The sequence below is a fragment of the Gossypium hirsutum genome, chromosome D05 (genome assembly GCF_007990345.1).
Source record: "Gossypium hirsutum isolate 1008001.06 chromosome D05, Gossypium_hirsutum_v2.1, whole genome shotgun sequence".
NCBI classification, from domain to species: domain Eukaryota; kingdom Viridiplantae; phylum Streptophyta; class Magnoliopsida; order Malvales; family Malvaceae; genus Gossypium; species Gossypium hirsutum.
The window spans coordinates 32,663,240-32,735,328 of record NC_053441.1 but is presented as its reverse complement, the minus strand read 5'-3'; the positions used below and the strand labels follow the sequence as shown (position 1 = coordinate 32,735,328).

The 72,089-nt window shown below is 31.6% G+C and overlaps 6 protein-coding genes across 6 annotated transcripts in view; all 6 read left to right on the top strand.

Moving 5' to 3' along the window:
• Window positions 1–15,263, top strand: part of LOC121203398 (putative disease resistance RPP13-like protein 1) — a 22,379-nt gene extending 7,116 nt beyond the window's left edge. Inside the window, exon 2 of the mRNA XM_041094737.1 lies at window positions 15,137–15,263. The gene's annotated coding sequence lies outside the window, so the exon portion shown is untranslated. The remainder of the gene's footprint in view (window positions 1–15,136) is intronic.
• LOC107904094 (putative disease resistance protein At3g14460) lies at window positions 10,927–15,263 on the top strand. The gene has a single exon (XM_041094736.1). It carries the CDS (start codon window positions 11,212–11,214, stop codon window positions 15,058–15,060), a length of 3,849 nt encoding a protein of 1,282 aa, XP_040950670.1. The 5' UTR covers window positions 10,927–11,211; the 3' UTR covers window positions 15,061–15,263.
• A 34,549-nt stretch (window positions 15,264–49,812) lies between these two features.
• Window positions 49,813–50,509, top strand: LOC107902436 (protein DETOXIFICATION 27-like). Its single transcript, XM_016828619.2, has 2 exons — window positions 49,813–50,058; window positions 50,228–50,509. The coding sequence occupies exons 1-2, from the start codon at window positions 49,813–49,815 to the stop codon at window positions 50,507–50,509; spliced, it is 528 nt and encodes a 175-aa protein (XP_016684108.2).
• A 1,378-nt stretch (window positions 50,510–51,887) lies between these two features.
• LOC121217960 (putative disease resistance RPP13-like protein 1) lies at window positions 51,888–56,265 on the top strand. Its single transcript, XM_041094734.1, has one exon. The coding sequence runs from the start codon at window positions 52,292–52,294 to the stop codon at window positions 54,404–54,406; it is 2,115 nt and encodes a 704-aa protein (XP_040950668.1). The 5' UTR covers window positions 51,888–52,291; the 3' UTR covers window positions 54,407–56,265.
• On the top strand, window positions 54,625–56,073 carry LOC121217153 (putative disease resistance protein At3g14460). The gene has a single exon (XM_041092700.1). The coding sequence runs from the start codon at window positions 54,625–54,627 to the stop codon at window positions 56,071–56,073; it is 1,449 nt and encodes a 482-aa protein (XP_040948634.1).
• A 205-nt stretch (window positions 56,266–56,470) lies between the features above and the next one.
• Window positions 56,471–59,740, top strand: LOC107902435 (putative disease resistance RPP13-like protein 1). Its single transcript, XM_041094733.1, has one exon. It carries the CDS (start codon window positions 56,619–56,621, stop codon window positions 59,454–59,456), a length of 2,838 nt encoding a protein of 945 aa, XP_040950667.1. The 5' UTR covers window positions 56,471–56,618; the 3' UTR covers window positions 59,457–59,740.
• The last annotated feature ends 12,349 nt before the right edge of the window (window positions 59,741–72,089 follow it).

Below are 72,089 nucleotides of genomic sequence, written 5' to 3'. Positions count from 1 at the left end.
TGACGGAGGCTCTGAGTGACCACTCGACCGAGAACTATTTTTACTTAGTAATTAATGGTTTAAGTTTAAAGTCTAGTTTTTCTTGAGAGTTGTAAGTTTTGGGACTCTCTGGACTGATTGGTTTTAACTTTTGGATTTAGATTTTGATTTGCTACATTTCCGCAACGTTAACAAAAACACTTTACGCAAACAAATGGTTTTTTGAAAGCACGAGTTTGGTTTTTGTTTTAAATGATTTCCAAACTTTCGCTGCGAAATAAAAGGTTAACTTTAAAGAACTTCACATCACAGTTTCAGTAACGAATATGTTTTATAATACTTGGACGTTTTATCAAATAACTAAACATGGTTTTATCGAAATATCGTCGATTTCAAATCCCTTCTTCGTAACATTTTCAGACTCAGTCATAACGTCTAGGTCGGATTAGGGGTGTTACAGGTTTATCCCCAACAATGCTTCTAAGGTTTTGCATCAAGCTTTGCATTTTTGGTTTTAAAGTTGGATTTCAAAAATTTTATATATACTATAGGGTATGAGTTTGAATACAACAATACTTAACACACATGGTTTACATTTTTAGATACCTGATGAAATGCTCTCACTTTGTGAACATGTTGAGTGTTCAATCCTCAACACAAAGAATAAGAATTTGAAGTTTGTCTATTTTGCAATATGAAATCAGTGGCTCCAGTATTCTTGAGTTCATGCAACAACAAAGTTTCTTTATTGTGATATTGATGATTCATTCAATTCTAAGGATCGTTTCTTTTGAAAGAGCTTTCAACGTGGAAGTCTTCTATGGTAAGTGCGGAACTTGATTCCCATGTGAGTATATTTGTTTGAGCAACTAAGCCATATTGACTCCTTAAAATTTTTAGATTATCAATTGAAAAGATGAAATTAGATTTCCAAATGTATAAATAAATAGCGATGCTCATTCATGACTTTAGAAGTTGAACACCACCTTCTCAAATATGAAAAAAAAAATTAACTCTTTATATTTATATGATTTTAGATTATCATGTCTGGATTTTTGTTAGTGTTGTCATGCACTAGTGTTTTTTTTTTCAAGAAACGACTGACGGACTTGTACTACTGCTCTGTTAGTTTTGTTCGCTAACATAAAAGAAAGTCCTTCAGAACTAAGGCATACAGTGTTCATACTCATAACGATCCCAACTAACTTTCATTTTTCTTTTTCAAGTATTTGTAGACACCACTGGCATCTTAGATATACCTTAACATGTTAATCATTGATTATTATTATTAGATATGCATAAATCATTTGGAAACACAACCATTTACTTAAAATGGAAAAGAAAACATGGAGTTTTATGTATTGGAAATTAAATTACATTTTGTCTTCTTTACTTAAAAATGAGTAAATTAGTTCTTATATATTAGATCAAAAAATAAATTGGTCTTTTTTGTTTAATATTTCATTATATTGTTATAAATTGGTGTGACTAACAATATAACTAGATAGTGAGTGGCATGTGGTATGTCATATTTATCTTATGCTGACATATTGTAATTAGTTTTTAACAGTGAAATGGATGAAATTTTTAACAGAATGATTATTTTGCTCTTTAATCTAATGTACAGAGACTAATTTATCTATTTTTGAATAATGAGAACAAAATACCATCCAAGTTCTAATACATACAACTCCATAATACTTTTACTTAATTTGTAGGTATAAATTTCAAAATATTTATGTAGTATTGTATTGTTATTATTTGATCAAGTCATATATTTTAGTTACTTTTCCATATTATTTCTTCATTTGTGTATTTTTTATTTATTTTTGGTTTAATTATCGTGTCATTAAAGATAGATGCTGCATGTTCATCTGTAAAGCATAAAGTTCCCACTAATAATTTTGAGACATGTCCCACAAACAGCTAAATAACGCATACGTTTATATATATTTTAAAAAAATATAGTAATTCATCCTCTAATTTTAAAAAAAATATTTAATTTTCTATTTAAAATTTCGTTTTTTATTCATAAATTTATATTGTTTATCAAATCATACTAAAATAGATAAAAATAATAATGTTTGTTAAATTTAATAACATGATATATACGTGAATTGTCATATGGATGCCACTTTAACAAATAATTCATTTTTAAAATTTTAAAAAATTAAAAAATTATAAAAAATACTTAAAATATTAATTAAGAAGTATAAAATATAAAAAAATATGTTTTTTAATATCTTTAATTTAAAAGATTAATTAATTGCACCGATTGAATATTAACTCAATTGGCATGGATGTAGGAGGACATGGGTTCACGTGCATTGAAGCGCATTATCTTCTTATGTATGAGTTGGAAATGGGCTATGAGTAGTTCTAAGAATTGTGCCAAAAAGAGCAGATATGATCAGATCTTATAATGAGATTGTTAAAAAAGAAATTAATTAACTGCTTATATGGCATACACGTGGATGTCACGTAAACAAAATTAAACGACAATTTTTTCATTCATTTTTTAGATGATTTGATCAAGAATGCAAGCTCAAAGACTAAAAAAGTGTAAAATTAAATGAAGAGATAATTTTTTTTTGTAAAGTGAAAAACTAAATAAGTTATTATAAAAAATGTTCAAAATTATGATTTTGAGGGGCAATTTAAAAAAAAAATTGAGACTGCAAAATTGGAAATGGTTGCAAATTAAATTCAATGGAGTGATTTCATAAGTAACTGATTATATCATATAATCAAGAAATATTATATATTTAATAAATTTTGATTCTTAATTATTCCTTTTTATGTAATATTTTAATTAAATTTGTGGTTTTGTCCTTATGCCACAAATTTCTCACTCAATAATTTAGAGACATATCCCATCAACACAATCAAAGTGAAGACTTCCTTGGAAAAGAATAGTCAATTTTCTAAGCTAGGAAAAGCAAGATAAAAAAAATTTAAAATCAAGTTTATTTTCAATTTTGTTTAAATAATTTTCTTCTAAAATATTTAATAATAAATATTTATTATTATTAAAAATGTATTAATAATAAATATTTTATAGTATAAATGTTAAAATATGTCATAAGTCTACGTATTCTCAACAAATTTGGAATTTGGTCTCTGTACTTTTATTTTCAAGAATTTAGTCCCTCTACTTTTCAAATTTGAAAACTAAGTCCAATTGTTAACATTGTTTTTTTTTGTCAATTTTGTTAATGTCATATTTTTAAATACAAAAATATTTTTTAGTTATGTAACAGAAAAATCACGTTGTAATGAACATTAATTTAACAAAATATTTTTAATGGTGATAACAACTGAATTTTAATTTTGATATCTAAAAAGTAGGACTAAATTCCTAAAAATAAAAGTACATGAATACGGAAAGTATAAAAACTTATGACATATTTTAACCTATTATAAAATATGAATATTTTAATTATATAAATATGAGTATTTGTTTAAATAATACTTAACTTCGTTTATCCTTTACAACTCTAATGTATCAATATGTACCCTCATATATGTAATATATGTAATTTAAATTAAGTTTTAATTAAACATTGTTTATTATTAAGTTTATATATAACATTGATTATCACAAAATATTATCTTAACAGCTTTTATGAAATATTTTCAGGAAATCTACCAAATATAAAAATATATATATTTTAATTTGAAACACCAAAAAAATAAGTGATTTTTTAGAAACTATTTTCAGTTAAACAAACAGAACTAAAAATTAATTTGAGATAAAAATAAAATTATTTTAATTCACTCTAGTTTAATTGAATTAAATTAAAAATTTTAAAGAATAATTACAATTACAAATAACTAATTTACTTCAGACATGAGCACCCATGGCTAATTTAATCTAATTTAGTAAATATATACTAAAGCAATGTTAGGTTAGAATTTAGGAAATATTGCGTTGGTGGTATGCCATTTGACATCTTAATTATACATGCATTGAAGCTTCAAATATTTGATGAATCTCAAATTTAAAATCTCACTAATTTCTTATTTTCCTTTAATTCTTATAAAATAAACACACAATTAGGGCCAGTTCTTCATTCCTTTTGAAAAGTGCTGCAGAAAAGTGCTTTTGAGAAGTGCTTTTGAAAATTTTGAGTGTTTAGTATTGTTGTCAAAAAGTGATTTTGAAGAATAAAATGTTCATTTTAGACATGATATTATAAAGTAACAAATATGTATTTAAATAATGTTTAAATTAGTTAATATTATGATATTTTAGCAAAAATATAAAAAAATAATTTATTATAACTTATTGTTAATATTTTAATATATAATATTAATTTTAAAAATTTCTAAGTAATTAATATTAATTATTTATTAAATTTAATTAGAATATATAAACTATATTTAAATATAATAATTAAATATTTGTAATTAGATATTGACAAAATTGTATTATTATAAAAATTATTTTTAATTTTTAGTTAATGCTTTTAACACATTTGTATTATTTTATTTTAAAATGTATTCGAATATATAACTCATATTAGATATTAACATAACATAGAAAACATAAACCTAACAAATTAAAATATTACATATATTTGGATTGAAGTTTTAAAAAGGGATAATATTTATATATCAAATATAAATACTAAAACTTTTACAATAGCATTTACAATTTAAAGTGAATTCATTAAACTATAAGTTATAGCATCTCTTGTTAATTCCATTTCAAAACCATTTAAATTGTTTGATTCACCGTCATCATCACTATCATCATTGTCGTCGTCATCATCATCACTTTCTCGACCATGCGCATTTTCTGAATCAATATTATGCTTATATGCCAAGTTAATATCTTCGTATTCCATAAAATCTGCATCATTTCGACCGATATGTTTTCGGATAAAATTGTGTATCGTCATTATAGCAACAATGATCATCGTTTGCTTTTCAAAACTATAACTTGGCATATCCCTTAAAATGGCCCTTTTTTTTCAAAACACCAAAAGTTCGTTCAATCACACTATGTAATGAGGAATGTGAATGATTGAATATCTCTTCTTTACTAGATATCGGTCCACCTCTTTGGAAGTCAGATAAATGGTATCGTTGACCTCTATATGGTCCAAGATAACCTTTCATTTGAGGATATCCAGAATCAACAAGATAATATTTTCCTACAAGTCATTATATAACAAACAATTAATTCAAGAATTTTTTAATAAAAAAATTAATTAAAGAACTTATACTTTATTATTTAAAAAATCACATATAAATAAAATATCTAACCATTTGGAGGGTGCGAAATTTGTATTTTGGATCTTGAATTGCATCAAGAAATATTCTAGTGTTATGTGCCGATCCTTCCCATCCAGCCATGACAAATGTGAAACACATATTAAAATCACATACTGTCATAACATTTTAAGTCAGGATACCTTTTCTTCCAATATAGGGAATTTGTTCATTTGGTGGAAGAATAGCCGCAATGTGGTACCATCAATTGCACCTATGCAATCCTAAACAAATAATCATATTACTATCGTGCATATTTTTAGTCGACCAAATATATTAAAATATAATAATATAAAATTAAAATTTAACCTTAAAATACGGCATATATCTAGAATCATTACGTATTTGTTCAGGTATTGAGCTAAAAAAAGGATCTTCGGGTGCAATTAGATTAGTGGCCATCCTTGAAACTTTCTCAAGCACAACTGCAGAGTATCGACTTATTGTTGATCCAGACCTTTGAAATCTTTCTCGACATTGGGAAACTTTTGCACCAGTGCCCAAGATGTATAAAAAAATTCCCAACATTTCACTAGAAGATATGTTTCTTGAAGTTTGCAAGTTGTATCTTGTCTCCAAAACGCTCAGCAAACTTGTGAATACCATTTTGGACATCCTAAAATTAATCATTCAACGTGAATCGTGACCGTCAAGGATCTCTCGGATCCATGTCTCACCTGACTGTTTTGAATCCATGCATGGTTGCCTCAATATATACTTGCCGTAATATAATTGCACGGAAGAAGATGCAATAACAAATATTCGGTTAAAACATTCCATGCGTTGTAAAATCTCTTTCTTTTCCCTTTCATCATCACTTTCATCACCGCTATAATCCTCAACTATACTCATCACCTGTGAATAGATTTTATATCCAAAATCATATATAAACAACTATTAATAAAACTAATTTAGTAAAAAATAAGTGGAACATAAATTCAATATCTAAAGACCAAACATAAACAACTATTAATAAAACTAGATTACACATAAATAAGTAGAACATAAATTCAATATCCAAAAACTAAATATAAATAACTATTGATAAAAACATACTTCGCTTAAGCCATTATAACTAGAACATTACACATAAATAGATATCTTTGAACCCTGGAAGATCAAAAAATTTTCAGCTATCCTCCATTTCTGTCTTAAGCCACAAAGCTCTAATCTTGGGATTAATTGATAAAAATATAATTTGCTTGTCCTTATTGAGCAATAATCTAAGTGCGAAAAAGTATAGCGGACTAGCTTCTAGAACTTCTATTAAAGTAAATAAATTCTTTTTTTTAAAGAAAATTGTCTCTTGCCTTTAAATTTTACCAAATTACAATAGAAACAGAGATATTACAAGGTACAGAAGCAATTTTGGGGCAAAATACTAAAAAAAGCTAATTTTTTTAAAATTACCGAAATGGGCCCGGTATTTTATTATTTACCGGAATGGGCCCATTTCCCTTAAATCGCGTCCATGTCAGCACAAAGTCAGGAGATGTGTCAGCAAATCGCGTCCACGTCAGCGCGCTTTGCTAATGTGGCAACAAAGCGCGGCCTACAGAACGCGATATTTGTCCACGTCAGCAAAGCGCGCTGACGTGGACGCGATTTGCTGACGTGGAGCGTCCTTGGGGACGCGATTTAGACTGCGCGTGAACAGTGCAACGGTCAAAAATTTGACCGTTGTCCCCCCAACGGTCAAAAAAATTAAACCCTATAAATACCCCCACCCATTTTTTTCACAAACAAATCCTCTCTCAAATTTCTTTTCAATTTCCTTCCAAAATTCTCTCAAATTCATATTTAATCTCAATTAGCTCTCAATTTCCTTTTAAATTTCTCTTAAATCCCTATTTTAAAATAATTTTAAAAATTTTTTATTTTTTTAAACCGAAAAAAATTTCTCTTAATTCCCTTTTTTAAACCAAAAATATTTGTACGATTTCAGTAATGGCCAGAGAATTGACTTGTCTTGATGAGCACCACATATCCGTGGAACAAATGAAGATGGTAAGTGTTAAATTTAATTTTTAAATATTATTTAAGATTTTTTTATTTATGCATTTTTAGATAATTATTAATTTATTATTTGTTATAAAAGTCTGTAGATCGGGTATTGGAATGCAATATCCGGAATATGCATACTCCTCTATCACCGTTGGTAGAGAACTACCTGCGGGAAACGAGTTTTTGGCACGTGACGACGGTAGGCTGAGGATGCAAGGTGGACCCGAAACTAATCAGTGCGTTGATCGAGAGGTGGAGACCCGAGACGCACACATTCCATCTTCCATGTGGAGAGTGCACTGTCACTTTGGAAAACATTAGCCTATAATTGGGATTGCCGGTGGATGGGTACCCAGTCACCGGGTCTGCCCAATCTAGCGATTGGCCAGCGGTGTGCTACGAGCTTCTGGGCGCTATTCCGAAGAAAATGGACGGAGGTAAGATCGAGATGGGCTGGTTGCGAGACACATTCTCGGATCCGAATGAAGATTCAACCGAAATAGAAAGAATCCGATATACTCAAGCATACATTCTTCAGTTAATTAGAGGTTATCTCATGCCGGACTTGTCATGGAGCCGCGTACATCTAAGATGGCTGCTGAAACTCATTGATTTTAGAGCAGCCGGTGAATTAAGTTGGGGGTCTGCCGTCTTGGCCACATTATATCAGGAGATGTGCGGGGCGACGCGACCGAGGAGAGTAAAAATCGGAGGTTACCTGTCGCTACTGCAGTCATGGGCACGGTTTCGCTTTCCATTTCTACGTCATTGAGTGGACCACCCTTATACATTCCCACTCATAACGAGGTAAATTTTATATTAGATTTTACAACTATTATGTAGATATTTAAAAATAAAAGTATGCTAAAAGTTTATTTAATTAGGTGGAACCATCCGGCAAGTCATGCTCGATTACCTACCGAACTTGAAGATATACGGCTTCTATTAGACCAACAGTCGGAAGCATATGTAAGTATTAAATAAAATTGATATTTCCATCATTCGCTAGTCTATTGGTAATTAGTATTTAGTATTTAGTATTATGTATATAACTAATATGTCTATAATGTTCATATAGTTTCAATGGACACCATACGAGGATCTGGTAATTCGGATAGTAATTCTAGATGAGTTCTTACAAAACCCAAGCGCTTGGTACGTGAAAGTTGCGTTGATCAACTACGCGACCGTAGAGCCGCACCAGTCAGACAGAGTGCCACGATAGTTTGGATGTAGACAACCGATTTTCGTGGAACCTGAGGTGTTTGATGATCAACACAAAGTCGACCTTCGTAATTGAATACGGATTGGCCGAGATACTGGTCCGAATACATAGAAATGTGGGAAGATCTGTATGAATATTTACCTACTCGGGAACCAATCATCGTTCCGGAGTTAGCGTGCGTGCCGGAATACATGCCATGGTTTAAGATCCATGGAAAGTCATATTTATTGACGCTAGAGGAGAGGCAGCGACAAATACGTGTCCAAAGGGAAAGGCGCGGGCCTCTAAATCCAAGACGACAAGACGATGATGCTGGCCCCTCAACGAGGCCCAAACATTCACCCGGCCCATCATCAGCGGCCATGCAATCACCAGGCCCAACGAGAGCACCATTGCCTTCATCTGACCCAGCAGTTCAACCGATAATACCCACGTAACTGCCTTTTCAGATGATGCCAGGTGTGTTTCTTAGCCTTTTTATGTATCCTAACCCTTATATATATCCTTTTTCGAGTCCTATGACAGGTTGGAGCCAATGGCCCGGTTCAGCTCCATTTCCTGTTACACCGAGTGGACCGCTGATGTATAGGCCAGTGGCGCACGAGGGATCTTAAAAGGGGTCGTCGAGGAACTATTCTTTTTACCAATCCCCACCACCGTATGGGTTTCAAACACCGTCGCCGTTGGTGATGCAAACACCTCCACATTCACTATTCTTTCAAGGTGGATCATCGTCCCAACTCCGACAACCAGATGCCCTACCGGAAGAACCAGAATCCCCACCAGAGGAACCACAACCGCCGTCGAAAGCTGGACAAAGGAGGAATCCAGCACGTAACCGTCGACAGCCGCCATGTGGCACTGAATCCGGCGAGCACAGAGATTGATTTTTGTATTTAAATTTATTTGTACAAATATTTTGAATATTTTGATATTATTTGATGTAATAAAATAGAATTTTTTTTGAGTTATTACTTAAAAACCCTAAACTAATTTATTAAAAATTTAAAAAATTATAATTTATCGAAATTATTTCTTCCAGGACCATCTGTAGCAAAAGCGCATCCAGGAGGGCACGATTTCACAAATTCTTCACATATAGCATCCTACTTGAAGCGTTTTTTATACTATTTGCTCAGAAACGTCAACTCAAAATTATTTTTCTAGGACCTACTGTAGCAAAAGCGCGTACACGTGGCCGCGACTGCAAAAATCCTTCTGATAAATCATCCTGCTTTTATTTTATCTTAAAAATCCATAAACACGAAACGTAATCCAATTTTAAATAAATTTTAATTAATTTAATTATGAAACCCTAATTCCTAATCCCTTATTTGTTTACTTTTCTCTCCAAAAATCAAAAAATTCGGAAAACACTAAAAATCCTAACGTGGGAAGGACGGCGAAATCGCGACCCTAGGGGCGCGCCATGTGCAGCAAATCGCGTCCACGTCAGTGCGCTTTGTTGATACATCCCCTGACTTCGCATTGACGTGGACGCCATTTAGGGGAAAGGGGCCCATTTTGGTAAATAATAAAGTACCGGGCCCATTTCGATAAATTTAAAAAAAATTGACTTTTTTTGGTAAATTACCTGCAATTTTGGTAAAAATCCAATGTGGACACTTTAATTTTACAATAAGTGTCACTCCAAATTGACTTGTGTTTTAAAATGGATATTTAATATAAATAATTTGAATTTTGACAACTAAATTATAAAATCTAATTAACTGGTGAAGTAAATCCAAAATAATGTATTCACGATTTAGGGTGGGTTTGGATGTTTGGTAGGGTATAGTACGGTGCAATTAGTTTATTTTTGTCTTAAGTTACAGTATCGTTACAGTATTTAATCTTACTGTCATTGCTATTTTTACACTAATTGTAAGTAAACTCACCTCCTATCCAAATTCACCCTTTATTCATGGTAAAGTAATAAATAGGGAAAATAAAAGTTTTGAAAGTTTTAATACACACTATCAGAAAATAATTAGGGTAAATTATCAAAATAATTATTTTTGTTTATCTCATATTATATTTTAGTCACTTATATTTGAAATTTTACGTTTTAGTCACTTACGTTGACGTGTTGTAACATGTTAGTCATTGGGCCATTAATTATCATTAACGGTTTAACAGTAAGCTGACGTGGCACCTTAAATCATCATTTTAAATAAAAAAATTAAATTATATAATTAATCCCCATATTTTTTTATGTTATTTTTAACTTTATTTTTATTTTCTTTACTTTCCATTCTCTAATCATACATTTAACTCTTGGATTCACTTTTTAAACATATCCTACAAATCTAAATCTAAATCCAAATTCAAATTGAGAATTAATTAAAGCAACACAAAATATTAAATACATATTTTCCCATTTTGAAAAAAGCTAATTATTAATTAATATCTAAACATTTTACTAATGTCTCCTTTGCATCGTAAAGAGTAAAGTCCCGTTTGCAAGGATAAGGTTGTTTCATCTTTATTGAAACTCAAGTATTTGCAAGTTAAAGCCTTCCCCTTTCATCTTTCCATCCAATCCTTCTACTGTTCCTTGTTTGCAATTTGCTTTGCACTTTCTTTCTTCTGTTTCGTATCCAAATCCTTCATATCTGCAACCTTCTTCTCTTGTGCTCAAGATCTCTTCTTCTCCATTGTTTGCCTTTACTTCCCTTTCCATCTCCCTTTAAACCTTTCTTTACCAAAAACCCCAAAAGAAAAACATGGCTCTGGTGGCCGAAGCTTTTCTCTCTGCTTCCATTGAGGTACTTCTTGATAGGATTGTTTCTGCCGATGTTCGTGGGTTTATCAAAGGAAAGAAACTGGAAGCTATGCTGCTGAACAAACTGAAGCCAACCTTGATGTCGGTGAAAGCTGTGTTGGATGATGCTGAAAATAAGCAGATTACCAACCCAAATGTCAAAAGTTGGATTGATGAGCTCAAAGATGCTGTTTATGATGCCGAGGACCTCCTGGACGACATCTCTACTGAAGCTCTTCGGAACAAGATCGAATCCGAACATCAAACCACTGCTATGAACCAGGTTAGTAGCATTTTCTCTTGTTTCAATCCTTTCAAAGATGGGATGCAGTCAAAGCTGGAGGAGATCCTTGGGAGACTAGAATATATAGTCATCCAAAAAGATACCCTGAAATTGGAAGGAATTTCTGGAGCAGAAAAGGAGTATCGGAGATCACGTGCAACTTCTTCTTTGGTGGACGAGTCTGGTGTTTATGGCAGAGATGGTGAGAAAGAAGATATAATGGAGTTGCTGCACCGTCAAAATCTGTCCGCTGATGATAAGGTAGATGTGATTCCCATTGTGGGTATGGGCGGGCTTGGCAAAACCACGCTCGCACGATTGATCTATAATGACCAGAAAGTGGCCGAATGGTTTGAGCTCAGAGCATGGGTGTGTGTTTCGGAAGAATCCGATCCTTTCAAAGTAACTAAAGCCATCCTCCAAGAGCTCCCTGGTGGTTATGATGATAGTCAGAGCTTAAATCAGCTTCAACGTAAACTCAGTCACAAATTGTCGGGAAAGAAATTTCTATTAGTTTTAGACGATGTTTGGAACTTAAGGTCTGCTGATTGGGATGAGCTCAGAATTCCTTTCAGTTTTGGGGCACAAAACAGCAAGATTATTGTAACAACACGTCATGAAAGTGTTGTCTCCATTATGAAGACTGTTCCAAGTTATCCTCTACAGACCTTATCAAATGATGACTGTTGGGAGCTATTTGCAAAGCGTGCATTCGTTGGTACAATCCCAAGCATGCATCCAGATCTGATGGCAATCGGTAAAGCAATTGTCAAAAGATGTGACGGCCTCCCTCTGGCTGCAAAAACTCTTGGAGGTCTTCTGCGTTGTAATCTAGACACTGCTAAATGGAACAAAATATTACACAGCAATTTTTGGGACCTACCAAATGATATTCTTCCCGCATTGAAATTGAGTTATTATTACCTTCCTTCACATTTAAAGCGATGTTTTGTTTATTGTTCAATTTTCCCTAAAGATTACGAATTTGGGAAGGAAGAACTAATTCAGCTATGGATGGCTGAAGGTCTTTTAGAGCTTCCAAATGACCATGGTGATGTGGAAGAACGAGGTGATGACTATTTTGAAGATATAAGATTGAGGTCATTTTTTCAGCAATCGAATGGAAAGAAATCTAGTTTTGTCATGCATGATCTAATCAGTGATTTGGCTAAATCTATCGCTGGAGGGTTTATTTGCAGATTGGAAGGTAATGGTGATTGTTGTGAAATAATCGAAAGGACTCGTCATTTGTCCAATGCCCAAGAATTTTGTGATGTGCGACAAAAATTTCAGAGCTTACCTAAAGCAAAATGTCTGCGTGCTTTCCTAAATGTGAAGTCTTCTTTCTATTGTATTGTTAGCAATGTGCTAATGCATGATTTGTTGATGAAATCAAGCTTACGAGTGCTTTCTTTGGCTGGGTATAAAAATATCAATGAATTACCGGAAGATATTGGTAGTTTGAAGCATCTACGAAATTTGAATCTCTCAGAAACTTCAGTCAGAAGGTTGCCAAATTCTCTGTGTACATTGTATAATTTGCAAGCATTGACATTGCATGGATGTAGTGACCTTGTTGAGTTGCCGAGAGACATGGGGAGACTGATCAACATGCGTTATGTTGATATTAGGAGAACAAAGTTAACTAGGATGCCAGAAGGGATGGGTAAGTTGAAAGATATTCGAATCTTAACAGATTTTGTTATAGGTAATCAAACTGGTTCAAGCATTAATGAGCTGGGAAAGCTCAAGCATTTACGGGGAAGACTTGCCATTTCAAGACTGAAAAATGTTGTAAATGCCAGGGATGCCAAAGATGCCAAGTTGAAGGATAAGGTTAATCTTGAGGAGTTGAAGTTGACGTGGGACGAATATGATGATATTGATGGTGACTCAAAGCATGATAGAGAAGTATTGGAACAACTGGAGCCTAATACAAACTTGAAGCATCTAGTGATCGGAAGTTACAAAGGCACGAGATTTCCAGAATGGGTGGGGCATTTTTCCTTCTCAAATATGGTATCTTTGGAGTTTCGAGATTGTAAATTTTGCATATCTTTGCCTCCGCTTGGCCAATTATCGTCTTTGAAATCTCTCTCCATTTCTGGGTTCAGCGAAGTTGTAATAGTTGGTGAGGAGTTCTATAGTAATGGACAAGCTTTGACTAAACCATTTGGATCTCTTGAAATCCTAGTGTTTGAGAATATGGCTGGGTGGGAAGAATGGTTGTGTAGGAGTGATGAAGCTTTCTTCCTTCTGCAAGAGCTACGCATCAGGGATTGTCCAAAGCTAATCAAGTCTATACCCAAACACCTCCCCTCTTTAAAGAGATTGGTGATTGCAAATTGTGAGAAGCTTGAATGTTTTCTCCCAAGGACACCAAGCATTTGTGAACTTGTGTTAGAGAAATGCAACGCATTGCAGTTGGAGCCATTACCTTGTGGGCTTCGAAATTTGAGAATTGAAGGTTCGAATATGAATGATTCCATATTGGAACAGATGTTGCAACACTGCACTCATCTTGACAGGTTAATTATCTCTGGTTGTTCCATATTGGAACGGATGTTGCTACACTGCACTCATCTTGACAAGTTAACTATCTCTGGTTGTTCTAATATCAAATCCCTTCCTGAAGGTAGCGCGTCTATTACACTGAAAGAACTGGGGATCGACCAGTGCAAAGCTTTTGATTTGTCCAAAATCTTCTTGTATACATCCCTTGAATCTCTGCAGATAGTAGATACGAAGTGTGGTCAATTGGAATCTTTCCCATTAGGATCGTTTCCTATGCTAAAGCATGTTGGTATTTTTAGATGTGAAGAGTTGAAGTTTATTAGTGCTACTTTAGAGGGCTCTCACCACCAGCATCTAACATGTCTCAATTCTTTGGAAATATTGTCCTGCCAAAATTTGATATCCCTTCAAATTGAAGATGGATTATCTGTCACCAATTTGACTCGACTTATGCTTTTGTATTGCCCAAGTTTAAAGTCATTGCCAGAGCAAATGCACTCTATCTTTCCATCCCTCGAGTTGTTGTCTATAAATGATTGTCCAGAAATACAGATGGGTCCAAAAGAGGGTTTGCCCCCCAAATTAAAAGGAATTACAATCGGAAGCAGTGATAAACTAATTGAGAGCTTGATTAGGAAAAGGGAATGGAGTTTGCATACACTTCCTTCTCTTACAAATCTCGAGATCTGGGATTCAGAAGTAGAGATGGAGTGTTTTCCAGATGAACATCTGCTTCCCTCTTCTCTTGAAACTCTCAGGATCTGGGGTCTTCCAAATCTAAAGAGTTTGGAGTATAAGGGGTTTCAACACCTCACCTCTCTTTCCAGTTTGTATATCGAGAGTTGTCCCAAGCTCCAATCCATGCCCCCAAACATGCTCCCTCCCTCTCTTTCTCATTTGTCCATTAGTGACTGTCCTTTGCTGGAGAAACGTTGTAAAAAGGAGAAAGGCAAAGATTGGGGCAACATTTCCCACATCCCTGTCATTGAAATTGGGGGTGAAGTCATTATGTAGAAGGGGCAGTGAGTGAGAAAAGAAGAAATGGAGAGGGTGGTATTGCATTCATATTAGGATAGACATGAAACAAAAGGTGAGATGTGTAAGTTTGGTAGAAGTAGATGAGGAAGTTATGTTTAATGTTGAATTACAGCATTCCACCACCCTCCTTTTCTGTATATATTTTTTATGATTGATTACAAAGCTGATTGGCATCCAAATGAATGATTGCTTTTTTATTATTATCTTTTTTTATGGAATATCTTTATCTTTTATTAAGTAAATTATTTATTGTTTTTATTTAGTATTATTACCACTAACATTAAGGTTTGTATTAAAATAAATTATTTTATTGATTTATTTTTTATTCAATTGTTTATTTTTATTTTTATTTAAAGATATATAAATAAATTGTAGTACAATGAAATAAAATAAATTTATAATTTTTGCTAATAAAAAATATTATTTCAAACTTCACCGACTTACACCAATCAATTATTCAAATTATTCAAATTTATTTTCTTTTTCAATTTTTTCGAACTATGATACATATAATATACATGTGGATAAATAATTCTTCAAAAAAAAAATAATTTGACACATTTTTGGAGTAGAAATTCAAAAAATACATTTACTAAGATTTATTTTTCTATAATATGTTAATAATATAAAATTAAAAATATTATATCAAAATTTTAAAATATATATTAAAAGTTTTAATTTCAAATTCAAAATGAATTTTTAAAAATTATATAAAATTTTGATTTTCTTAAATTTATGAAATTTTACTTTTATAATATATAAATAATTAATATTTGGTACATTATCAATAAAAATTTTAGATTTCAGAAATAGGGTCAGAGGTTAACAAATATTTTATAAGAATATCGTAAAATATTAAAAATAAAAATATATAACAATTTTTTAAGGTTCCTCATGAAGTAAAAAAAAATATACTACATGTGAATCAAATACTGCATGTTATATCTGACTCTGACACGAAATTTTTTTTTTTTTTTAAATTTGTACTGGGTGCCGGCCATTGACAGGCCAACACCTAAAATTTTTTTTAATTTTTTTAGTATATTTATATCTGACTTTGACACGAAAAAAAAAAGAATTTTTTTTAAAATTTGTACTGGGTGCTGGCCATTGACAGGCCAGCACCCAAAAAAAATTTTTTAAAATTTTTTTCGTATAATTATAGCTGACTCTGACACAAAAAAAAGAAATTTTTTTTAAATTGTACTGGGTGCTGGCCTGTAATTTTTTTTTATTTTTTCGTATATTTATATCTTATTCTGAAAAAAAAAGAAATTTTTTTTTTACTGTTGGGTGCCGGCCATTGACAGGCCAGCACCAAAAAAATAATTTTTTTTCTTTTTTTTCCTCCTTTTTCGTATATCAGTATTATACAAATTTTAAAAAAAATACATGGGTTCCAGCCACTGACAGGCCAGAACCCAAAAAATTAATTTTTAAAATTCTGACACAATTATTAGACAATCATTGGTGCAAAAAAACGAGTAGGTACTGTTCATTTTAAGTTATTTTAGTGATTGTTTTTGAACTTGGATTATTTTTACAAATATAATTTATTTTTGAGTTAATTTGATAAAACAGCCTTAAAAGTTAGTAGGACTTGACTGGTCAACACTAAACCAACAGATAGTGCTTATGCAAAATGATTTATGGTATATTTTATTTATGTAATAGAAAAAATTTATGCTGCATGTTGCTTGAGTTGGATGAAAGGATCGTTTCAAAATTAAAAAACACATGATGGTAATCAAGAGCTCAAACTTAAGCTATGCTCAATACGTGATCTAGTTAGTAAAATAAGAAACATATAAATATTAGCACTCGCAACAAGCTATGTTTCTCAAACTCAGGGTTGACACTTTTTTTTTTTTATAAAACGGGATTGACTTAGATTTTGAAAATGAAAACGAAAATGGGAGTCGCTATCAATCTTTTTTATGAGGTGTGATCAGGCCACCTCGAAAAATGGATGTTTTTGATAAACGATTTGATTTTATTAAAACAACGATTTTGGTCCGCGAAATTTAGAAAAATAGGCTCGGGAGTCGGTTACGTACGAGGAAAGATTAGCACTCTCGTAACGCCCAAAATTGGTGCCTAATTGATTATTTAGTATCTTAGTGTCGAGAATTAGAAACTTTAAAAAGATTTAAAAATACGATCCTTTGTCGAAATGCCGAAAATTTTCGAGAAAAAGACATATTTTACATTAATCGAGAAAGAGAATTATATCCCATAAGTTAGGATACAATATCTTTAAATTCCCAATTCGAGAATAAATGCTGAAAGATTTATTTATTTGAAAGATATTCGATTTGATTATCTCGGGTTTAGAAAAGGAAATCATGTCCCGTAAGTTAGAGTACGATCTTTTGATAATTTTCGAGATTTGTAAAAACTTGTTTGAAAAGATTCGTATATTTAGATTTATCGAGAAAGTCAAAATCCTGTAAGTTAGGGTATGACCTTTCGAATCTCAAAATACGAAATGCCATTTATTTAGAATAAATTTTGACATATTGAATAAAATGAAACATGATGTCGTGATAAAAGAATACAAAAACAAATTACATTGTTGATATGAATAGCAAAACAATAATGAATATGATGATGTAAAAATAATACGAACAATAGCAACGAAAATAAGATAAATAAAAGGATAAACCAATAACATACAAAATAACAATGCATATAAGCAAATAAAATTAAAACATTCTTTCAAAATAATAATGAAAATGTAAATAAATAAATAAACAGTTAAAATGAATAATTATAAAAAATGAAATATATATATGTGTGTATGTACATAAAATTATGAAAATATGAATAATATATGTATATATATTTTAAAATTATTAAATATAAAAGTATATGTAAGTATGTATATATATATGTATATAAGAATTATGAAATATAAAAAATATATAAAAGTATGTGTATATACATGTTTATAAAAATTAGAAATATGTATGTATGTATGTATATATCATAAAATGTAAGCATATATATATTTTGAAGTTATAAAATATAAAAGACATATATATGTATGTATAAGTATGAGTTATAAAATATATATGTATATGTATATATATATTATAAAAACGTATGTATGTACATATGAATTTTAAAATTATAAAACATAAAGGATGTACATGCATGTATGTATATATATATAACAAAATCTAAAATTAAAAAGGTATAAATGAGTAAATAATAATAAGAATAATAATAGTAATAAAAATAAAAATGATAAATACAATAATAGTAATAGTAATATTAAAAAATAATAATAATAATAGTAAAAATAATGGTTATACTATCAAAATTAATTAATTTAATAGCAAAAATAATAAAAAGGACTAATTTTGAACTTAAAACAAAAAATTGGGAGTAAGTCCACAAATAAATAAAAAGCAAGGGACTGAATCGAGTGCGCGAATAACAAGAAGGGACTAAAGGGGAAAATATCTCCGCCCTCCAAAACGCACTGCTTTGAAGGGGACCAAATCGAAATAAAAGAAAAATAATAGGGTCAAAATTGCAAATAAAAATAAACTGCATAAAAAATAGACAATGCTGAAGGACCAAAGCGGTAAATATCCCAAAAGTCAAAAACGTGCGGATCCTGTTGCAGGTTGGGTCAGGTCGGTCCGATCCAGGTCAAAATGACATCGTTTTAGCCATTGATGCTAAGGTCCAAAACGGCGTAGTTTCCTACCTTATATAAATAGTAAAAAAAACAAAAAAAATCTTCACTTCATTTTTCAGCAAAAAAAAAAATAGAGAGCTTAGGTCTCTCTCTTGACCCCTCCGTCCAACCTAGGGTTTTGGCCCTGGCCACCGCAATAGCGCCGCCGTTTTAAAGGGCATTTTAAAGGCCAAAACTTTTCAACCCGAAAGGCAGAAAGAAAAGGCCTCCTAACCCCCTTTTGAAACCGACTCCGACAACGACGGTAGGATTACCGACGGCGGAGTTACAGGGTGCTCCAGGTAAAATTTCTTTCTTTTCTTTCTTAGTTTATTATTTCGTATACGAAAAAAAAAACCAAATAAAAGAATCGAACCCAAAAAGAAATAGAAATATCACCTCTGAAATTGGTTTTCTATTTTTTTCTCTAAATGTTCGTAAAAAAAAAGACTAATATATGCCACTGATTTCTAATGTTAGTCCTAAAAAAAAGAAGGAAAAATTTTACATTTTACTTCAACTTTTATAGCCGATGGTATCACTGTTTTCTATTGTTGCTGTTGTTTTTTTTTTGCTTATTTGCAGGTGATTGTGGCAGTGGGCGGGTCAGTGGCAGATGGTAGACGCATCACTTGCCCTGCTGATGTGATGGCGGTGGCACTAGGGTTTCAGAAAAGTTGAAACCTTAGTTTGACTAATCTTTTTGGGTTTGATTTGGGGTTTGGGTACTTGGGCCAGAGACTTTAGGCCTGTTGGATTGGTTTAGTTTGGGTTTCGAGGTTCTGGGCTGTTTTGGATAGTGGGCCTTGGGCCATTGTAACTGGATTGCTGCCCTTCTTTGCTCGTTGTCGTGTAACGAGAACAGAGCAAGGACTAAAGAAGGCTAATTTTGCTCGGTCTCGTCGAATTTTAACTTCTTAGAGCCTTTCCTCTTCAGGTAGCCTTCTCGCAGTCCACTGTGTCTTGTTGCTTCGATCCACTCCACTGCATTTCAGAGAGATATCCTCCAACTTTGCGCGTATTGCCTAAAACTTTCATTCGGCTTCTTTTCCATATTTTGCAAGGTGATTCTATCAGGGACCATATCTGCTACATGACTGTATTGCTTCATAAATTCTTGTGCTAAATCCCTCCATGAACAAATCTTGGTACGGCTTAATTGATTGTACCACTTAGATGCTGCCCCTGTGAGGCTATCTTGAAAGCAAGGTATAAGCAGTTGGTCGTTGTTAACATATCCAGTCATACGCCTACAAAATATGGTAATATAAGCTTCAGGGCAACTGGTTCCATTGTATTTCTCAAATTTCGGCATTTTGAACTTGTGGAGAAGTACCAAACCCGGGACCAAACTCAAATCTTTAGCATCAATCCCTTGATAATTTTCAATACTTTCTATTACCTTGAATTTTTCTTCGAGCCATTTACATCTTTCCTCCAGCTGTTTTGGCAATTCTTCTTTGGTTTTCTCCATCTCAGCCATTTCATAGAAATCGGAGACAGTGGGATTGGTAGGGTTCTCTCCGGGGTTAGAACCTAATCCGGTTTGGAAGTTCATTGGCATTGAGGTGCTGGTCTGAAACTGTTGAGGCTTGATTGTAACAGAAGACCTGCTTGGGTGTACATTAGCTTGGGGCTATACATGTGGAGGAGTAAAGCCTGGGGGGTAGAGGGGTCCATCATTATCTCCTTCTTCAACATTAACCATAGGGTCATTTCCTTTGTCATTTCCCCCAGCCTACAGCTATGTTAACTGAGTCATCATGTTCTTTTGGGACTCCATCATCTTTTCCACAATATCTTATTAAATTTTTTCTAGCCGCTCTTGCATTTGGTCTAGCATATCTTTTTGGAGCTGTTCGAGTCTTTCCAATCTTTGATTCATGTTTTTCGATTTTGTCCAAGTACTGTAAAGGTGTTGGTTTTCCAGATTAACTCTGAAATAATTTTAATCAATTATGGTCTTTCAATAATCGTTAATGCATATGATGCGATGAAATGCATGAAATGAATGCAAAAATGTGTCAATTCTAATTAAATTTCATTTTGAAAACTTTACTAGAAAATAAACTTCTTTACATAAGATGGATTACAGATAAGGCTTAGCCCTAATACTCAGAACTCTAATCTTCCTAAGTAATGAGGCTAACTCTTGTCCCCGATCTGATTCCAATTCATACTTCACGCTCAGTGTATCGGCTTACACTGCTAAAGTTTGCAGATGATCAGCTACCTCTTGAATTTGAACCACGGCTTCTCCCATAATATGCTCTCTATTTCTAACTTGGTTCTAAAAGTAATGCAACTGCTCATTCTGATGATCTTCATTAGCTTTCAGGTACTCGATCCAGATCTCACAATTTTACAATACCGTTTCTAACTCTTCTATCCTTTCTTTCATTTATTTGATCTTGCTCAAGCTCGCTCTCAATTTCATCTCAGAATTTCAATTTCGATACTGATGGAGAGATCTTTCTAACTCAGCCACTCTATCTTTTAGTTCACCTTTTTCCTTTCGATTCTCTGACAAACTCTTCTCTAAAGCCTCATTTCGTGTCTGAACCTCTTAAAATTTCCTTTCCCATCTATCGGCCTTGTTCTTTTCTTCTTGAATCTCTTTACGCCATTGCTCTGAGGTTTTTCTCAACCCAGCAGTTCTCATCGATAGGCGCAGCTTCTTATAATCTGTCTTCAAGCTATCTAAATCCTCATCGGCCTTATTTTTTCCTTTTCTTAATCTCTTTGCCTCGAGTTTCTAAACATCCGGGTCTAATCTCAAGTTCATCTTTTCTTCTTCTATTTGATCTATTTTCTTTTCTAATTCTGCATTTCTCCTTTCAAAATCTTGCTTTATGATTTCTAATTCAGAAGGAACGACCCGTAAGTGTTCCTCTATCGACTGACTATTTTCATGACTTGGCTCGGGGATATTATCATTGATTTTTCTAACCAACCACTCATTATATTCAGGAGTCGTCATTGGACCTACGACTAATCTCTTTATCCGACGAGTCTGGTTCCATGCATTGGACATCTCTCGAATCTTCTTTTTGTAACCATCTCCCCTATACGAAAATTCACACTTAGCTAGTCCCTGAGTTGCGGGTATAAACTGCCTTGACCTATACTGCCTAAGCACTAGCAACGGGGCATAACCAACAACTCCCCAAATTCCAAGTAGAGGGACCTAAACAAAATCACCGCATTGATACAAAATTTCATCCAGAAGCAATCTTATCGACCTTCCAAAAGTGACTGTGGAACCAGGCAAGTAAAAGCTGCGCACATCCGATGAATCTACCCTCACCCGCTCTCCAGCAGGCATTTAACGACTTGAATGTTTTTGCCAAAATCGTTGGGACTGGTGTAACCCCCTGTTGGGCTGATCAAACAAACCAATGACTGCCTCATCCACGTGTCCCAAAGCCTTGGGGAAGACAACTAAGCCGTATATACTCAAAGCAAAGGTATCTACCCTCTTCTTCGTATTTGGGTATGCTAGAATTATATCTTTCAAATTCTTCCAAGGAATGCACTTGCTATCCCCCTTCTGTTTGATTCGAGCTGCAACCTACTGTTCACTCATCCCGATTATGTTCATCAACTCTTTCAAAAAGGTCGTACATTTACCGCTGTCGAGTAGACTCTGTCGACTTGAATTTTCGAACACCAAAGTAAAGCCGTGTATTCTTCTACTGTAGGCACTAAGTCGACTTTTTTGAATGTGAAACAACTGTAAGTGAGGTTCCAAAATTGTGCGATAGCCTGAAACAAATGCTTGTCTATCTTCATATCAAGCAGGTAAGGTAAATCCCCATAATTGGAATAGAATAGTTGTTTGACCTCATCGTTCCACTGATCCTAGATTTCTTTCAACTCTTGCAAATTGTTCTGAGTTACACTAATATGGGTAAAGTCCTACAATTCTGATACACATTCTTCAGCCAAATTATCACCTTTCTCGTACTGTGCCATTTCTGACCAAGTTCGGACAATCGCATTATCTTCCACCTTATCAAGAAACCCCCTTTCCATGATAAGCTTTCTATATAGCAACCGAATATGAACCAATGCCTTTTATGATGCAATGTCATGTAGTTGAAATGTCATGCATTCAAAGTAAAACACAGAAAGTCAGTATCAGGTATAAACATACAATCCAAGACAATCTAGAAATAATAAAACATATTCGGGTATCTAATAAGGTTAGGGTGTAGTTCTACCTAGGGTGAGTTCCTAAGGTTCACTACATGCGGCTTGGCTTCTAGGGTAAAGGTACCTGAACCAACAGATTCCTCGATCCTCACCCATTATAGGCTCATGCGGATCGAGTTCGGTTTAAGAGAATACATTTCCCTATGACTATATGGAGATGAAAATCTCATGAAGGCATAGGTACGTATGTATCCCGAAAACGATCCCCTATCCTATAGGGAGGTGAAAGCCTCACGAAGGAAAAATTTCTCACTCCCACTTAAAAGGGTAAGATCAACCGATCATGCAATGCAATGCAGCAGTATATCAAACCAACACAACAATTATGAATCACAATGATAAAAATCGAAATAAGACGAAAATGCAGTGAAAGGATAGTATATTCAAACCAAATTTAAATTTTTGACAAAAAGACAAAAATTAATCAACTCGTGGCTTAACTCTTTTATTTTTCTCCAGCGGAGTCGCCAAGCTATTGACACCAATGTTTTTGATAAAACGGGATCAACTTGGATTTTAAAAATGAAAATGAAAATGGGAGTCGCCACCCATCTTTTTTTATGAGGTGTGATCGGGCCACCTCGAAAAATGGTTGTTTTTGATAAACGATTTGATTTTATTAAAACAACGATTTTGGTCTGCGAAATTCAAAAAAATAGGCTCGGGAGTCGGTTACGTAGGAGGAAGGATTAGCACCCTCGTAACGCCCAAAATTGATACCTAGTTGAATTTAGTGTCTTAGTGTTGAGAATTAGAAACTTAAAAGAGATTTAAAAATATAATCCTTTGTCAAAATGCCAAAAATTTTTGAGAAAAAAGTATATTTCACGTTAATCGAGAAAGAGATTTATATCCCGTAAGTTAGGATACAATATCTGTAAATTCCCTATTCGAGAATAAATACCGAAAGATTTATTTATTTGAAAGATATTTGATTCGATTATCTCGGGTTTAGAAAAGGGAATCATGTCTTGTAAGTTAGAACACGATCTTTTGATAATTTTTGAGATTTGTAAAAACTTGTTTGAAAATATTCGTATATTTGAATTTATCGAGAAAGTTGAAACCCCGTAAGTTAGGGTATGACCTTTCGAATCACAAAATACGAAATGCCATTTATTTAGAATAAATTTTGACATATGGAGTAAAATGAAACACGATGTCATGATAAAAGAATGCGAAAACAAATTACATTGTTGATATGCATAGCAAAACAATAATGAACACGATGGTGTAAAAATAATACGAACAATAGCAACAAAAATAAGATAAATAAAAGGATAAACCAATAACATACAAAATAACAATGCATATAAGCAAATAAAATTAAAACATTCTTTCAAACTAATAATGAAAATGTAAATAAATAAATAAACATATAAAATGAATAAAATTATAAAAAATAAAAAAGATATATATATGTGTGTATGTATATAAAATTATGAAAATATGAATAATATATGTATATATATATTTTAAAATTATTAAATATAAAAGTATATGTAAGTATGTATATATATATATGTATATAAGAACTATGAAATATAAAAAATATATAAAAGTTGCGTATATACATGTTTATAGAAATTAGAAATATGTACGTATGTATATTATCATAAAATGTAAGCATATATATATATTGAAGTTATAAAATATAGAAGACATATATATGTATGTATATGTATGAGTTATAAAATATATATGTATATGTATATGTATATGTATATATATTATAAAAACGTATGTATGTACATATGAATTTTAAAATTATAAAACATAAAGGATGTATATGCATGTATGTATATATATAACAAAATCTAAAATTAAAAAGGTATAAATGAGTAAATAATAATAAGAATAATAATAAATACAATAATAGTAATAGTAATATTAAAAGTAATGGGTATACTATCAAAATTAATTAATTTAATAGCAAAAATAATAAAAAGGACTAATTTTGAACTTAAAACAAAAATTTGGGAGCAAATCCACAAATAAATAAAAAGAAAGGGACCGAATCGAGTGCGCGAATAACAAGGAGGAACTAAAGGGGAAAATATCCCCGCCCTCCAAAACGCACAGCTTTGAAGGGGACCAAATCGAAATAAAAGAAAAATAATATGGTCAAAATTGCAAATAAAAATAAACTGCATTAAAAAGATAGAAAATGCTGAAGGACCAAAGCGGTAAATATCCCTAAAGTTAAAAACTTACAGATCCTGTTGCAGGTCGGGTCGGGTCGGTCCAATCCAGGTCAAAACGGCATCGTTTTGGCCATTGATGCTAAGGTCCAAAATGGCGTCGTTTCCTACCTTATATAAATAGTAAAAAAAAAAACATCTTCACTTCATTTTTCAGCAAAAAAAATAGAGAGCTTAAGTCTCTCTCTCGACCCCTCCGTCCGACCTAGGGTTTTGGCCCTGGCCACCGCTGTAGTGCCGCCGTGGCCAATGGCCGGCGTTGCACAAAATGAGCGTTTCAGCCCCCGTTTTAAAGTGCGTTCAAAGGCCAAAACTTTTCAACCCGAGAGGCAAAAAGAAAAGGTCTCCTAACCTCCTTTTGAAACCAACTCCGACAACGACGGTAGGACTACCGACGGCAGAGTTATAGGGCGCTCCAGGTAAACATTATTCTTATTCTTTCTTAGTTTATTATTTCATATGCGAAAAAAAGAAAAATAAAACCAAATAAAAGAATCGAACCCGAAAAGAAATAGAAATATCACCTCTGAAATTGGTTTTCTGTTTTTTTTCTCTAAATGCTCGTAAAAAAAGACTAATACATGCCACTGATTTCTAATGTTCGTCCCCCCAAAATAAAAGAGGGGAAATTTTACATTTTGCTTCGTCTTTTATAGCCGATTGTATCATTGTTTTCTACTGTTGCTGTTGTCTCTTCTTTGCTTATTTGCAGGTGATTGTGGCGGTGGATGGGTCGGTGGCAGAGGGCAGACACACCACTTGCCCTGCTGATGTGATGGCGGCGGCACTAGGGTTTCAGAAAAGCTGAAACCCTAGTTTGACTAATCTTTTTGGATCAAATTTGGGGTTTGGGTACTTGGGCTAGGGACTTTGGGCCCATTGGACTGGTTTAGTTTGGGTTTTGGGTTTCTGGGCTGTTTTGGATATTGGGCCTTAGGCCATTGTAACTGGACTGGTCATTATTGTTATTATTACCTGCTGGTACGGGCCGGGGTCAAAATTGGGCTTGTACACTCAGGATCAAGTGTTGGCAATATACATGTATTTAACATAATTATATTCAATTTTTTCTAAGTTGTTTTATATATCTGGATAACAGAGGCAAAAAATTCTTCGTTGTAATAGCTACGAAGTAGTTTGCAGTCGACATGATATATATCCTCTGTCTTGTTTATTTTTACTAATCTATCTCTAAATGTAGGTAAAGAGAAAAAAGCACATACTCTGAAATCAACTTGTACACCAACATTTACTCATTCATAGAAAACTATTTGCCTTGATTAAAAATGTTTATAAGTCATTTAAATTCATTTAGAACATTTTAAAACGAGTTTTAGGTGACCAAGGTTATTCAGGACCAAGTCCAGGTGTCCAAGGATCAAAATGACTCAAAACAAGGGAGGAGACCTTGATTGACCTAGTTGTATCGCTACAAGTTCCTGTTGTTGTTTAATTTTGGAGATTGACTTAATTGTACCAATACATCTAGTCTCTTATATCGAAATAAATTTGTTGGAATAAAAAAAAATCTCCCTAAAGTCACCTGTTTTGATAATATATACCAATTCATTTTCAAGACTTATGGGACTCAAAATTCATGTTCTAAACACCATTTATGCTTGTCAAAACACATCCAACAATATGGCCACCAACATAATCATAGCCTTTCCAAATTCAATTATCATAATAAGTTTACTTGGCACACAAGAAACACGTGAAACTTGTAATAAACATTGTATAAAGATCAATGCATACCATCTTAACCCTATATAAGTACCATTACATACATATGTACATACCTAGACTATAATTTCTCAACATTATAGATACCACATCATCAAATGACTCCAATATCGATTTTAAATCTATGTACATGCCAAACTCGTCTAATTATTCACAATGAATAATTAACTTAAATGAAGTTGAGCGGTAATCTTTGGATGCCTTCGAGCTTGGCTTCGATCTTAATCTATCTCTACTTGTTACATGTGTATAGAAGAAACATGTCTACACATTGAGAATTAGATGATCAGTGATATTAATATAATTTGAAATCAAAAGCATAAATCATTAAATAAATAAGCATACGAAAATGAAATTATAACTCATCTCAAAATTTTTGTTACAAATGCATTTTGTTATCATAGTCCACCCTTATGCACTATATTTTCTTTATTATCATTTATAAGCACCCTCAGTGTATCTACATTACTTAACCATGTTTCAAACAAGCAACTATGATCTTTATACCTTAACCTTTATTAGCTGATTTTATATTCGAAAACGTGTATTACCACACCGATATACTCTCATGACCCAACAGAGAATTGGAGCTAATGGTATGTTCTTGACCCAAGAAGGAATTAGAGATAACATTGTGTTCTTGACTCAATAGGGTGTTTGAGAACTATTCTTGACTTAATAAGGAATTAGAGCTAATAATACATTTTTGACCCAACAGGGAATTAGAGAACTCTCTTTAAGTTAACGAGGACTTTGATTTTGAGACTTTCCTTGTAAATGAGGAATCAATTTCCTGAGCTAGATTCCATGAAAAAATATGTTACTTTTGAATTTTGACTATATATATATATCATAAAATAAAATCTAAAATTTAGGAAATAAAGTAAATGGGTTGATTGATAAAAATAAAATAAAACTTTTAATATCAAGTTTACTTTTATTTTTTGAATTTGTAATGTCATATTTATAATAAAGATTATATTATCTAAAGAAATAATAATCATAAAAATGGTGATAAGTTGATATATCAATATTCTTTTTCTTTTACTTTCTTCACTTTATTGCAAGTTTCAAGTAATTTCGTTTCTCAATCCATTTATGAATGGAATCATCAGTCAACACCTAAAAAAAACGTCCACTATGGAGTGGAGGCGGAAAGGCCTACAACTACCCCCTTTCTTTTTCTTAATTTAAAGTGAATTGGGGCTAGCCATACTATTCTCTTTTTCCTTTTACTTTCTTGACTTTGCTGCAAATCTGTTCCCCTTTTTTTTTTTCAATTAATTTATGGATTGAATAATCATAGCTTCACCACAGAAAGGAAATAAAACTGTATGGCCTACAACTACCACCTTACTTTTTCTTAATTTAAAGTTAATAATTTGGTCTTGCCGGCAGCCACACCCACCTCTGGGCTACTTACCAGTCACCGCTGTTTCAACAGTTTTGTTTAGTATTTAGTTTTATTCCATTGTTTAAAAAAAAAAAACTATTATGGTTGTAGTTTCAGTGCGCTCTTTCTTTTGGTGATTTTATTTTACCATGTTTTCAGTTTTTACTGAAAATAGTAGTGGTTTTAGTTTTATCTCTAATATATAAATGAGATTGATCAAGTAAAGGCATTATTAAATCTACTGGGAATTCAAAGAATTTGTTAAGAGAGTGTTTGTAAAATTGAACTTTTAAGATGTAGAGAAAGATATGTTATTAATACTTGATTTTTTGTGCATATGATGTAATGGATCTCTTAGGGCTTCTAATGAAGGCAAAACTAAGATGTAAATATTAGCAAATTGATCAACCTGATGTATCTCTGGATTTTTTTTTTCAAATGTTCTGATTATTGTCAATTTATTTTTTTTCCTTTATTTGAGTGCTTTTTTAAAGACGGTAATATGATTATATAAACTTATAGTGTTATGCATTATGCATTGATTGTTTGTAGTTCCTTTTAATGATAAGTACTGAAGTATTTTCTTACTTAAAAAAAAACTTCTTTACAAAAAAAAATCAATATAAACAATGAAAACATATAGCTACTGTATTCTTGAGTTCATGCAAGGCTACCTTGTAGACTTATAGTTATTATAGTTAATTCTTTCATTTTGATAGCTTTTCTGATTTCATAAATTGTACCTATTCGCACAAATACTTAGATGATTCCTACTCATTAATACATAGAGACCAATAAACATATCTTGAGTCGGTATGGAAATGGGATCTCCAATAACTAGAGACAAGAGATTCAGATGAGAAAACATAAGTAAATGAGCCTCCGCTTGCGCCTCTAAAGATAAAGGTACATGAACTATCATTTTGATCCCCACCAAAGTCTGCATTAAATCCCCTACAAACTAATGGGTGTAAACAAATAGCGGCATCCTTCCACTAAAATAGGTTGGAATGCATATATACCTAATCTATGCACAGTAAGCACTCTATTAAGCAATACATGATGTGCCCACATAACTTTTTGCAATATTTCCCATAGACCTTTTTTCTCAAATTTTACTCTTAGCAACTCTTATGTTTGGAGCAAGATGTTGTCTAATTAGACCGCGAATTACAAATGTCTAGAAAAGCCCTATTTCTATTTCGTGAGCCAATCCATAGCGATGTAATGAAAGTGAGGGGCCAACAACAACGACAAAACATCCCGAATAATCAACTCATTAGCCAAGCAAAGTCTCACGAAATCTTCCCTTTTTGCCTTAATTTATTTGGGGCTATTAGAGTAGGATCCACATTTTGGGGAATATGAGTGAAAGTAATAACAAAAATATTTCTAGTGGAACATCTTTCACAATCCTTGGAGAGATAGTTCACTAATAAATTGAGGGATACGTAATTTGCCTCATTCACATCCAGATCATGAATGTTTGGAATCCAAATTATGCAAGGAGACATTGTTTTTGGTAGTTTGAATTGAATAGTGATATAAAATTAGTCTATTTTCGACATCATATCCATAGTTAACAAATTCATCATGGTTAGAAGCTCCAGCTCCGTATCAAGGTCACGATCAATAGCATCACTAGCATCAATATCAATATCATCAATAAGAAAACATTTAAGCTTGTTATCTAGGAACTTGTTTAGAAATATTGTAATGAAATGAACATAGGAGTTTGTCATTAGGTATTTGACCAAATAGGATCGTTTGTTCCTATAGAACCTATCACTAACATACCCTTAGAAGGAGATAGGGCTAAGCGAATCGAAAAGGGTTTTCCACAAGATAGTAAATGAAAACTATTAGCCGCCCCACATAAAGTTTGTAAATAAGTGATTGCCTAATAATGAGCAAGGAATATCTGCCTCTCTGCTAACCATGATGTATTAAACTCATAATTCATTAGATACTTTTAATGAATGTCAACTAAGTATCATAAGTAAATTGGTCTCGGTTGTTCAATCATTTGATATCTAGAATCATTCTTTGATAAATGATCACTATGAGTCAGACTTAATAGAATTTGATCAATCTTTTTTTCTTTCGTTAAGTTGGAGAACTGAACCAAGAATTCTCTTTCTTTATCAACAATCGAATCACTGTTCGCGACTCAAGATTCTATTTTCTCACATTTGGAATGTCATGTATTTCTCATGCTGACATATTAAGACTAGTTTTTAATAGTAGAAATAGACGAAATTTTTAACAGAATAATCATTTTACTCTTTAATTTAATGTATGGGGATTAATTTATTATTTTTAAATAAAAAATAAAATGCAATTCAAATTTTAATAGAGAGAGCTTTATGATACTTTGTAGGAATAAATTTCAATGTAGAAAGATAGATGTTGCATGTTTATCTGTAAAGCATAAATTAACTATACCCACTACTAATTTTGAGACATGTTCCACTAAAAGCTAAATAACACATGGTACTATATGCAAATGTGTGTGTATATATATAATTGATTTATTTGATTCAAAACCTAAAAAAAAAAATTCATTTTTCATTTTAATTTTCCTAATTTTAGCTAATAAATTTGTGTTGTTTATCAAATCACACTAAAATAGACGTAAAAGGTAACATTTTGTTAACTTTGCTGACATGGCATACACGTAGATTGCCAATGAATGCCACGTTACCAATTAATTATTTTATTAAATATTAAAAAATTGAAAAGTATTAAAAATTATAAAAGTTAAAAAATATACTTTAATATTTTTAACTTAAAATATTAATTAATTGCTTACGTGATATATACGTAGATACCATACAAACAAAATTAACTGACATTAATTTTTTCATCCATCTTTAAAGTAATTTGCAAATAATAAAATTGAGGAGCTAAAAAATAAGTTATTATGAAAAAAAATCTATCCTTATGGTTTTGAGGGGGAATTTACATATGTCTGGAAAAGTTCTATTTCTATTTCGTGAGGCAATCCACAACAATGTAATGACAGTGAGGGGACAACAGCAATGACAGAACATCCCGAATAATCAACTCGTTTTCCAAGCAAAGTCAGCGAAATCTTCCCTCTTTGCCTTAATTTATTCGGGGCTATTAGAGTAGGATCCACTTTTTGAGGAATACGAGTCAAAGTAATAACAAGAATATTTCTAGTGGAACATCTTTCACAATCTTTGGAGAGATAGTTCACCAATAAATCGAGGGATAAGTAATTCACCTCATTCACATCTAGATCATGAATGTTTGGAATCCATATTATTCAAGGAGACATTGTTTTTGGTAGTTTGAATTGAAGGGTGATATAAAATCAGTCTATTTCCGACGTCATATCCATAGTTAACGTATTCATCATAGTTAGAAGCTTCAGCTTCGTATCAAGGTCACAATCAATAGCGTCACTAGTATTAATATCGATATCATCAATAAGAAAATCTTTAAGCTTGTTATCTAGGAACTTGTTTAGAAATGTTGTAATGAAAGGAACATAGGAGTTTGTCATTAGGTATTTGACCAAATAGGATCATCTGGTTCCTATAGAACCTATCACTAAAATACCCCTAGAGGGAGATAGGGCTAAGCGAAGCGAAAAGGGATTTCCACAAGACAGTAAATGAAAACTATTAGCCCCACATAAAGTTTTTAAATAAGTGATTGTCTAATAATGAGCAAGGAATATCTGCCTTTCTACTAAACGTGATGTATTTAACTCATAATTCATTAGATAATTTTTATGAATATCAACTAAGTATTATAAGTAAATTGGTCTCAGTTGTTCAAATATTTGACAACCAAAGTCATTCTTTGATAAATAATCACTATGAGTCAGACTGAATAGAATTTGATCAATCTTTTTTTCTTTCGTTAAGGTGGAGAACTGAACCAAGAATTCTCTTTCTTTATCATCAATTGAATCAATATTCGTGACCCATGATTCTATTTTCTCATCAATCCAATCACCGCTCACGTTTTTTTATTTTTCTTATCAATGAATAGATCTCTGCACTTGTATGACGTAGATGTCTTGTATTTCTCGAAAAAATGATTCGATTGATAGGATTTGGTACTATACTTATGAGATCAATGAGATTTATATTCAAATATTTCTTCTTAGAACGTATTGATTTGACCCCATAAGTGGGACTAAAAATCCTGTCGCTATCATTTGATAATACAAATAATTGTTGTGCCCAAAAATTAAATTTTGGTTGGAATCATTAGCAGAACTAATCAAACAATTTTGTTGATCCATTTGGAGAATTAAACGTTTCACAATTAGTAAACTGAATTTATTATCATAACCCTGATTTTAAAAAAAAATCATCGATTTTTTAATTGATTTATTTTTTATTCTTTAATTGTTTATTTTTATTTTTATTTAAAAATATATCAATAAATTGTAATACAATGAAATAAAATAAATTTATAACTGTTGCTAATAAAAAATATTATTTCAAACTTCACCAATGACTTGCACCAATCAATTATTTAAATTTATCTTCTTTTTCAATTTTTTCGAACTATGGTACATATAATATACATGTGGATAAATAATTCTTGAGAAAAAAGAGAGTAATTTGACACATTTTTGGAGTAGAAATTCAAAAAATACATTTACTAAGATTTATTTTTCTACAATATGTTAATTATATAAAATTAAAAATATTATATCAAAATTTTAAAATATATATTAAAAGTTTTAAATTCAAGTTCAATATGAATTTTTAAAAATTATATAAAATTTTGAATTTCTTAAATTTATGAAATTTTACTTTTATAATATATAAAGAAATAATATTTGGTACACTATCAATAAAAATTTTAGATTTCATAAGAAGGGTCAGAGGTTGACAAATATTTTATAAGGATATCGTAAAATATTGAAAATGAAAATATATTGAAGGGTGATATAAAATTAGTCTATTTTCGACATCATATCCATAATTAACGTATTCATCATAGTTAGAAGCTCAAGCTCCGTATCAAAGTCACAATCAATAGCGTCACTAGCATCAATATCGATATCATCAATAAGAAAACCTTTAAACTTGTTATCTAGGAACTTGTTTAAAAATATTGTAATGAAAGGAACATAGGAGTTTGTCATTACGTATTTGACCAAATAGGATCGTCTGGTTCCTATAGAACCTATCACTAAAATACCCTTAGAGGGAGATAGGGCTAAGCGAATCGAAAATGGTTTTCCACAAGACACTAAATGAAAACTATTAGCCCCACATAAAGTTTATAAATAAATGATTGTCTAATAATGAGCAAGGAATATCCACTTTTCTGCTAAACATGATGTATTAAACTCATAATTCATTAGATACTTTTAGTGAATGTCAACTAAGTATCATAAGTAAATTGGTCTCGGTTGTTCAATCATTTGATATCCTGAGTCATTTTTTGATAAATGATCACTATGAGTCAGGCTCAATAATAGAATTTGATAAATCTTTTTTTTCTTTCGTTAAGTTGGAAAACTGAACCAAGAATTATATTTCTTTATCATCAATCGAATCACTGTTCGCGACCCAGGATTCTATTTTCTCACATTTGGCATGTCATGTATTTCTCATGCTAACATATTGAGACTAGTTTTTAATAGTAGAAATAGATGAAATTTTTAACAGAATAATCATATTACTCTTTAATTTAACGTATGAAAATTAATTTACTCATTTTTAAATAAAAAATAAAATACAATTCAAATTTTAATAGGAAGAGCTTTATGATACTTCGTAGGAATAAATTTCAAAATATTTGTGTATTATTATGTTGTTATTATTTCATCAAATCATAGTTACTTTTCCATATTCTTTCGTCATTTGTGTACTACGTTAATTTTGGTTTCATTAGATCGTGTCATTTTGTAGCAATGTCGAAAGATAGATGTGGCATGTTTATCTGTAAAGCATAAACTACCCACTACTAATTTTGAGACATGTTCCACTAAAAGCTAAATAACACATAGTACCATATGCAAATGTGTGTATATATATATAATTGATTTATTTGATTCAAAACCAAAAAAATATATATTTTCTTTTTTCGTTTTAATTTTCATATTTTTAGTTAATAAATTTGTGTTGTTTATCAAATCATACTAAAATAGATGTAAAAGGTAACATTTTGTTAACTTTGCTGACATGACATACACGTAGATTGTCAATAAATACCATGTTAGCAATTAATTATTTTATTAAATCTTAAAAAAATTAAAAAAGTATTAAAAAGTATAAAACATAAAAAATATACTTTAATATTTTTAACTTAAAATATTAATTAATTGCTTACGCGATATATACGCAGATACCATACGAACAAAATTAATTGACATTAATTTTTTCATTCATCTTTAAAGTAATTTGAAAATAATGAAATTGAGGAGCTAAAAAAAAGTTATTATGAAAAAAAAATCTATCCTTATGATTTTGAGGGGGAATTTAGAAACAAAATTCAATTTTCTGGGAATGAAAAATTGGAAGAGGTTGTGAATTAGAGTTAATTGGGCGTTTTCATAAGTAACTATTGAGTCAATAATTATATCTTTTAATAAAATTTGATTGGTTAGTAATTTGTATTATATAAAATTTAAGATATTTTATCTTTTATAGCATGATTTCACATATTATAATTTAATTATATCTTAATTAAGTTTGCGGTTTTATTTTTGTAGGATTGAAAATGACTCAGCTTAGAATAAATTTCCCACTCAAGAATTTAGACACATATCTCATCAACACTATATATATTATATTTATAATAAAAACTATACTATTTGGTTGCTTATATCAAAATTATTATGTTTTAAAGAAATATTAATGATGAACATTGCTGTAAGTTAATATATCAATCATTTACTTTCTTGACTTTGATGCAAAATTGAAGCAATTTCTTTTCTTTTTTCATTAATTTATGAAATGAGTAATCAATCAAGTAAACCTTTATTTTTCTTAATTTAAAGTGAAGTGGAGCATCATAAACTCGAAATTTTAGGAAACATTGCTTTGGTGGCATAATAAAATATATGTCATTTGGCATCTTACTTGTATGATTAAAAGAGGTACTAAATTGGCAACGTGTTGATCTAATAGAAGATGAACCTTAAATAAAATATGCCTTGATTCAAGCTTCAAATATTTGGTGAATGTCATTATTAAAATCCCACTAATTACTTTTTATTTATTTATTTATTTCATATAAACTAAACACACCATTAGTCTCTTTTATAAAAATAAATAGAATTTTCTTTTAAAAAATTGTTTCTTACTTTTTAACTTTACCAAATTATAATAGAAATCTAATATATATATATATATATTACAAGGTATGGAAGTAATTTTGGTAACAATCTAATGTTTTTTTTATTGTAAGTATCATCTAAATCTGATCATGAGTCGAATCATTCATTCAAGTTCGAAGGCGCGCCTGAAAAGTGAGAAAGTTTGGACAAAAATATAGGCTCGAAAAATAGATTTGGACAAAAAATAAAGCTCGTTTCCTAAATGAGTTGTGTCTCGAGTAGGAATTTTTAGTCTAAGTCTGACCTGACCCAAATATATTGTTTTGTTGCCATTTCGTTGTTGTTTTGTTGTCATTTCACTATTATATTACTACTATTTTGTTGTTATTATTTGAATATTATATAACTTTTGTTTTATTGTTAATTTTACTACTATTTTAGAGGAACTTACTTGCTAAGTTGCAACTATCTCAATGTTAATTTTTAATGTTACTTAAGTATAAAGACCTTTTCAATGTATTTTCAATTTGTTGGGAAATATTTATTTTAATATTTTTAGTACATTTGATGTAATGCCCCAAATTTTGGGTTTTTGAATGTGTAGGTTGGTTAAGTAATTTGATTTGGTGCTTTGGTTAAGTGTTTTAAAAGTTTGTTTTAGGTCTTGAGTTCAACTATCTAGTTTTGAGATTATCTTTTTTTTTTTTTTTACTTTCAGTTAAGATTGAACCTTAGGGCTTAAATCAATTTCTTTGTTGGGTTATATTAATGACGAGTTTAGTGGTTTAATGGTTAAGTGTTTGGTTACATTTTACTTTTTGCTTAGGCTCTCGTGGGTGTTAAAGTTTTAGTTAAACTTTATTAGATCTAAAGTGTAGGGTTTAGATTAATTAAAACTTGTTATTTTTATTTTATTTTATTTTATTTTAAGTCTATCAAACCCCTATATTCCTTTTTTCCTAGAACCGTTTGTTCCCTCTCCCTCTTGTACCTTTTTTTTATGTTATTTTGATTCAATCGTTCTTTGCTTAAGGTGATAAATGTTCTTGTGTTGATTAGGCGAAGGAACTGATAATCCAATCCCTTCAATGGATTAGGTTCTACTTTAGTCACTATTTTCCAAGTGGTAAGGACTCAAATGTCATTTTGGGGGCTATAATTTTGTTGTATTAAGGTAATGTTTTTTGCCATATTGTTGGTACGGTTGTTGCGTAATTGTAGGTTTGTGAGGTCTCGTAATTGAATTTAGTTGAGTACAAAATCAGGTGTTTGAAAACAATCAAAAAATTGAATCAGAACTCGTTAAATTCGTAAAATAGGGGTTGTTCCTCGAAATTGGCTGGCGCCACATGATCATATGCCAGGCTGTGTGATAGATCGTGTGCACCACATAGCCGAGTGAAACCTTACAGCCCATATGGCTTAGCTATGTGGAGCACACATCCGTCTAAAATGTTACAGACCGTATGGTAGGCCGTATGGATAGCACGAGCTGGCTTTTTGGGCTGCATGGTCTTTTTACCCAATTGTAGGGCCCAATTAGGGGCAGTTTGAGGGACTCAAAATTGGGGTCTGTGGGCATCGTATGGGGCTAGAAAAGCCTAAATATCAGTACGTAAAAGTATATAGGTAAGTTTAGGAGGTATGTTAAGTAGGAAATGTTCCATTTAACCATGTGCTATGTCAGGATTTGTATGACAATATGAAAATATGCATGCCATTGAGTTGTGATATATATTTAAGCATGTTATACGATTATGATTTGTTTGTGTTTCGAAGTGGGTTATGATATAATGGAGGAAGTGTTATATGGCAGTTTATACTGCAATTGTGGCAACTAGACTACAAATTTACGTATGGCAGCTTAGCTGCAATTATATAAGTGACACATTGCTACCTATTGGTGTGACTGGATGGATGGACTCTAGTAGTCTTATATGGTATGGTTGGCTGGACGGAGATAGTATGTAGCGGATAGGAGTAGGACATGATATGCTGCAATATAATATGATATGATATGATATGATATGATATGATATGATATGTTATGTTATGTTATGTTATGTTATGTTATGTTATGTTATGTTATGTTATGATAAAAAAATGTCTAGATATGAAACTTGATATGCTATGAAACAAATTGATGATTGCTTGTATTGAAATTATGGGCCAAACCACACATTGGGCTTAAATCCCACGCCTATGTTTTGCTTTGTTTCAGGTGATTCTTCGACTTAGTAATAGATGGCTATTCTGGAGCTCGAATTTCACATTTTAGTTTAAACACTTTGGACTTTTTATTTGTTATTATGGACTTTTTTTTTGCCTGTATTGGGTTTTTATTTCGTTTTGGTCATTTTTATTTTTGTTTAGTTAGGACTATTTTGATATTTACTAAGCAAAAGCTTTAACCGTTTAAAAACACTTAACCTATGATAATTAAAAATGAACCACGATTTTATATACAAAAAACTATAAGGTTTTCCACTGTAAGATTAACTGAAATTTTCCCAAAATGTTTTTTTTTAGCACGCAAATGTTTTCACGTAAATTGGTTTTGATGTTAGTAACACAATTAAGCTGCAATTTAGGAGAATCATTGTGTTTTCAGAAAAGAGTTGTTCAATTGAATTTTTCATTCGTTGGATGTAATCTCTATGATTTGACCATAATGTTTAGGTCAGAAATGGGGTGTTACATTTTATATATTATATTTTTAAATTTTGTTTTTATATAAAAAAATCTAAAAAAAAATTAATACGGGAAGACCAGGTCGAGCTCAAATTTAGCACTATTAATTTGGGTTGGGCTTGGATAAAATTTTAAACTCATTTTTTGAGCCAAGCTCGAACTTAAAATTTTACATCAATCTAACTTATGATCAAGACATAATAACTTATGTGTGTTTTAAAATATAAACTCGGTATAAATAATTTGAATTTTGAAAACTAAATTATAAAGTATAATTCACTGATGAAGTAAAATCCAAAATAACATATTCACGACTTAAATCATAGTAAAGTAATTAATTGGGAAAATTAAGGTTTTCAACGTTAAATACACACATCAAAAATAATTATTAGGATAAAAATAAAAAACTTTGTATAAATAGTTTGAATTTTAACAATCAAATAATTATTAGGGATAAGTTATTAATCAAATTTTCTAGAAAAAAATTATATTTTAATTTAATTCTAATTAAATTAAATTTTAAATAAAAATAATTAATAATGGGATAAACGACAAAAATAGTCACTTTTGTTTTCCTCAGATTACATTTTAGTCACTTATGTTTGAAATGTTGCATTCTAGTCACTTATGTTATCGTTTTGTTACGAAGTAGTACTCATTCTGCCGTTAAGCTCCGTTACTTCCCTAAAAGTAATTCTATGTGACGGTCTAAATGAGTTTTACATGCCAATTTAGATGTCTAACTGGGATGAAAATAGATTTTTTCAATCAAAATGGAAAAGAAAACTAAAATAAAAAGGAGATGAACGGTTTTTCTTTTCCAGCTTAAGGTGTAATTAATTTAAAATTAATTATTATTTATCTGATGTATATATGTGGTTAAATTTCATTTTACTCATAATTTAATTTTTTTAATTTTAATATCATATATATTTCATGTGTTGTTATGATTAATTACTTTCAAACCATAAATTTTATTATTTATTATTAAATGGTATTTTTAAACATATATCTATATTCTAAATTTGTAATTTTTACACGTATACACTTATAATAGGATTTCTAATTTAGAATAATACTATTGGTTATGTTATAATATGATTTTTTTTCTTTATGCTAAATTATTTGTAAACAGCCAAAACCATGGTTATTAAAAAAAAAAAGAGCAATTAAGGTGCATTCTTGTGTTACTAAGTACTAAATGATTTTGTGAGCGCTGCAAACCCGTCCAAACTATTAGCTACTGTTTGAGAATTGAAATTTCAATTTCAACTTCGAAATTTATGATTTCATTATTTTTAAATATTTTATTTGGTAATAAAAATATTTGAAATTTAAAATTTTGAATTGATTTGGATTTCAACTAATTTTAAGTTTTAAAAATGTTTTTCTTTAAGATTTAATTATTTAGGGGGATTTTGAACATTATTGTTTGAACAAGATTAGTTTGGCCAATCGAATTGGGAATCAGCCAAAGTACTTGTATGAAGAAAGTCATTAAACGAGTTGTCCCAGGAATCAATACTAATTGATTGGTTATGCAGTTGAACTAAAATAATATTTTTATATTTTTATATTTTTTGATTTTTTAATGATTTATTTAATAGAATCAGGTAGATTGGTCGAACCGATCATATCGGTCAAACTGATTAAACCGATTGGACTAGCAAACTGGTGGCTTAATTAGTTCAATCATATAAATTTTTTTGTACTTACTTAGATTTTAATTAAAAGTCTAGGGTTTATAAATTAAAATTGTGAAAATTATCATATAAATGAAAATTTAGCATATTTATAATGTATTAAATTAAATGCATGAAGTTTTGTTGTTGTTTTAAGAACCAAATCGGATTGACTGGTCAAATCAATCGGATTGGGAATCGTTCGAGATACCAGTTTGGAATAAAAGGTCAAATTGGTTGACTCATGAATTGGTTGAACCAATTGACTCGCTCAAATTGACAATTGAATTGATTTTATTTATTTTTAAATATTTTTATTTTTAATAATTTATTCAATTGAATCAATCGGATCGATTGAACCAGTTAAACCATGAACTGGTGGTCTAATAGTTTGCCTACCAATCCAATTTTGAAACCCTTGAACTTCATTGATATATTATCAGTAAACTTTGTAACACCCCTAACTCGTATCCGCCTCCAGAATAAGGTTACAGAGCATTAATGTAAATACGCAACTTAAATAATTTGTTTGCAAACATTTCATAAATCATATCATAACTTGTTCAAACACATACATATCATCCTTTATTTGATCCCTTGAGGCCTTAAAACAGTTTAAAAACGATTCGGGACTAAATTGGAGACATTTGAAAGAATAAGGAAATAGTTAGAAAATTTCATACTGCAAGGGTCACACGGCTGTGTGACTCACACAACTCATGTCTCAGGCCGTGTGGAAATTAAATGTAGGGACACACGGCCGTGTCCTAGCCTGTGTTCGTGCCCGTGTATCTCTCTAACTTGGGCCACACAGCCAAGCTACACACCCGTGTGTCAAGTCGTGTAACTGTCGAAATGGCCTCACACGCCCATGTGTCAGGCCGTGTAACTGCCTGACTTACCACCCTTTGAAACCTATAAGGGACACACGACCATTTCACGTGGCCGTGTGTCATACACGGCTAAGACACACACCCATGTCTTTGGCTGTGTGGACAAGAAAATGACTAAAATCAAGTCATTTCTTTTATCCTTCACAAGCATAAACTTAGGCACTTTTGCACACATGATCAAAACTCATAAACATGCTCAAAACCTACAAAAAAATATCCATACAATAAACTAATAATCCATACAACCAATATGTCATATAGACAACTCAAACACATACATAAAACACACCTAATCATTTCATAATTAACCACAATTCAGACATACCAAATTGATCATATCCATACCAATCCATTAAGCATCAAAGTGCCAAAAGCACACCAACCAATATACCATATTTATAAACCAAACATAACAACTTATTTCATCAACAAACCAAAACAATCCATAAGTGTTTACTTTCATAACATTCTATTTGTACCAAAAGATTTCTATTCACAAACTTAGAAAAGTACCTAATCACCTAGTTTAGTAATTCACCATATTATACCAAAACAAACTAAATAGCCACATGTACATGCCACAACCCTAAAGAGTTTAAGAGCTACCAACAATGATGGATAGTGTGAGCCGAAGATTCGATCCATCCAAAGGTTAGCAATAACGATATACAAAATGATACACAAAAACCTATAAGCTTACAAAGCTCAGTAAGAACATAGTGAATCTTTTAAACTTAGCATCAAATGAACACAATTCTTATTTTACTTGATTGAAATTACCGAAAAGTAAACAGGGGCACATAAGTGCAATCAAGGATACAGAAGTACAAACAAGGGCACATATGTGCAATCAAAGGTACCGAAGTACAAAAAGGTTATAATTTACATTAACATTTAATTACATATTTATAAGATAAAAATACATATGGAAAATCAATTATACGTTTAAATACTATGAACTTACATTGACAACTAGTGCGTAGGAGTACAATCGAGTTAATCTGTGACTTTCGCCTTTCCTCAATTTAAATCTGGTTGATATTTATCTCAATCTAAATAAATAATAATATTCAATTAAGTGTTTCAATCAAACTCAATTATCCAACTCAATCCACAAATCACATTTATGCTTACTTACAATTTTACCCCTAACAGTTTAACTTTTTACAATTTAGTCTTTAAGCTCGTAAATTGAAATTCATGCAATTTCATCCCTAACCCAAGCTAGCCGAATTCTTCATGGACACATATCAATTCATACAAATCATTATTTTCCAATTTCACCATACATTTTTATTATTTTTACAATCAAGTCTCTATTTGACATTTTCAACAAAAATCACTTTGCAAAAGTTGTTTATTTATAAACAAAAATTCATAATATTTCATTAAACTACAAATATCAAGCTAGGAAATTCATGGCAAAACCTTATACTTTTAACAATTTTGCATATTAGCCCCTAGGCTAGCAAGATTAAGCTATAATGACTTCAAAACATAGAAATAATTAAAAACGGGACAAAATTGCACTTACATGCAAGGATAGACTATGGCCGAATGGAAAAACCCTAAAAAGGCTTCTTCCTCTTCTTAATTTCGGTGGAGAAAGAACTTGGAGAAGATGGACATTTAGTTTTCTTTTAATTGATTTAATTTGTATTTATTTACTAAATTAACCTTTATTATAAACCTTTAACATCATTAAAATGATGTCCATATATGTCCATTAACTCATAAAATGGTTTAATTATCATTTAAGGCACTCAAACTAAAATTTCATAGCAATTTAATGCCTTTATCTAATTGAACTGCACTTTTTCACCTTTTACGATTTAATCATTTTTTTTACTTAATTAAGATGCAAACGTCAAAATTTCTTAACAATTTTTTTGTACGACACTACTAACCTACTATAGACACTAAAATATTAATAAAAATAAATATTTTTATGTCAAATTTGTGGTCTCGAAACTACTATTCTGATTTCACTGAAAATGGGTTGTTGAAAAATTTATTATTTATTATTTAAGTTTTGAAGGAAGTGTGAAAGAAGATATAATACAATCTTTTTAATGTTTAATTTATATTCAATTTTAAAATTTGAAATTCCAAAATCTAACTCTTAACCCAAATTTTGTAATAGTTGGTATATCTCACAATTCATTTCGTAAATCATATCATAATTTGACCAAATATTTGGAACCATAAAATGCCAAAACCAAATATTATAAAATCGAACTTGAAAAACCAAATTCTTTAAACATGTATTATAGTTTACATGAATTTGCACCAAATCATCGTAACAATGAATAATGGTTATGAACACCTACTCTAATCGTGAATTAATCCTCGAAATCATTGCTATGCATATATAATATATATATACACAATAATAATAACATTACTATCTTGCCCTGCATATTTCATATAAGCCCAAAATTATATTCATGATTAAAAACATTTACTAGTTTACTAATAAATGTCAAAAAATTAAAAAAATTACGTGAATAGCTTTATTTATGTAAAACTTAAAGGAATAGACCAAATTTTAGAAAACGCTTGTCCCTAGACCCAAAGTCTCATTTCTCTTATTTTCTTAAGCGATGTGAGATGTAGAATATGTGTATATATAGACTTATAATCCATTTGCTGGGTAACGCCCTAAAAATTTGAATGTTTATTTGTGGGATTCTATAGTAATTAAGTCTTTGTATTTGATGTTATGTGCTTTGTTTATGTGGTTGAGGTCAGGAGTTCGAGTTGCATCTTTAGAAGTTCTTCTAATTCAATTTTAATTAATTTCTTCTAATTCAATTTTAATTAATCTCTACTCTTGCGCCACTGACTTAGATTTAATTCGTGTCAATGTGGAGATTGTTAGAATTAAGTGACCCGAATCCTTGTTAAAATAAAATACAATGGTAAAAAGATAAAAGTACAATCCATATAAAACTACACTTCTTTTATTTCATTTTAGAATAAGGTTTTCCAAATTTATTACATTTCATCTATTTTATATTAATTAAAATAAGGTGTTTCACCCTTACTACACTTATTCTATTAGAATATGATTTTACAAGCCTATAATTAGACATAGTTTACTTCCCTTGTAATCATTCGAATTCGGCATAGTGAATTATCTTCTCCTCTACCCGTGCTTTTTTTCCGAAAGGGTTTCCACTTAAAAATATGTGTGCTCTTTAGTTTTTTTTCTCTTTTCTTTGTGATACATTGTCATTATCGACATTCTATTTTTTCACAAATTGGTATCAAAGTTTCTGGGTTATTCATCTCAATCATGGTAATGACATCTTTGAGGTATGAAATTTCACTATTGGATTAGAAAACCAGATTTATGTTGTGATAGATAAAGATGTAGACAATTCTTGTGCAGATGGACTTAGAGGATGCTCCGCTACGGATAGATAAAATGCCTTTGACATTGACAGAGGAAGAGATGAGGCAGTTAGCTGTGAAGACTTAGAAAAGTAGATGTTTGACAGAGTTGTCAAAACACTTAGTGACATGCGTCATGTTCTATATTTGAAGAGAAATTTGATTTTGTTGAGTACTTTTTATTCAAAAGGGTACAAATATAGAACTGAAAGAGGAGTTTTAAATATTTTCAAAGGTTCCCTTATTGTGATGAAAGGGCAAAGAAAGACTGTCAAGTTATATGTTTTGTAGGGTTTTACGATTATTGGTGATGCAACTGTAGCTTCCTCTTCCTTATCAGATGATGATGTTACTAGACTTTCGCATATGCGCCTAGGGCATATGAATGAGAATAGTGTGACAGAATTGAGTAAAAAAAGACTTCTTGATGGGTAAGGAATTTGCAAACTAAAGTTCTGTGACCATTGCGTTTTTGGGAAGTAAAAGGGAGTTTGATTCAGCAGAGGAATCTACAACACAAAAAGAATGTTAAAGTATATTCATTCTGATTTGTGGGGGCCATCTAGTGTGCCTTTGAAATGTGGAGCTAATTATATGCTAACACTTATTGATGATTTTTCCAGAAAAGTTTAGGCATTTTTCCTAAAGTAGAAAAGTGATGTGTTTTCTACATTTAAGTCTTGGAAAACTATGATTGAAAAATAAAGGGGAAATCAAATAAAACAACTTCGCACAGACAATAGTTTAGAGTTCTATTCTGATGAGTTTAATGAACTGTACAAGTCAAAAGGGATCATGAGACACTTGACAGTTCGTCATACTCCACAACAAAATGACATTGCAGAACGAATGAACAGAACAATTATGGAGAAGGTTCGATGTAAGCTATCGACTACCAACTTACCAAAGTCATTTTGAGTCGAAGCAGCCTCTACTGCATGCTTTTTTATCAACCGGTCTCCATTAAGTGCCATTGAGAAAAAGCCTCCACAAGAGGTATGGTCTGGTAATCCTGCTGATTATTCTGATTTAAAGATCTTTAGGTGTCCTGCATATGCTCATGTTGATAATGGAAAATTGGAACCAAGATCCATTAAATGTGTTTTTCTTAGTTATAAAACTGGTGTAAAAGGGTATAAGTTATGGTGTCTTGAAAATAGAAAAGTTGTGATTAACAGAGATGTTTTTGATCAAACTGTTATGCTACCTAACTTATCTCTTAAAGACTCTTCTAATAAAGAACAGCAAAAGTAGATGGAGCATCAAATTAATCTAGAATCTAAAACAAAGTTGACTCCTCAAGCCAGAATAGAAATTCAGAATAGATTTGCTTCTTCACCACAATACTCTATCACCAAAAACAGAACTAAAAGAGAGATTAAAATTTTAAATAAGTATATCAATGTTGATCTAGTTATTTATGTTTTAAATGTGGCTGAAGATATAGATACAAATGAAGAGCCATCTAATTATTCTGAAGTGGTTAGTTGTGAAAACTCAGAAAAGTAGATGTTTACTATGCAAAAGGAGATGGAATCACTCAACAAAAATGAAACATGGGCTCTTGTGAAACTTTCTAAAGGAAAAAAGGTTGTTCGTTGTAAATGAGTGCTTAAAAAGAAAGAAGGGACTCCAATAGTTGAAGAATCATAGATATAAAGCAAAGCTTGTTGTAAAGGGTTATAGTCAAATTCCAAGAGTGGGTTTCATAGATGTGCTCTCCCCAGTTGTGAAGCATAGTTCAATTCGAGCTTTGCTTGGTATTGTGGCCATGCATGATCTGAAGCTTGAGCAGTTAGATGTAAAAATTATATTTTTGCATGGAAAACTTGAGAAGGATATTTACTTGCAACAACTAGAGGGTTTTACAGGCTCAGAGAAAGAGGACTATGTTTGCCTACTGAAAAAGTCTTTTTACGGTTTGAAACAGTCACCAAGATAGTGGTACGAAAGGTTTGATTCCTTTATGACTTCTCATGATTTCAAAAGAAGTAGTTTTGACAGTTGTGTTTACTTTAAGGAAAACAGTGGTGGTTCTTTTATATATCTACTCTTCTATGTGGATGACATGTTGATAGCAACGAAAGATAAAAGAGAGATAAGACATGTAAAAGCACAGCTTAGTGTAGAATTTGAGATGAAAGATTTGGAACCAGCAAAGAAAATACTTGGTATGAAGATTCTCAGAGATAGAAAACAAGTAAATTGTACCTAAGTCCGAAGGGGAACATTGAGAAAGTTCCTTGCAAGTTCAATATGCAGAGTGCTAAGTCTGTTAGTACTCATTTAACAACCCATTTCAAACTTTCATCGGCTTTGTCTCTACAATCAGATGATAAGATTGAACACATGTCACATGTTCCATATTCTAGTGCAGTAAGATCTCTCATGTATGCTATGGTTTGGTCACGTCCAAATTTATGATACTTAGTTAGTGCAATTAGTAAATACATGACGAATCCCAATAAAGAACACTAGAAAGCAGTTCAGTGGATTTTAAGATATTTACAAGGTACTACTGATGTTTGCATATAGTTTAGAAGAACTAGAGATTGAGTCATTGGGTATGTTGATGTTGATTTTGCTGGAGACCTTGATAGAAGAAGATTTTTCACAGGTTATGTCTTTATGATCAGAAGTTGTGCAATCAGTTGGAATACCACTTTGCAAACTACAGTTGCTTTGTCTACCACTAAAGCTGAGTATATGGCGATTATTGAGGCTTGTAAAGAAGTCATTTGGTTGAAAGAACTCTTTAGTGAACTCAATGAAGACCTTTAAATCAATACAATATTTTATGACAGTCAAAGTGCCATCTTCCATACAAAAGATCAACTGTTTCATGAGAGAACAAAGCACATAGATGTTCGGTATCATTTTGTTCATGATATTATTACTCGTGGTGATATTGTTGTGAGCAAAATTAGTACTCCTGAAAATCCTGCAGATATGATGACTAAGTCACTTCCCATAACCAAGTTTGAGCATTGTTTAGACTTGGTTGGTGTTCATTGTTGAAAAATACCCCTTAAAGGGTTTCATAGAAGAGGTGGAGAACTTATTCGTTGAGAGTTCGTGGTGAAGAAATTATTCATTGAGAATTCGTGTCAAGGTGGAGATTGTTAGAATTAAGTGACCCGAATCCTTGTTAAAATAAAATACTATGGTAAAATAAAATAAAAGTAAAATCCATATAGAACTACACTTCTTTTATTTTATTTTAGAATAAGGTTTTTCAACCTTATTACACTTCATATATTCTATATTGATTAGAATAAGATGTTTCAACCTTACTACACTCATTCTATTATAATATGGTTTTACAATAGACATAGTCTACTCCTCTTATAATCATTTGAATTCGACATAGTGAATTATCTTCTCCTTCACTTGTAGTTTTTTCCTCAAAAGGGTTTCTACGTAAAAATCTGTGTGTTTTTTATTTTTCTTTCTCTTTTCTTTGTGATACATTGTCATTATCGACGTTCTATTTTTTTACAATCAAGAATGAGCCTGCTAGTTAACTGGCTAAGGATCTGTCTACTTTCTGGTCTTGTGTTTGAGTCTCTGCGTATGCATTAGGTAATGTTTTTGCTTAATGTCGGAATTTTGATCGATGGTTAGATTAATTAAGCGTTCCCTCTTCCTTTCCATTGCTATTTTTTCCTTTTCTTCTTTCTTTTTTTTTTCATCTATTTCTTTTTGTTCTTTTTTCCTTCTTTTCTTCATCCAATTGTTGCTTGGTCTGCACATTTTGTCTATTTTGTTAATCATAGAACTTCCGTTATATGGTAGTTCATTCATTTCTGCCGGAGTTGTTTCCAACTCAAATTGTTTAAACCTTCTTTTAAGGGACCATTTGGTTTCTTTTTAGGTGGGGATATCAAAAGCAACAATCCTTAGTGCAATAACTCGAGTAATCACTGTTGATGTTGTTGGTAAGTCTGGAATTGTTGAAGGTCTTGTGTCGAAACTTTCGACATAGTTTTCTACGCATAATTGAGTATTCTTTTTCCGTTAGAAGGTCTTTTGTTATTGAGTGGTCGCTTTAGGCTTCGGGAGTATTTTACGTTGCTCTTACTTCAAAACTACTTCATTTGCGTACCGAAAACACGAGTTTTTGTGAATTTCGGATGCTGAAAAACATGATTGTTGATGCCACACGGCCGTGTGCCAGGCCTAATCAGGTAATTTTTTTAAAAATTGACTTTTATGAATATTTTAATTGATTTTCATGATACTTTTATTTATAAAACAATAATTTTTATTTAAATATGTTTCAATTTCAATACTAAACTTTATGTTTTAACATTGCCTTAAAAGGCAAATTTTTTTATAATGTGCTAAAATATCTGACCTACATTTGCTAAATTTGGTTTGTTATATATATATATAGTATCACTTGGTCTTAGATCTGATTATGGGTTGGGTCATTTGGCCAGCACAAAGGCTCGTATAAAAGGTGGGAAATTTTGAGTAAAAATATAGATCCACAAAATGAGCTTGAGCAAAAAATGAGGCTTGTTTTCTAAATGAGTTAGTTTTGGGTAAGTTTTTTTTTTTGCCTGGCCTAAATTTGCAAAAAAATAACTGATTCTATTTTGCCATTGTTTTGCTCTTGTTTTGTCATTGTTGTGTTGTCATTTCGTTATTATATTGTTACTATTTTATTGTTATTATTTGGATATTGTATAACTCTCGTTTTATTGTTAATTTTGCTATTATTTTATAGGCATTTGCTTGCTAAGTTACACCTATTTTAGTGTTATTTAAGCATGTATATATTTTTTAAAATTTATTTTAAATTTGTTGGAGAATATTTATTTTAATGTTTTTAGTGTATTATATTTTTAAATTTGTATTATATAAGAATAATAATGTAAACAATTTTAATACGGGCGGTCGGGCTAGGCTTAGATATTAGCATTTTTATTCGAGAAAATTTAGGCAAAATTTTAGGTCCATTTTCAAGTCGCATTTAGGCCTAAAAAATAGACCTAAAATTCTATTACGGCTCAGCTCGGCCAGGCCAAAATCACCTCTAATCTGGGTATAAGTGTATTTCTTGGTTACTAGTGCTGCTTTTGTTCCTGCACCTCTAATCAAATTCAGATACTATAAGGTATTTTTTACATAAATAATATAAAATAAATAAATAAATACTAAAATAAAATAAAATAATTAATATTCACGAAACTAAATAAAAAGAATAGTAAACAATTGGTGCCGCTGACCAATCGGTGACGCCCCTTTATTTCTAAAAAAAAAAATTTAGACGCAACTCGATCAATTAGCAGCATCTGTATTTCAAACCAAAATACAAAATTTTTACAATGTGGAATAAATCGGAAAAAAAATATTTTTTTATTAGTGGTTGGCAACTTGTCTGGCGCACCCTATTATTATTAATTTTTTAAATTATTTTTTGTCCCTAGCAAATCTAAGATAGCCCATAGTCTATTATTTTAACTATGTTTCTAATGGATAGTATCCATGGGAACAGTGGCGAATACCATCAACCTTTACTAACAGAACCAAGTTCAAATCATGAAGAATCAAAACCAGAAGAAAATATATGGAGAGATGAAGATGGGGAAGAAGGACTTAAGTACAAGGCTATGGATCGAAACAAAGAAGCTATGGGTCATCGTAGGACCTTCAATCATCAGTCCTGTTGCTTCTTACTCCATGAACATTATAACCCAAGCTTTTGCTGGTCACCTTGGTGATGTTCAACTTGCAGCTATTTCAATAGCCAATACGGCCATCGTTGGCTTCAACTTTGGCCTCATAGTAAATTTTCATTATATCAGACTTTCTTTTTTGTTCCATTACTTTTCTTTTTACCATATTTGTCTCTTAACATTAGTTTTTTTTTTCACTTTACTATAATTAGGGATGGCGAGTGCTTTAGAAACCCTTTGTGGACAAGCTTTTGGTGCTAAACAATACCACATGTTAGGCATTTACATGCAAAGATCATGGATCGGTTTTAAAGCTATTCGGGCAGCTGGACGACGTGGGAGAGATGTCGGGGGTGGTGGCGATTTGGTTGATACCTTTGCACTTTAGCTTTGTGTTTCAGTTCCCATTACAAAGGTTCTTGCAAAGCCAGTTGAAGACTAGGGTGTTAGCCTATGTCTCGTTTTGTGCTTTAGGGGTGAATGTGTTGACGAGTTGGGTGTTCGTAAATGTGTTGGATTGGGGTGTGATTGGTGCTTCATTGGCGTTGGATATTTCGTAGTGGGTTGGAGCTCTGGGGCTTTATGGCTTCACTGTCCTCGGTGGGTGTCCTTTGTCATGAATGGTTACTCGATGGAAGCATTTAATGGCTTATGGCTTATGGGAGTTCCTTATGGATATACATAAGGACAGTACAAAAAACAATTTTCCTTTTAAAAATAATAGGGTGCCGCCTAGAGGTGTTAATGGGCCGGCCCATAAAAAATTTTGGCCCGAGTCCTAGGCCGAGGCCCGGCCCAGCCCAAAATATGGGCCTAGAATTTTGTCTAGGCCCGGCCCGAGGGAAAATTCCTAAGCCCAGGCTCGGCCCGGTCCATTTTTTAAATAAACACTAAAAAAATTTAGAAAATTAAAAAAAGTATTTTAAAAATATTTTAAAAATAAAAAAAAAGTATTTTAAAATATTTGGGCCGGGCCAGGCCGGGCTCGGGGCAAAAAGTGGTGCCCGAGGCCCGACCGTTTTCTAAACGGGTCTCATTTTTTTGCCCAAGCCCATATTTCTGGCCTATATTTTTACCCAAACCCTCCCATATTTCGGGCGAGCCGTCGTGTCGAGCTGGGCCGCCCGGCCCCATGAACACCTCTAGTGCCGCCTGGGCCTCACTAATAAAAAATTATTATTATTTCGTTTTATTTCGTATCCTCTTAAAATAAATTTGTATTTTGGTTTGAAATATAGGTATCATCGATCTAAATAAGAGGGTGCCGTCAATTAGTCAGGCGGCACCAGTTATTTACTGTTCTTTTTATCTAGTTTTGTGAATATTCTTTTTATCTAGTTTTGTGAATATTAATCTCATTTCTCTATTCTGATATTTATTTATTTGAAATTACTTGGCTATTATTATTAGATCTAACAATTTATGGATATGTATCGTATTTTTATATTTATATAAATTTTTTGAGATGTTAATATATAATTTGCACCGTAAAATATTATGGAGCTCTGTGTACTAAGAGTTAGATTATATTTTGTCCCATTCAATATAAGATGAGTAAATTAGTCCTTATACGTTAGATCAAAGAACAAATTAATCCTTTTTTGTTAAAAATTTCATCCATTTATACTGTTAAAAATTAATATGATTGATAAAATAACCGAATAATGACATATGACATGCCATATATACCTCATGTTGATATACTAGGACCAATTTTTAATAATTTAAATGAATAAAATTTTTAACAGAATGATCATTTTACTCTTAATTTAATGTACGAGGATTAGTTTATCCCTTTTTTAAAATAAAAAAGACAAATTACAAATCTAACTTTTAGTAGAAAGGGCTCCATGATACTTTTACTTAATTTATAAATATAAATTTCAAGATATTTTTATATTATTACGTTGTTTTCCATATTATTTCATCATTTGTGTAATACATTAATTTTTCCATACTTTTTATACGTTATAAAAAAATTTTAAAATTTTAAATCCAAAATTTTCAACCCAAAATCATGTTTTCAAACATTCCAATAAAGAAATTTTATACACAAATTGGATGAGCTTATTTTATAAAAGTCGCGTTTGCAAGTATGTATTGAAAATTTGAAACTAAAGTATTTGCGAGTTAAACCCTTCCCCTTTCATCCATTCCTTCTACTGTTCCTTGTTGACTATTTGCTTTGCACTTCCTTTCTCTGTTTCAAATCCAAATCCTTCATCTTTGCAACCGTGTCCTCTCTTTAGTTGAAGCACTCTTCTTTTCCTTTCTTTGTTATTACTTCCCTTTTCCTCTTCCTTTAAACCTTTCTTTACCAAAAAAAACCCCATAAAAAAAACATGGCTATGGTGGGTGAAGCTTTTCCCTCTACTTCCATTGAGGTGCTGCTTGATAGGATTGTTTCTGCCGATGTTCTGAGGCTTATCAAAGGAAAGAAACTTGAAGCTGTGCTGCTGAACAAACTCAAGCCAACCTTGATGTCGGTGAAAGCAGTGTTGGATGATGCTGAAAATAAGCAGATTGCCAACCCAAATGTCAAAAGTTGGACCGATGAGCTCAAAGATGCTGTTTATGATGCCGAGGACCTCTTGGACGAGATTTCTACTGAAGCTCGTCGGAACAAGATTGAATCAGAATATCCAACTACTCATATGAAGCAGGTTAGTTGCTTTTTCTATTCTTTGAATCCTTTCAAAGATGGGGCGCAGTCAAAGCTAGAGGAGATCCTTGGGAGACTAGACAACCTACTGAACCAAAAACAGATTCTGGGTCTGAAAGAAAATTCTAAAGGAGAAAAGGCATTTCAAAGAACGCCTGCAACTTCTTTGGTGGACGAGTCTGATGTTTGTGGTAGGGATGATGAAAAAGAAGAAATAATGAAGTTGTTGGATCCTCAAAATCTGCCTAATCAGATAGATGTGATTCCCATTGTGGGTATGGGCGGGCTTGGAAAAACCACCCTTGCCCAATTGATCTACAATGACCCCAGAGTGGATAAATGGTTTCACCCCAAAGCATGGGTGTGTGTTTCAGAGGAATTTGATGCTCTCAAGTTAACCAAAACTATTCTTGAAGAAACCAAATATAGTTGTGATGGAAACCAGAACTTAAATCAGTTTCAACTTAAACTCAAAGAGCAGCTGTTGGGAAAGAAATATCTAATCATTTTGGATGATGTTTGGAATGAAAACTATGCTGTGTGGGAGCAGCTCAGCATTCCTTTCAAATTTGGGGCTCAAAATAGCAAGATTATTGTAACCACACGTAATGAAAGTGTTGCCGACATTATGAGGACTATTCCAACTTATCATCTGAAGACCTTATCTAATGATGATTGTTGGACGTTATTCGCAAAGCATGCATTCGTTGGTACAACCCCAAGCACGCATACGGATCTCAAGGCAATTGGTGAAGCAATCGTGAAAAGGTGTAACGGCCTTCCTTTGGCTGCAAAAACACTTGGAGGTCTCCTTCGCTGGAAACTAGACGCTGATGAATGGAACAAAATATTGCATAGCAAGTTTTGGGACATACCAAATACTGCAAGTAATATTCTTCCAGTGCTAACATTAAGTTATCATTATCTTCCTTCACATTTAAAGCGATGTTTTGCTTATTGTTCAATTTTTCCTAAAGATTACGAATTCGAAAAGGAAGAACTTATTCAATTATGGATGGCTGAAGGACTTTTACAGCTTTCGAAAGATAATAGAGATCCGGAAGAACTGGGTAACGAGTACTTCAAAGATTTGAGATTGAGGTCCTTTTTTCAACAATCAAAAGGAAAGAAATCTTGTTTTGTCATGCATGATCTAATTAGTGACTTGGCTAAATCTGTCACCGGAGAATTCATCTGCAGATTGGAAGGGAGTGGTGGTTCTTGTGTAATAACTGAAAAGACCCGTCATTTGTCCAATGTCCAAGAACAATATGATGTGCGACAAAAGTTTCAGAGCTTACCTAAAGCAAAATGTCTGCGTGCTTTCCTAAATGTGAATTCTTCCTATTGTAGTGTTAGCAATGTGCTAATGCATGATTTGTTGATGAAATCAAGCTTACGAGTGCTTTCTTTGGCTGGGTATGTCAATATCAAAGAATTGCCAAAAGAAATTAGTAACTTGAAGCATCTACGAAATTTGAATCTCTCAAAAACTTCAATCACAAGGTTGCCAAATTCTCTGTGTACATTGTATAATTTGCAAGCATTGACATTGCATGGATGCAGTGGCCTTGTTGAGCTGCCGAGAGACATGGGGAGATTGATCAACATGCTTTATCTTGATATTAGGGGAGCAAAGTTAACTAGGATGCCAGAAGGGATGGGTAAGTCGAAAGATATTCGAATCTTAACAGATTTTGTTCTAGGTGATCAAACTGGTTCAAGCATTAATGAGTTGGGAAAGCTCAAGCATTTACGGGGAAGACTTGCCATTTCAAGACTGAAAATGTTGTAAATGACAGGGATGCCAAAGATGCCAAGTTGAAGGATAAGGTTAATCTTGAGGAGTTGAAGTTGACATGGGACGAATATGATGATATTGATGGTGACTCAAAGCATGATAGAGAAGTATTGGAACAACTGGAGCCTAATACAAACTTGAAGCATCTAGTCATCGGAAGTTACAAAGGCACGAGATTTCCAGAATGGGTGGGGCATTTTTCCTTCTCAAATATGGTATCTTTGGAGTTGCAAGATTGTAAATTTTGCATATCTTTGCCTCCGCTTGGCCAATTATCGTCTTTGAAATCTCTCTCCATTTCTGGGTTCAGGGAAGTTGTAATAGTTGGTGAGGAGTTCTATAGTAATAGACAAGCTTCGACTAAACCATTTGGATCTCTTGAAATCCTAGTGTTTGAGGAAATGGCTGGGTGGGAAGAATGGTTGTGTAGGAGTGATGAAGTTTTCTCCCTTCTGCAAGAGCTACACATAAGGGGTTGTCCAAAGCTAATCAAGTCTATTCCTAAACACCTCCCCTCTTTAAAGAAATTGGTGATTGCAAATTGTGAGAAGCTTGAATGTTTTCTCCCAAGGACACCAAGCATTTGTGAACTTCAGTTAAAGAAATGCAACGCATTGCAATTGGAGCCATTGCCTTGTGGGCTTCGAGAGTTGGAAATTGGAGGTTCGAATATGAATGATTCCATGTTGGAACAGATGTTGCAACACTTCACTCATCTCGACAAGTTAACTATCCCTGGTTGTTCTAATATCAAATCCCTTCCTGAGGATGGTGTGTCTATTACACTGAAAAAACTGAGGATCAAGCAGTGCGAAGCTTTTGATCATTCCAAAATCTATTTGTATACATCCCTTGAATCTTTGGAGATGGAAGATGCGAAGTGTGGTCAACTGGAATCTTTCCCATTACGATCGTTTCCCATTCTAAAGCATGTTGATATTTGTAAATGTGAAGACTTGAAGTTTATTAGTGCTGCTTTAGAGGGCTCTCACCACAAGCATCTAACATGTCTCAATTCTTTGAAAATATGGTTCTGTGAAAATTTGATATCTTTTCAAATTGAAGATGGATTAGCTGTCACCAATTTGACCCGACTTATTCTTTTCCATTGCCCAAGTTTAAAGTCATTGCCAGAGCAAATGCACTCTGTCTTTCCATCCCTCGAACTTTTGGTAATAAATCATTGTCTAGAAATAGAGAGGCTTCCAAAAGAGGGTTTGCCCTCCAAACTAAAAGATATTACAATCGGAGATTGTGATGTACTAATTGAGAGCTTGATTAGGGAAAGGGAATGGAGTTTGCATACACTCCCTTCTCTTACATTTCTCCAGATCGGGTATTCACAAGCAGGGATGGAGTGTTTTCCAGATGAACATCTGCTTCCCTCTTCTCTTGAAACTCTCAGCATCTGTGGTCTTTCATATCTAAAGAGTTTGGAGTATAAGGGATTTCAACACCTCACCTCTCTTTCCGAATTGCTTATCCAGGGTTGTCCCGAGCTCCAATACATGCCCCCAAACATGCTCCCTCCCTCTCTTTCTCGTTTGTGCATTAGGGACTGTCCTTTGCTGGAGGAACGTTGTGAAAAGGAGAAAGGCAAAGATTGGGCCAACATTTCCCACATCCCTGTCATTGAAATTGGGGGTGAAGTCATGATGTAGAAGGGGCAGTGAGTGAGAAAAGAAGAAGTGAAGAGGGTGGTATTGCATTCATATTTGGATAGAGATGAAACAAAAAGTGTGATGTGTAAGTTTGGTAGAAGTAGATGAGGAAGTTATGTTTAATGTTGAATTACAGCATTCCACCACCCTGCTCATTCGCATCCAAATCAATGATTGCTTCTTTTTTATCTATTTTTATGGAATATCTTTATCTTTTATTAAGTAAATTATTTATTGTTTTTATTTAGTATTATTACCATTAACATTAAGGTGTGTATTAAAGTAAAATTATTTAATTGATTCATTTTTTATTTTTTATTCTTTAATTGTCTATTTTAATTTTATTTTTATTTAAAGACATATAAATAAATTGTAATACAATGAAATAAAAAAATTTGATAACTTTTGCTAATAAAAAATATTATTTCAAACTTCACCAATGACTTACACCAATCAAGTATTCAAATTATTCAAATTTATCTTCTTTTGGGGCACAAAATAGCAAGATTATTGTAACAACACGTCACGAAAGTGTTGCCTCCATTATGAAGACTGTTCCAAGTTATCCTCTACAGACCTTATCAAATGATGACTGTTGGGAGCTATTTGCAAAGCATGCATTCGTTGGTACAATCCCAAGCATGCATCCAGATCTGATGGCAATCGGTAAAGCAATTGTCAAAAGATGTGACGGCCTCCCTCTGGCTGCAAAAACTCTTGGAGGTCTTCTGCGTTGTAATCTAGACACTGCTAAATGGAACAAAATATTACACAGCAATTTTTGGGACCTACCAAATGATATTCTTCCCGCATTGAAATTGAGTTATTATTATCTTCCTTCACATTTAAAGCGATGTTTTGTTTATTGTTCAATTTTCCCTAAAGATTACGAATTTGAGAAGGAAGAACTAATTCAGTTATGGATGGCTGAAGGTCTTTTAGAGCTTCCAAATGACCATGGTGACGTGGAAGAACGAGGTGATGACTATTTTGAAGATATAAGATTGAGGTCATTTTTTCAGCAGTCGAATGGAAAGAAATCTAGTTTTGTCATGCATGATCTAATCAGTGATTTGGCTAAATCTATCGCTGGAGGGTTTATTTGCAGATTGGAAGCTAATGGTGATTCTTGTGAAATAATCGAAAGGACTCGTCATTTGTCCAATGTCCAAGAATTTTATGATGTGCGACAAAAATTTCAGAACTTACCTGAACCAAAACGTCTGCGTGCTTTCCTAAATGTGAGTTCTTACTATTGCTTTGTTAGCAATGTGCTGATGCATGATTTGTTGATGAAATCAAGCTTACGAGTGCTTTCTTTGGCTGGGTATGTCAATATCAAAGAATTGACAAAAGAAATTAGTAACTTGAAGCATCTACGAAATTTGAATCTCTCAAAAACTTCAATCACAAGGTTGCCAAATTCTCTGTGTACATTGTATAATTTGCAAGCCTTGACATTGCATGGATGCAGTGGCCTTGTTGAGTTGCCGAGAGACATGGGGAGATTGATCAACATGCTTTATCTTGATATTAGGGGAGCAAAGTTAACTAGGATGCCAGAATGGATGGGTAAGTTGAAAGATATTCGAATCTTAACAGATTTTGTTATAGGTGATCAAACTGGTTCAGGCATTAATGAGTTGGGAAAGCTCAAGCATTTACGGGGAAGACTTGCCATTTCAAGACTGAAAAATGTTGTATATGCCAGGGATGCCAAAGATGCCAATTTGAAGGAAAAGGTTAATCTTAAGGAGTTGAAGTTGAAATGGGGTGAATATGATGATATTGATGGTGACTCAAAGCATGATAGAGAAGTATTGGAACAATTGGAGCCTAATACAAACTTGAAGCACCTAGTTATTGAAAGTTACAAAGGCACGAGATTTCCCGAATGGGTGGGGCATTTTTTCTTCTCAAATATGGTATCTTTGGAGTTGCAAGATTGTAAATTTTGCATATCTTTGCCTCCGCTTGGCCAATTATCGTCTTTGAAATCTCTCTCCATTTTTGGGTTCAGCGAAGTTGTAATGGTTGGTGAGGAGTTCTACAGTAATGGACAAGCTTCGACTAAACCATTTGGATCTCTTGAAATCCTAGTGTTTGAGGAAATGGCTGGGTGGGAAGAATGGTTGTGTAGGAATGATGAAGTTTTCTCCCTTCTACAAGAGCTACGGATCAAGGGTTGTCCAAAGCTAATCAAGTCTATACCTAAACACCTCCCCTCTTTAAAGAAATTGGGGATTGCAAATTGTGAGAAGCTTGAATGTTTTCTCCCAAGGACACCAAGCATTTGTGAACTTCAGTTAAAGAAATGCAACGCATTGCAATTGGAGCCATTGCCTTGTGGGCTTCGAGAGTTGGAAATTGGAGGTTCGAATATGAATGATTCCATATTGGAACAGATGTTGCAACACTGTACTCATCTCGACAAGTTAACTATCTCTGGTTGCTCTAATATCAAATCCCTTCCTGAGGATGGTGTGTCTATTACACTGAAAAAACTGAGGATCGAGCAGTGCAAAGCTTTTGATCATTCCAAAATCTTCTTGTATACATCCCTTGAATCTTTGGAGATAAAATATACAAAGTGTGGTCAACTGGAATCTTTCCTATTAGGATCGTTTCCTATTCTAAAGCATGTTGATATTTCTAGATGTGAAGAGTTGAAGTTTATTAGTGCTACTTTAGAGGGCTCTCACCACCAGCATCTAACATGTCTCAATTCTTTGGAAATATGGTGGTGCCAAAATTTGAGTTCTCTTCAAATTGAAGATGGATTATCTGTCACCAATTTGACACGACTTTGGCTTGTCGGTTGCCCAAGTTTAAAGTCATTGCCAGAGCAAATGCACTCTGTCTTTCCATCCCTTGAGGCTTTAAGAATATATGGTTGTCCAGAAATAGAGAGGGTTCCAAAAGAGGGTTTGCCCTTCAAATTAAAAGCATTTACAATTGGAAGCAGTGATAAACTAATTGGGAGCTTGATTAGGAAAAGGGAATGGAGTTTGTATACACTCCCTTCTCTTACATATCTGTTGATCGGGGGTTCAGAAGTAGAGATGGAGTGTTTTCCAGATGAACATCTGCTTCCCTCTTCTCTTGAAACTCTCTGGCTCTCTCAACTTCCAAATCTAAAGAGTTTGGAGTACAAGGGGTTTCAACACCTCACCTCTCTTTCCAGATTGCTTATCGACAGCTGTCCCAAGCTCCAATCCATGCCCCCAAACATGCTCCCTCCCTCTCTTTCTCGTTTGTGCATTAGTAATTGTCCTTTGCTGGAGGAGCGTTGTGAAAAGGAGAAGGGCAAAGATTGGGCCAACATTTCCCACATCCCTGTCATTGAAATTGGGGGTGAAGTCATGATGAAGAAGGGGCAGTGAGTGAGAAAAGAAGAAGTGCAGAGGGTGGTATTGCATTCATATTTGGATAGAGATGAAACAAAAAGTGTGATGTGTAAGTTTGGTAGAAGTAGATGAGGAAGTTATGTTTAATGTTGAATTACAGCATTCCACCACCCTGCTCATTCGCATCCAAATCAATGATTGCTTCTTTTTTATCTATTTTTATGGAATATCTTTATCTTTTATTAAGTAAATTATTTATTGTTTTTATTTAGTATTATTACCATTAACATTAAGGTGTGTATTAAAGTAAATTTATTTAATTTATTTAATTTATTTATTCTTTAATTGTTTATTTTTATTTTATTTTTATTTAAAGATATATAAATAAATTGTAATACAATGAAATAAAAAAATTTATAGCTAAAAAAAATATTATTTCAAACTTTACCAAAGTCGCACCAATCAATTAAATTTATCTTCTTTTTCAATTTTTTAGTTACATATAATATACATGTGGATAAATAATTCTTCAGAAAAAAGAAGTAATTTGACATATTTGTGGAGTAGAAATTCAAAAAATACATTTACTAAGATTTATTTTTCTATAATATGTTAATTATAGAAAATTAAAAATATTATATCAAAATTTTAAAATATATATTAAAATTTTTAATTCAAATTCAAAATGAATTTTTAAAAATTATATAAAATTTTTATTTTCTTAAATTTATGAAATTTTACTTTTATAATATATAAATAAATAATATTTGGTACACTATCAATAAAAATTTTAGATTTTATAAGTAGGGCCAGAGATTGACAAATATTTTATAAGGATATCATAAAATATTAAAAATGAAAATATATAACAATTTTTTAAGATTGCTTGTGGAGTAAAAAAATACAGCAAATATAAATTATATAAAATATAAATAACTCAAACATATCTACTTAAAAAATACTCAAATTAAAAGTTGGTAGGGCTTGACTGGTCAGCACTCGACCAACAGATAGTGCTTATGCAAAATGATTTATGGTATGTTTTGTTTATGTATAGGGAAAATTTATGCTGCATGTTGCTTGAGTTGGATGAAAGGCAAAAAATTCTTCATTGTAATAGCTACGAAGTAGTTTGCGGTGGACATGGCATATATCCTGTCTTGTTTATTTTTACTAATCTATCTCTAAATGTAGGTAAAGAGAGAAAAGCACATACTCTGAAATCAACTTGTACACAAACATTTTCTCATTCATAGAAAACTATTTGCCTTGATTAAAAATGTTTATAAGTCAAGGTGTCTAAGGATCAAAATGACTCAAAACAAGGGAGGAGACCTTGATTGACCTAGTTGTATCGCTACAAGTTCCTATTGTCGTTCAATTTTGGAGATTGACTTACTTGTACCGATACATCTAATCTCTTCAATCGAAATAAGTTTGTTGGAACAAAAAAAAATTCTCCCTAAAATCACCTGATTTGATAACATATACCAATTCATTTTCAAGGCTTATGGGACTCAAAATTCATGTTCCAAACACCATTTATGCTTGTCAAAACACATCCAACAATATGACAACCAACATAATCATAGCCTTTCCAAATTCAATCATCATAATAAGTTTACTTGGCACACAAGAAACACGTGAAACTTGTAATAAACATTGTATAAAGATTTGTGCATAGCATCTTAACCCTATATAAGTACCATTACATACATATATACATACCTAGACTACAATTTCTCAACATTATAGATACCACATCATCAAATGACTCCAACATCTATCATGCCAAACTCATCTAATTATTCACAATGAATAATTAACTTAAATGAAGTTGAGCGGTAATCTTTGGATGCCTTCGAGCTAAGCGATCCTAATCTATCTCCACTTGTTACATGAATAATTTATATGATTGATTGCAAAGTTGGTTGGCATCCAAATGAATGATTGCTTATTCTTGTATGGGATATCTTTATCTTTTATTAAGTAAATTATTTATTTTTTTTATTTAGTATTATTACCATTAACATTAAGGTATGTATTAAAATAAATTATTTAATTGATTTATTTTTTATTCTTTAATTGTTTATTTTTATTTAAAGATATATAAATAAATTGTAATAAAATGAACTAAAATAAATTTACAGCTTTTGCTAATAAAAAAATATTATTTCAAACTTCGGCTTACACCGATCAATTATTCAAATTATTCAAAATTATCTTCTTTTTCAATTTTTTCGAATCGAATCAAGTTTTGCTCATCACTAATAAATGATATTTTTTAATAAATAAATAAGTGAGCTTCCATGAAAGTTTTTTTTTTGTAACAACTATTTTTAAAAAAAAAAGATTAATACAAAATCTATATTATTAATAAAATTTCTGCTTTAGTTTATGTAATGAGTTAACTGAGTATCAATTTAGGTAAGAAATTGTGGAAATGTCTTTCCGTAATTAAAATAAGCCATATTATTTGGAGTATTTTAATCTTTTCATTTTAATAAAAACCAATATATATAGTGAGATTTGAATCCACACCAATTGGATTGCTAAAACCTTAAGTTTACCGCTTAACTTTTTTTTTTTGGTGAGAAGAGAATGCAAACAATTAAGCTAAATTAAAAGGATGTTCCCTAAACAATTGCAACCCATGCTCCTTATTAAAAGCTATTTTGCCAATCTATCAGCTCTTTTGTTTTCTTCCTTAGTGATGTACTCGATTACCCAGTCCTCCACATTCTTTAGGAAATGATGGATCCGCTTGATAAGCGTCAACGTAGAAGGCGTTGAAATTGAATCTTGGATAGCTTTAATAGCTTCCAAACTATCTTTTTAAATCAACATTGTATGACCTTGCTTCTCTTGCACATGTGTTAGACCATCCAAGATACCCCATAATTTAACCTCAAGCTAAGCAGGTCTATGCCCAAACACTCCCCTCTTTAAAGAAATTGAAGAATGCAAATTGTGAGAAGCTTGAATGTTTTCTCCCAAGGACACCAAGCATTTGTGAACTTAAGTTACAAAAATGCGATGCAATGCAATTGCAGCCATTGCCTTGTGGACTTCGAGAGTTGGGAATTCTAAGTTCAAAATATGAATGGTTCCTTATTGGAACAAATGTTGCAACATTGCACTCATCTCGACAAGTTAATTATCTCATATTGTCTTGATATCAAATCCCTTCTTGAAGGTAGTGTGTCTATTGCATTGAAACAACTGGACATCTACTGGTACAAAGTTTTTGATTATTCAAAAATATTTTTGTATACATCCCTTGAATCTTTGGAGATAGTCCATATGAAGTGTGGTCAACTAGAATCTTTCCCATTAGGATCGTTTCCTATGCTAAAGTAAGTTTATATTAGGGGATGTGAAGACTTGAAGTTTATTAGTGCTACTTTAGAAGGCTCTCACAACTATCATCTAACATGTCTCAATTCTTTGAAAATATATTCTTACCAAAATTTGATATCTTTCCAAATTGAAGATGGATTATCTGTCACCAATTTGACCCGGTTTACGCTTTCGATTGCCTAAGTTTAAAGTCATTGCCAGAGCAAATGCACTCTATCTTTCCATCCCTCTAGTATTTGTCAATATGTGACTGTCTAGAAATAGAGTGGGTTCCAAAAGAGGGTTTTCCCTCCAAATTAAAACAAATTACATTCTCTAGAAGTGATAAACTAATTAAGAGCTCGATAAGGAAAACAGAATGGAGTTTGCATACACTCCATTCTCTTACGTTTTTCATGATTTTGAATTTAGAAGTAAATTGTTTTTTGGATAAACATCTGCTTCCTTCTTCTCTTACATCTCTCGACATCTGTAATCTTCTAAATCTAAAGAGTTTGGAATGTAAGGGGTTTTAACACCTCACCTCTCTTTGTAACATGTCCATCTTAGACTGTCCAAACCTTCAATCCATGCCACCAGACATGCTCCCTCTTTCTCTTTGCAATTTGTGGATCTTAGATTGTCCTAACCTCCAATCCAATTTCAAAAAATCGGTGGCTAGACCAGACCAATCGGGTCGTCATTGACCCGGACCAAATTGGTACCAGTCGAACCGACTCGGGATGTCGTAAGGGTGTCACACCTACATCACCAGACACGACATGCCAGTGGCTACGACAACGGCATCTCGGTGGTCAGCGACGGTTGGTCATCGGTGGTTTAGCAATGGAAGAGTTACACTCCTGTTGAGACTCTACCAGAGAATTTGATTTCAGATTAATTATTCCAAAAATAATATTATTTTAATAGTTTAATATTAAGTTTAATTTAATTCTTATCTTAAAAGTATTTTATTAAGTTAATATTAAAGTGATTATCTTAATATTAAATTTAATTTAATGTTTATCTAACATTATATTATTTTAATATTAAAATAATTAAGTTTAATCATAGTTGAACTCTCTAAGCTCTCCCTATATAAAGAGAGCATTGGGTCATTATTTATACACACTTGAATTTAAGAAAAAGTTGCAAAGAGAAAATTCTCTAAAGAGATTATTTCAAAAAAATTTCTAAAAATATTTTTTTGATTAATAAATTGACCAAAAAATTTAGGGAAATTAAAAAAATTACCCTACTGGTAATTTTTGTGAAAATTTTTCTGATTCGAATCATGCCCACACTTGGGAGACTTAAGCTTGAGGATAGCGGAGAAGACTACTTAGTCGAAGCGCTCATCCTAGACAAATCAAAAAGGTACAATTTTGATTAAGTGTATTACTTTAGATAGCATAACCAATATCTTGTTTTGAAAAAAAAAATTAAAACTCTAATTATCCCTAAATTTATTTTCCATTGCGTTTTCCAAACTATATTTTCCAACAATATCTTCACTTATAACACAATGTTCAATACCAGTTTGAACATGCATAACATTATTAAGAGAATAAATATCGTTAGATAAAACACCATTTCCAACAAGTTCGGATTTATTAAATAAACTGAAACTAATGTTTGAAAAACTAAAACAATCCCTAAAGGGTACAAATCTTGTAATAGAAACTAAATTTTTAAGAAAAACTAGGAATATAGAAAGCCTTTTCTAAAATTAAAACAAAGTCACTCCTAAGTACTAATTCGCATGTTCCAATTGCTTCCACATGTGACTCCATCTTATTTCTTGAATAGATGTGTTGCTTAGCTCCCACCGGTTCCCTCTAGTTTATTAATCCCTGTAAGGAATTTGAGATATGGATTGTAGAAACAGAACCAATGCACCATGTGTTATAACTAACACTAACCTTATTAGACTCAAAACAAACAAGTGAGATTGATTTACCTTCCTTTTTAATTCAACTTTTAAACTTGACATGGTTCTTCTTTTAGTGTCCATTCTTTTTACAAAAGAAATACTTGGACTTTTTCTTTATGTCAGCTTGGGTTGCATTTTAGCCTTCCCCTTTTGCTTGGCTTGGACTGTCTTCTTTTCTTAAGTAACTATCATTGCACTCTTTCCCATCTCCAGTATAAGTCTAGCCTCCTCCTAATCACACATGGTCAAAAGCTCATTGATAGACCACTTATCCTTATGTGTGATATAGAAGATCTTAAAAGGCTCATATTGAGGTGAAAGAGTGTTCAATATAAAATGTACCAGGAAAGATTCAGACATTTCAATCTCAAGTGTTCTTAATCGAGTTGCTAAATCTCTCATCTTGTTGATGTGATCACATACACCTTTCACTATAGTGAGCTTCATTGATGTGAACTTCATGGTTAAGGTGCTGGCTAATGACTTTTGAGTTTTTCAATAGCCGCTAATAATTCTTGAACATTCACATAACACTCAATTGAGCCACAAACATTAGCAGGAACCTTACTCTTTATGAACATGATACTTAATCGATTAGATCGCTCCCTTTTTTCATACAGAGCAAGATCAACTTGAGAGCTAATTTCATTAATGTGTGGCTCAAATTTCCTTATGGCATAGTCAATATCCAAGCACCCCAATTGGAGAAGAATACTCTCCTCCCAGAAGTTAAAATTCTCACTAGTTAATTCAAGGGTATCTACTTTATTATAAGGCATAATCACAAGTTCTACAAAATAAATGGACATACATGCTTAACAAAAATTTAAGTGAAACATAGATAATAATTTACCAATGCAAATTATGTAAATAATGAATCTAGTGACATAAAAATTGTTTGCGGGCTAAATTTTTAATTTAATTTGATCCATTTTATGATAGAATTATTTATTATCCTTTTGATAAAAATTATTAAATTCATTTTCATAATTCCTGTGGGTAACTATGAAAAATCATTTAATACTTTTATCTTAATAAATTATGCAATGAGATTTAATACCTATGCTTTCCGTATGTGATTTTTAACTTAAATAATTTTATTTAACTAAAGATGTTGTGGTTAGTCTTTAACTAAATAAAATTATGGAAACCACTTAGCTAGATATTAAAACTTTATTCAAGATTGTTGCTAAGCCATTTTGCAACATCTAATATCTATAAATCTTATGAGATCCTTACTACGATAAATAATTTCATTTAACTAAAGTTGTTGTGACTAATTCTCTAATTAAATAAAATTATTTGGATCATTAGACATATATTTTATAATTTTATTGCTATACACCTTATGCAATAAGCCTAAAAATTTTATAAACCTAAAAAAAATGTGTGTAACTAATAACCAGATAACTTACATACAACCATTTACTTCTAGCACATAAAAAAATTCAAACAACAAATTGCTAATATCTTTCACTAAAACATAATTAATTTTACAAATTTACTTTAATAAAATCTCACAATTTTGCACAAAAATCTACAATAAAAATTCTCAAAAAAATGTTTAAAAATAATTTAAGAAACATGGAATCGTTATTTTGGGGAATTGGCAAACTTTTAAAATTGAACAACCGAGAGATTAAATTGGCTTTGATATAAAATGTAAGAATAAATGGATTAAATGTTAAAGTGTAGCGTAAAGGGCCGAACATAAATACCTTCAGCCATTGCTTGTATTAAATGCCAAAAATTCAAATGTTGTAACATCACTGATCAAGCGCGTCAAACAACCGACGAGAATGTTGTATTTAGCTATACGAAAACACGAAAATAAAAAAAACACAGAAATCACCAAATTTTTCTAAGCACTCGAAAACTTCACTAAATGAAATTGTTTTCAAATTTTATTTTTAGTGCTTAAGAACTTTATACTTGAGGGTATTTAAGATGGTGGTTTCCCGTAAAAACCATAAATTCATGCCTCACTATCACAGAAACAACATAAAAGTGATGGGCAAAAAAATGGAAAACATGGGAACAACCACGAACCATTCACGTCCAACAAAGATAAATAAATAAATAGTAATAGAATACAATAAAATAAATTTTTTAACTTTACTAATAAAAAAAATATTATTTCAAACTTCACAAATGATTTTTTTTCCAATATATTAAAATATTTTTAAATAGATATTTTAGAGAAATATAACATCATTAAAATAAATATCAATCTTCAAATGAATAATAAAATATATTCGAAAAAGGTGACTTAAGAAAAATATCACTCTTTCAAGGAATTTAATAAATGATTATGATTTACAATAAAAATAAATAATTTTTTTTATATAGAAGATAATATTTAGCCCATAGTGATATATTGTAAAAAAGATAATATATGTTGTCAAAAGAAAAATACAAATAAAAAGTGTTAATTCAAATTTCACTTATTTGATATTCCAAATAAATAACATGGGAAGTCTAATAATTATAAAATATATAAAGAGTAGAAATTTGTTCTGAATTTCAAATGGATACTTATAATCATAACACATGAACTCTACTTATTAAGTAGCTAAATGAATAAAAAAAATTGATATAAACTAATTAAATTGTAAAAAAAAGCAATAGATTCAAAAATTATAATTCAGTTTAGTTAACCCTAAGTTGTTTGTAGGCCAAGATATGTTTAATTTTTATGACAATAAATTTCTAAGTTTAGCGTTTTGAGAGATAAGTTTAAAGACGAGAAATTTAAAGACACTTTTGTAAAGATAATTTTAAGCAATTAATTTCTTTTTGAGTTTCAAATAAATATATATGACATGTGATATAGTTTAACACGATGATTTGAGAGACAATTAACAAGGCCTGCTATATCTGCTTTTGTAAACAATCTATCATCAAATATATGTTGGAGATAGCTCAATGATATTAGAAGAAAGTTCAAATAGGAATGGAACCAACGTGAACATGGTAATTCCGAAACTCAAAGGGCACTAACACCTTTATTTGTTGGAGGTAAGGTTAAGAAAACTTACAAGCAAGTTTGAATACAATATGGTAATACAAATTTACTGAATGAAACTAGTAGTAAAAGAAAGGTTTTACAAATTACGGAGGATGGTGGATGAGAAGTAACTTAGAGAAAAATTTCAAAACCAACTTGAATGCCCTTCTTAGGCTTCCTCCATCTCCTTTTATAGGAGAAATTTTGAACTCTATTTAATTTCATTTGAATCCCACACAGTTTTTTTGATAAAGATGATGCCTCATATTTGATTTGGTTATATTTTTTGTCCTTATGTGATTGCTTCCATGTTACTTCCTTTTTTTTTGTTTGGACATAGATGTGGTTGCTTCTACATTGCTTCCTTTTTTGTCTGGATGTAATTGTGATTTCTTTCACGTAGCTTCCTTTTTTGGTCTTTTTCTTTGTTGGTTTTTCCCAAGTAGCTTCCTTTGTCTTTTGTTTTATCCTTCTTAGATATTATTTAGATTCATTTCTTCAATTTCATCTAGATTTAATGAATCAATTGACAATCTTGGTGAGTTCCAACTTTCCCATATATTTTTTTTATTTCTTCAATTATATAAGATGGAAAATCGTCAATCTCCATGTCAGCTATCTTTTTTAATAGTTGAACAGATTCTAGACTTCTATCATCCTGGCAATATCCAACTCCAATATCATATGCCCATATTCTTTGTCCATCAGTCCAAAAGCAATAAGATTTTTGCTGAAGTAGATATTGGGCTTTGGTCATTAAATTTATTCTTGCTTGGATTTGATAACAACTGGGATTATTATAACAGTTGTCAACATTTTCTGTCAAGTGTTCTTTCTCCTCTTTAGCTACTAATAAGTTGGGTCCTCTGATCATTTTTTTAATGGTCCATATTTGATATGGCTATTAAAATTTTTCTTTTTCAACTATACCAATAAGACTATTGATTTCAAGATGAAAGTAATAATAAAAATCATCTTCATATACCATACGTAATAGCATAGTTTTAATAAGTACAGAAAAATATTTTAATAAATGAAAAGAAAAATTTTGAATTGTTATTTCCTTAACAAAACCCTATTCGATGTTGCTTATTTCAAATGATTCATGATCGAGTCTTAACTTTATAGTAGGGAATTTTTCATCTAAATCATTTGTAAAAACATAAGCTTGTAGAAATTATTTAGAAAAAGCTTTCTGAAATTGAGCTTGCTGGTTGCGAATGTCTCCATTTGTTTTTGTAAATCTTTCTACAGGCAAGATATTTCTAGCCTTATTATATAAACATAATCTAAACATTTTATTTATAATTGAGTTATTTGTTCCCTTGTTAATAAAATACTAGAATATATCAAGAAGATTATTTATCTCCTTAATATCTAAAAAACTAATTTCTAGTTCTTCCCAATCTCGATATAAAATAGATTTTAATAATAAATCATGAGCTTCTTGTTCTTTAGTTGTTTTTTCAACTAGAAATTGTGAAAGCTTAGTAAGAGCTCTTCTTAAATTTGCACTTTGCTCGGTAATATGGGTTTTCTATATTTCATTAATAAAATTATATAATTCTAATGGTAAGTCTAGATTATAAAAATATTTTATTTTCTAAATTTGCTGTGGTTTCAACAAATTTTCTATTGCACAAAATCTTTCTGCTCGTTTTATAATTTCAGCATAACTGTGTATGCTGAATTTGGATCTTGCGACTAAGGTAATTAACTTACCGGTTGTTGTGTAAATGAGAATTAAGTTCCAACTGGTTGTCTTACCATTGGATATGGAACAAAATATCATTGATTAGGATAAAAAGGTACTTGAGAAGGTATTGTCACAAATCCTTGATTAGGATTTATTGATTTGAAAGTGTTCCATTTGTTAGGCTTTTTATGAACAGTAGTCCATTCACCAACTTTTTCTACAAGTTGTTTACCTCTATGCATAAGGCCTGTTAAGATAATCAACAATAATTTTGTCAGTTCCTTTAACATATAAACTTCAAAATTAAAAGTACATAATTCATTATACCACCGAATTCTTCTAGGTGCAGTTTCCAAACTTTTATTAGTAACGAAATGTTAAACTGCCTGATTATTAGTTTTATGATAAATTTTTCAGATGCTAAATATATATATATATTCATTTCTTTATAGCTAATAATTCTCTTTCATATATGACATAATTAATTTCATTCGGTTTAAATTTTCTCGAACTATATCCACATATTAATTCTTCGCTATTTATTGTTCTAGCTTTTAAAATACAACCCAAATGATTTTGTGAGGCATCTGTTTCTAATTAATTTATATCCTTATTTAGGTAAATAAACTTTTGGGATTTGATTGATTTCAAATTTTAAATTTTTATAATTTTTAGTCTATTTTAGACCATATAAAGGGTTTATTATTTTTTAAAATTTTTCATATAACATATCTATTTTTTTTCATATAAGTTAGGAAAGAATTTCTTCTACAAATTATAATTCCTAAAAATTGTTGAAGCTACTTTTTATCTTCAATTTTTTTAGGGAATTCTTTTATTTTTACCATAATATAATATTGTAGTTTAAGACCATCTGCAGATAATTTTAATCCTAAAAATTTTATTTCTATTTTTTCTAGCTCTATTTTCTTAGGACTTAGTATGATTCCATGTTCTATGAATTCTTGAGAAATGATATTTAAATGTTTTCTATGTAATTCTAATGTATCTGAAAATATCAAAATATCATCTATATAAACTACACAAAAAATTATTTATTAAATATAGAATCTATTCATCTTTGAAAGATTTGTGGTGCATTACATAATTCAAATGGCATCACTTTTCATTGATAATTTTCATTAGGTGCACTAAAGGCTGTCAAAGGTTTGGACTCTTTTGTTAGCATGTTTTGTCAAAATCCTGATTTACAATCAAATTTACTAAAATATTTCACTTGTTTAGCCTGATTAATTAAAACATCCTTTGTTAGAATAAAGTAACCATAAAAAATGATATTTTGATTTAATCTTTTATAATTAATGACCATTCTAGCTTTTCCTTCTTCTTCTTTTTTTTTTATTTCGACATGATTTGTAACCATAAAGGTTGGACTAGAAAGTGGACTATTAGTTTTTTTTCTATTAATACTTTTTTCTAATAATTTCTTAATTTTTATGTAAAATTCTTCTATATCTTGTTTAGTGTAGATCATATGTTTAACTCTACTAATTTAATTGGGATTTTCTAATTTAATATGACAATATCTAATATTAATGGTTCTTCACTAATTTTAAATAACCAATGACTTGTTTCAAGTTGTTTAATTTGTTCTTTACTTGGTGGTGAAAATTTTTTATCACATATAAATTTATAATTTTTTACTAATAGTATTTCTATAGAAGTTTTTTCTACAGATAACATAATTATATTTCTATCAATAGAAAATGACAAATGTTGATATATAAAATTATTACCTAATAATATATCTCCGTGCATTTCTGGAAAACATAATATTTTAGGTATTACAAATCTTACATTATTTATGTAAATTGGTACGTTTCTAGCTTTATATTGAATTATGATTTCGTTACCATCTACTCCTGTGGCTCTTATTAGACGCTTCAAAGGTTCCCATTTTTCTAAAGGAATGTCATTTTTTCTACAACTATTAGTTGTAGCTCCAGTATTAAGTAAAGCATATAAAGAATATGTTTTATATTCTCTAAATTGAAATGTAAATTCAATATATGTGTAATATTTTCTAGATTAGAAATTCGAAAATATAATCACATCACTTGTTCCAAGTTTCATTTGTTGGAGTGTTATTGAAGTTTGTATTTATTCTATTCTAGTGTTTCTAAAAGATACAGAGTTTCTACTTGGTTCTGTGGGAAAAATAGGAATATGAATTGTTCTCATTCCTATTGGTGTTAAAGATATAAAACTTCTACTTGGATTTTCCTCATCTTCCTCTATTTGAGTATGAGGGTAAAACCAAATTGTCGAAACCTTTTTGGAAATCAAATTTTTATTTTTTTAAAAACGAAAATAGAGTTACCAGCAATCTTTTTATTTAGGTGTGATTGGATCACCTCAAAACTTGGTAATTTCAATAAAATGTTAGATTTATTAAAATGATAAATTTTGGTCTACAAAATCCATAAAATGAGTTCAGGAGTCGGTTACGTATGAGGAAGGGCTAGCACCCTCATAATGCCCAAAATTGGTACCTAGTTGATTACTTAATGTCTTGATGTCAAAAATTGAAAATTCGAAGAGAATTTAAAATACGATCCCTCTTTGTATGATGTTATTTGATGGTATTGAAAAGTCCCAATCTAAATTAAATTTTTAATGAGGAGGTGTTCTCATTTTGGGTCTATCAAGACGAAAATCATATACCATAAGTTG

Excerpts from the sequence above, each read along its gene's own strand:
- LOC107902436 (XM_016828619.2), top strand. The coding sequence starts at position 49,813 with ATGAAGAATCAAAACCAGAAGAAAATATATGGAGAGATGAAGATGGGG. Across the intron at positions 50,059-50,227 it reads GCTTCAACTTTGGCCTCATA|GCATTTACATGCAAAGATCA; the intron begins GTAAATTTTCAT and ends ACCACATGTTAG.
- LOC107902435 (XM_041094733.1), top strand. The coding sequence starts at position 56,619 with ATGAAGACTGTTCCAAGTTATCCTCTACAGACCTTATCAAATGATGAC.
- LOC107904094 (XM_041094736.1), top strand. The coding sequence starts at position 11,212 with ATGGCTCTGGTGGCCGAAGCTTTTCTCTCTGCTTCCATTGAGGTACTT.
- LOC121217960 (XM_041094734.1), top strand. The coding sequence starts at position 52,292 with ATGGCTATGGTGGGTGAAGCTTTTCCCTCTACTTCCATTGAGGTGCTG.
- LOC121217153 (XM_041092700.1), top strand. The coding sequence starts at position 54,625 with ATGGTATCTTTGGAGTTGCAAGATTGTAAATTTTGCATATCTTTGCCT.